Source organism: Heterodontus francisci, unplaced genomic scaffold, assembly GCF_036365525.1.
Source record: "Heterodontus francisci isolate sHetFra1 unplaced genomic scaffold, sHetFra1.hap1 HAP1_SCAFFOLD_92, whole genome shotgun sequence".
Classification (NCBI taxonomy): Eukaryota; Metazoa; Chordata; class Chondrichthyes; order Heterodontiformes; family Heterodontidae; genus Heterodontus; species Heterodontus francisci.
Window position 1 is genome coordinate 5,461,657 of NW_027141473.1, and position 72,089 is coordinate 5,533,745.

General features: G+C 45.8%; 1 protein-coding gene across 1 annotated transcript; it reads left to right on the forward strand.

The window, feature by feature from the left end:
* The first annotated feature begins 19,274 nt into the window (after positions 1–19,274).
* Positions 19,275–52,897, forward strand: LOC137363809 (neuropeptides capa receptor-like). Its single transcript, XM_068027365.1, has 8 exons — positions 19,275–19,397; positions 20,615–20,631; positions 23,475–23,670; positions 23,750–23,839; positions 24,920–25,088; positions 26,450–26,539; positions 30,591–30,665; positions 51,987–52,897. The coding sequence occupies exons 1-8, from the start codon at positions 19,275–19,277 to the stop codon at positions 52,895–52,897; spliced, it is 1,671 nt and encodes a 556-aa protein (XP_067883466.1).
* Positions 52,898–72,089: the final 19,192 nt, after the last annotated feature.

Here is a 72,089-nt window from a genome sequence, read left to right on the forward strand (position 1 = left end):
CAAGAGGAAGAAGAAGGCTTATGTTAGGATGAGACGTGAAGGCTCAGTTAGGGCGCTTGAGAGTTACAAGCTAGCCAGGAAGGATCCAAAGGGAGAGATAAGAAGAGCAAGGAGAGGACACGAGAAGTCATTGGCGGATAGGATCAAAGAAAACCCGAAGGCTTTCTATAGGTATATCAGGAATAAAAGAATGACGAGAGATAGGTTAGGGCCAATCAAGGATAGTAGTGGGAAGTTGTGTGTGGAATCGGAGGAGATAGGGGAAGTGTTAAATGAATATTTTTCGTCAGTATTTACAGTGGAGAAAGAAAATGTTGTCGAGGAGAATACTGAGATTCAGGCTACTAGGCTAGATGGGATTGAGGTTCACAAGGAGGAGGTGTTAGCAATTTTGGAAAGTGTGAAAATAGATAAGTCCCCTGGGCCAGATGGGATTTATCCTAGGATTCTCTGGGAAGCCAGGGAGCAGATTGCAGAGCCTTTGTCCTTGATTTTTATGTCGTAATTTTCGACAAGAATAGTGCCGGAAGACTGGAGGATAGCAAATGTTGTCCCCTTGTTCATGAAGGGGAGTAGAGACAGCCCTGGTAATTATAGACCTGTGAGCCTTACTTCGGTTGTGGGTAAAATGTTGGAAAAGGTTATGAGAGATAGGATTTATAATCATCTTGAAAAGAATAAGTTCATTAGCGATAGTCAGATCGGTTTTGTGAAGCGTAGGTCATGCCTCACAAACCTTATTGAGTTTTTTGACAAGGTGACCAAACAGGTGGATGAGGGTAAAGCCGTGGATGTGGTCCATATAGATTTCAGTAAGGCGTTTGATAAAGTTCCCCACGGTAGGCTATTGCAGAAAATACAGAAGTATGGGATTGAAGGTGAATTTGTGCTTTGGATCAGAAATTGGCTAGCTGAAAGAAGACAGAGGGTGGTGGTTGATGGTAAATGTTCATCCTGGAGTATAGTTTCTAGTGGTGTACCGCAAGGATCTGTTTTGGGGCCACTGCTGTTTGTCATTTTTATAAATGACCTGGATGAGGGTGTGGAAGGGTGTGTTAGTAAATTTGCGGATGACACGAAGGTCGGTGGAGTTGTGGATAGTGCCGAAGGATGTTGTAGGTTACAGAGGGACATAGATAGGCTGCAGAGCTGGGCTGAGAGATGGCAAATGGAGTTTAATGCGGAAAAGTGTGAGGTGATTCACTTTGGAAGGAGTAACAGGATTGCAGAATACTGGGCTAATGGGAATATTCTTGGTAGTGTAGATGAGCAGAGAGATCTTGGTGTCCAGGTACATAAATCCCTGAAGGTTGCCACCCAGGTTAATAGAGCTGTTAAGAAGGCATATGGTGTGTTAGCTTTTATTAGTAGGGGGATCGAGTTTAGGAGCCACGAGGTCATGCTGCAGCTGTACAGAACTCTGGTGCGGCCGCACCTGGAGTATTGCGTGCAGTTCTGGTCACCGCATTCCAGGAAGGATGTGGAAGCTTTGCAATAGGTGCAGAGGAGATTTACGAGGATGTTGCCTGGTATGAAGGGAACGTCTTACTACGAAAGTCTGAGGGACTTGGGGTTGTTTTCGTTAGAGAGAAGGAGGAGGAGAGGTGACTTAATAGAGACATATAAGATCATCAGAGGGTTGGACAGGGTGGATAGTGAGAGCCTTTTTCCTCAGATTGTGATGGCAAACACGAGGGGACATAGCTTTAAGTTGAGGAGTGATAGATATAGGACAGATGTCAGAGGTAGTTTATTTACTCAGAGAGTTTTAGGGGCGTGGAACGCCCTGCCTGCAACAGTAGTAGACTCGCCAACTTTAAGGGCATTTAAGTGGTCATTGGATAGACATATGGATGAAAATGGAATAGTGTAGGTCAGATGGTTTCACAGGTCGGCGCAACATCGAGGGCTGAAGGGCCTGTACTGCGCTGTAATGTTCTATGTTCTATATACTTATAATTTACAACAGGTTCCTGCGCAGGGGTCAGGATCACAAAACGGGGTTGGCTTTAATTCCCAGGCCAGAGTCACTGCCAAAGAGTGGAATTCCAGTGGAAATGGTGAGAGAATGACGCAAAACCAATCAGGAAATTAGGTGGGAATCAGACTCATTTTGCTGGAACCTGTTCTCCTCCCGAAGTCGTGTTTTGTAGTGCAAGCTTGGAGAATCAAGGCAGAATCATTTCCCACAGAACCTGACACCAGGATTGCAGGTTCTGATTCTCCTGGGAGCTGGATAGGCCAAATGATACCTTCACACCTAGAGGCCAACTGAGGCCCTGGAGTGGCATATTAATGGGGTTACAGCTTCACAGGACTGGAACTAATATCCTCATAGGGAGATTGGACAGTGCTGCTGGGGAGGGTTTGAACAATCCTGTCAGTGGGATGGGAACCGGAGGTATGGCTCAAATTGGAACGATGTGGAGCTTAAAGCAGGAGGTATAAAAGTAGACAGCAGCATTAGAAGGTAGGCGAAATAAAGGCAAGCCTCAACTAGGTTTAGAATGCAGAATAATATTAAGAAGACAAGGTTAAGAGCACTCTACCTGAATGCACACAACATTCGAAACACGGTAGGTTATTTAAAGGCACAGATAGTGGTAAATGGGTATGATCTCATTGTCATTACGGAAACGTGACAGTAGGGTGACAAAGACCGGGAACTGAAGATTCAAAGAGATTCAACATTTAGAAAGGAAAGGAAGGCAGGAAAAGAAGGTGGTTTAGCGCTTATAATAAGGGATGGGATTAAAGCAAAAGTACGGGATGATCTCAGATTGTAAGAAAAACATGTGTTGTTTGGGTGGAGCTACCAAACAGCAAGGGGCAGCAAACATTGGCAGGAGTTGCTTATAGGCAAACAAGCAGTAGTGACAGTTGGGGCAAGGTATTAATCAGGAGATTAGAAACATGTAGCATGTGTAATAGAGTGATTATGGGTGTGTTCAATCTGCAGATAGACAGGGTAAATCTAATGAACACTAATGCTGTGGAGGACGAGACGTTGGAGTGTTAGGAATGGTTTTCTAGAGCAATATGTTGAGGAGCAGACTAGAGAACAGGTCATTATAGATCAGTATTAGGTAACGAGAAAGGGCTAATTAATCATCTTGTTGGTAAAGATGCTTCCGGGATGAGTGACCATATATGATAGAATTTTACGTTATGTTTGAAAGTGAGGTAGTTCAACCTGAAGCCAGGGTGTTAATTTTGGACAAAGGAAATTATGAAGGTATGAGGGGCAAATTAGCTGCGGTGGATTGTGAAAATACATTAAAAGGTCTGACAGTACAGAGGAAATGGATAGTCTTCAAAGAAATATTGCATAGTTTACAGCAACTGTACATTCCCTCAAGGTACAAAAAACCCAACAGTAAAGGCAGTCAACCGTGGCTAACAAAAGAAGTTAAGGGTTGTATAAGCTAAAAATAAAATGCCAATAAAGTTACCAGAAATAGTAGTAACCAGTTGAATGGGAAGATTTGAGAATACATTAAAGCAAGACCAAAAACTGATAAAGAAACAGGGAACAGAAGATGAATGTAATAATCAAAAAACAAACAAAATAATGCACTGAAAAAGCTTCTATATGTCCATAAAAAGGAAACGTTTGGCTCAGTTAAATGTGGGTCCATTACAGGCAGTGTCAGCAAAATTTATAACTAGAACAAAGAAATTGCAGAGAAGCTAAATTATTTCTTTCTGCATTTCTTCACTAAGGAAGATACAAGAATTCTCCCAAACTTAGAAATCCAAGGGACTCGGGAGAAAGAGGAGATGACGGAAATTAGTGTGAGGATGAAGACTGTATTGGAGAAATGAATGGGGCTGAAGGTTCCTGCAGGTTTGAAGGTAGCAAATGTCACACCACTATTTTCGAAGGGAGGGAGAGAGAAAACCGGGAACTATAGACCTGTTAGCCTTACATCAGCAGTAGGGAAAATATAAAAATCTATTGTACAGGATGTGATAAATGGACACCTGAATAATGATGATCTGATTGGGCATAGTCAACATGGCTTCATGAATGGGAATTCATGTTTGACGAACCTTTTGGAGCTTTTTGAGCATTTTACCAATAGAATTGAGAAAGGGGAGTTGGTGGACCTGGTATACCTTGATTTTCCGAAGGTTTTTGAAAACGTCACCCACAGCAGATTGCTAGCAAAATTAAAGCACGTGGCAATATACTGGCATGGATTACGGATGGTTAACAGGCTGAAGACAGAGAGTAGCAGTAAACGCATCATGGCATTGGCAGGTTCCCATTGGCAGGCTGCAAATAGTGAGGTACCACAGGGATCAGTACAAAGGCCCCAGCTGTTCACAATAAATATTAATGTTTTGAATGTGGGGGCCATATGTAATATTTTCAAGTTGTCGGATGACACAAAACTAGGTGTGAATGTGTGTTGTGAGGAATATGCAAATTGGCTTCAAGGGGATTTGATCAGACCTACTGAGTGAGCAAGAAAGTGGCAGATAGAATATAATGTGGAAAATTGTGAGGTTATCCACTTTGGCAGGCGCAGCAGATATGCAGAGTATATCTGAAATGGCACGAGATTAGAAAGTGTAGACGTACAAAGGGACCTCCATATCTTTGTCAATAAGTCACTGAAAGCTAACATGCAGGTGCAGCACGCAATTAAGAAGGCTAATGGTATGTTAGCCTTTGTCACAAGAGGATTTGAGTGCAGGAATAGTGATGTCTTGCTTCAATTGGCTGGAGCGCACCAAGATTATTGTGTGCAGTTTGGTCCCCTTGCCCTCGGAAGGATCTTATTGCCATAGAGGGAGTACAACGAAGGTTCACCAGACTTGCTCCCAGGATGGCGGGACAGTCCTATGAAGAGTAATTGCAGAAACTGGGCGAGTATTCTCTCGAGTTTCGAAGAATGAGAGGTGATCTCATTCAAACCTAAAAAATACATAAAGGGACAGACAGGGTAATTGCAAGTAATGGGTGGGGAGTTTAGAACCAGAAGACACAATTTCAAAATAAGAAGGAAATCATTTAGGAGAGAGATGAGGAGAAATTCCTTTACTCAGAGGGTTGTGAATCTTTGGAATTTCCTGCCTTCGAGGGCTGTGGAAGCTTAGTCATTGAGTATGTTCAAATCAGAAATTGTGAGATTTCAAAATACGACATAAGGAGATATCGGGATCGTGTGCAAAAAAGGCATTGAAGTGGATGATCAGCCATGATCGTACTGAATGGTGGAGAAGGCTCGAAGGGCTGAATGGCCTACTGCTGCTGTTCTGTTCCTAGTACCGGTAGTGGCCACCGCTCCCGGTGCTGCTGCCGTTACCGCTGTGCAGCCGGCCTTTGATTGTGCAACCCACGGCCCTATAAAGCCTTTAATGGGATGGGGATCCTGTCTCGTTAAACTTTACACGAAAAGACAGGAGGGTCGGTCCTGGGGACGGCGGCGGAGGAGGGGGAGGGGTGAGGGGTGACATTTCAGGCCGACTCTGGGAATCTTGCCTCCTGCACAGGACCCAGCCCATCACGTCTGTCAGGAATGATCCCATCCACTGAGTTTAAGGACAGCTCGCATTTACTCGGCTTTGGAGCAGCCAGGACAAACTAACATGGACAAACATGTAAATGGATTTCTGGAACACATCTGCTAACTCAGAAGATAGGAAGCTGCATGTCTTTTGGGACAGTCAGGGCAACATAAGCCAGGGAATGAGGAGTCTGAGCCTGAAGAAGGAGAAGAGAGGTCTCTGAGGGGAAGAAATAACTGTCCAATAATAGTGAATAAATTCCAATAAAATACATCTCACAACATTTAAGGTAGAAAGTGGTAAATATTTGAAAAAGTAACAAAGCGTGGGAAAAGTCTATGGTTCGGATTCATTGTGTCTGCACATACTAAAAATATAGGAAAGAAGCACAAGAGGCATTATTATCGGTTCATTAATAATCATCAGGTAAGGAAACAGTCTCAGAGGACTGACGGACAGTTTATGTGGTTGTTGTATTTAACACGTAAGGCAGAACATGTCCAAGTAACTATATATCAGTTAGAGTCAGCGGCACAGAAGTTACTTGAATCCCTTTTCTGAGATGCAACGGATAAACACCTGAAAACACAGAATATAATGAAGAATATTCAGCACATATTCCAAAATGAGGCTCAAACTTGACCAACCTTATTGGATTTTTGAATAATGTCAGAAAGCTTAGATATATGTAATACAGTTTAAGTAATGGCCATTAATTTTCCAAAGGTAAGGGACCATGTATCAGACTGATGACTAATCTCAGAGCAAGTGAATTTTGGGATCAAATAGCAGAATGGACAACAATCTGACTACAAAAACAGAAAACAGGGAATAAGGGTTAAAGGTATTTTGTCAGATTGGCAGAAGTTGGGAAGTGGTTTTCCACAAAGGGCAGCGCTGCGAATACTGTCCTTCACCATTTAAATAAACCATCTGGAAGTGGGAAGCAGAAGTACAATTTCACAATTTTCAGCCAAGTCCAAATTCAGAGTACAGTTGATACCGAGTAAGAATGCAACTAAATACCTGAAAACATTATTAATAAGAGTTGATAAAGTTGCACAAAGGGCATTTAAATGTCAAATTATTTTGAGGAGTGCTAAGTGTGAGCTGCTTAATTTTGTTCTGAAAAACAAGCATCTCAAATAATGCTTGGACGACAAGAGTCTGAATGGGGTCAAAGGGGAAAAGGGGTTCAGGGGATAGATTCTCAAATCATTTAAAGGAGCAACACGTGTTAACAGGCCCGTAAAATACAAAACAATCACAGCAATTCATTTCCAGAGTATTGGAATAGAAAAGCAAAAACAAAGAGCTGATCTTATACTGAAATAGAACCATGGTTTTACTAAACTTGGCGCAGTGTGTGTAGTTCTAGTCTCCAAATTACAAAAAGGATACTGATGCACTCGAGATGGTTCAAATATTTTTCACAGGATGACACCAGAGCTGAGAGAAGTTTATTTCACCATTCATATTTTACTAAGTTATTATTTACATCATTTGGTCTGATCTCTGTATTATGAAAACCGGATACATATGTTCATTAGCTATAGGTATCTCCTCATAGGGACACAACTCACTGAGCCAAGGGCAGAGATTGGTACAGGTTACATCTGGTGAGATTCTGAACGTGAGACATGAACTGATCCATCAAAGATGAATCTGTTACAGCAGTGGACGATTCAACAAACACAGCCCAATATTTATCCTGTGCCATTAATAGGTAATTGGTTTCAGCACACGTAACCCACAGCTTCGCAGGACTATGTTGGGTGAAGGGATTAATCAGCAATAAAATAAATAGTGTTTATAGTAACTGTACTCAGCTTAATAATTAATTATTACAGTATTAGAATACTGTATCAGTGCTGTCCTGCGGTTCAATTGTCGGTAAATAGTTAGCATCTGTTTCAGTCGGAACATTTCAAAAGGAAACAGACAAATATCAATACATTTAAATTTATCCATGGATTAGAAGACCTCAGTTAACATCTTCCGCTTGGCAATCAATTCTTAAGACCCAAAGGTATCTCAATAGAGAGATCTATCATCTGAAACAAAGATTTCAAAATAGAAACTGATTGGTCAATTGCAGTCATTACAGTAAAACATGCTCACTGGGATCAGGTGTCCCACTCCAGTTCATGACCAACACTGTGCACAATTCCACAATGACAGAGACTCCCAATAGTACATGACCACTGGAGTCAGATGTTCTGCTCCAGTTAGTGACCCACACTCAGTACAATTCTACAGTGACAGATAGTCCTAATAATACCTTATTTTAAAGATATGGCTTCAGTGGTATCTAAGTTAACATTATGCAATTTTTCACTGAATGCAATAACTTGACAATTCAGGGAGCCTATCAGTTACAATTAGAGGTTTATTATCAGTTCAGTGAATACAATAAAACCGCAGCGATAATGCAGGATGTTTGACATAAGAAAATGATATTAGTGATCGGTTGTCTGTATATCGCTGCCCACTAGATCACCAATTAACATTCTTTATCAGATAAGAAATATAGACCAGCTCACACACGGTTTTACACAACTTCAATGGTAATAACCACTTACCAGGAACACCAATGATGGCAAGGAACAGGCAATATATTTTCCAGATACTGCTCAGTGTTTCAAGCATTTTCTGTATGAAGTGATCTTTCCCTTTGTACTGCAGGCAATCTCTCTATATTAAACTCTGAGGTGATACATTCCCAGAGCCTATAATTTATACCCTGTGGTATCTCCACGGGGAAATTGAAATTGCAACTTTTAAAAAAATTTGAACAAACAAATTACGACATCGAGTTTTGTCCCTATTATAATTAAATACATATGTTTCTGAAGTTGAACTGGAAAACTGCCAAGACTGGACTATTCTAATCACATCAATTAACACATCGAAATTAGAAGCCTTATTCTCCCAGCAATGAGGTTGTACTTTCAAACATCATCCATCATATCTTCCGGCACAGTGGCGCAGTGGTTAGCACCACAGTCTCACAGCTCCAGTGACCCGGTTTCAATTCTGGGTACTGCCTGTGTGGAGTTTGCAAGTACTCCCTGTGTCTGCATTGGTTTCCTCCGGGTGCTCCGGTTTCCTCCCACAGCCAAACGACTTGCAGGTTGATAGTTAAATTGGACATTATAAATTGTCACTAGTATAGGTAGGTGGTAGGGAAATATAGGGACAGATGAAGATGTGATAGAAATATGGGATTAGTGTAGGATTAGTATAAATGGGTGGTTAATGTTCGGCACAGACTCGGTGGGCCGAAGGGCCTGTTTCAGTGCTGTATCTCTAAATCTAAATCTAAATCATATCTCTAGTCTCATGCTGTTTCAGTGATGTCCTTCACTCAACTGTGACCATTCAGAAATTTAACTCCAAATGAGTGCATGTTTCCTTCAGGGCTGCTATACTTCACTGTGGACTCGGGATGTCCCCTTTAACTTTGATCATTCAGTAATTAAATACCAAGTGTGGAATATCTCTCTCAAGGCTGCTTTTCTTCATTATGTGATATGGCTGCTTCTTTAACTGTGGACTTTCAATTAAGTGATTAAAACGAGTTATTTTTGACGATGCAGTGCAGAATTGAACTGATGCAGCAACTAATTCTTCATTACCAATGCTACCCCACATCCTTTTCCTTTTTCCTATCCTTCTGAAATAGGGAATACCCTTGAAATTTCAGTTCCCAGCTTTGGTCAGCTGAGGCCAAGTTTCTGTAAAAGATCATCCTTGGTAATTAATGTTCCATCAATTCATCGATTCGACCCGAATGCGAATTCTGCATGCAGTCGATAGAGTGCCTTAATTTTGGCCTTTATAACTTGTTTCCCCGTATTTTGACCTGATTTGATAGTGGCCTTTGTTTATGCAGCCTTCCACTTTCGCTTACTTCCTTTGTTACTGCCATTACCAGCTTTGTTTTTCTCCTATCTGAAATCTGGGAAGGAAAGTTTCAGTTTCAAGTACGTACCTTTTGTTTCCGCAGCTTCTTTTAGATCAGCGATAGTGCGAGCGCGGGGGCAGCTGGGAAGGTAACTTTCAGTTTAAAGTACTTCCCTTTTGTTTCGGCGGACACGGGGACTGCTGTGTAGGTAAACTTTCGGGCAGTGGCTCAACCCACAAAACTGCAGGTGTAGTGTCTCCCACCCATCCTTCTCCTCTAACCAAAAAAAAGGACTCGTGTGGAGGGTTGGTAAGGTAAGTTTTTAATTTTTTTAAAATCTCTGTTGTCAATTTAGTGTGGAGGCGATGGAAGCTATGGCAGTTGCATGCTCCTCTTGCAGGATGTGGGAGATAAGGGTCACCAGTTGTGTCCCTGCTGACTTCACCTGTGAGAAGTGCACCCAACTCCAGCTCTTCGCCGACTGCGTTAGGGAACTGGAGCTGGCGCTGGATGAACTTCGGATCATTCAGGATGCTGAGGGGGTGATAGAGAGCGGTTATAGGGAAATAGTGACACAGAAGTTGCAGGATAAAGGTAGCTGGGTGACCGTCAGGGGAGGGAAAGGGAATAGGCGCACAGTGCTGGGATCCCCTGTGGCCTTTCCCCTCAATAATAAGTACACCGTTTTGGATACGGTTGGGGGGAACGACCTACCAGGGGAAAGCCACAGTGGCCAGGTCTCTGGCACTGAGCCTGGTTCAATGGCTCAGAAGGGAAGGGGGAGATTAGGAGAGCGATAGTGATAGGAGATTCAATGGTTCGAGGAACAGACAGAGATTCTGTGGTCGCGAATGAGACTCCCGGATGGTATGTTGCCTCCCGGGTGCCAGGGTCAGGGATGTCTAGGATCGAGTCCACAGGATTCTTAAAGGGGAGGGGGAGCAGCCAGAGGTCGTGGTACACAACGGTACCAATGACATCGCTAGGAAAAGGGATGAGGACCTGAAAAGTGAATATAGGGAGTTAGGTTGGAAGCTAAAAGGCAGAACGAGCAGAGTAGTAATCTCAGGATTGATACCAGTGCCAAGTGCTAGTGAGGATAGAAACAGGGAGCGAGTACAGTTGAACACGTGGCTACAGAGCTGGTGTAGGAGCAAGGGCTTCAGATATGTGGATCATTGGGATAGCCTCTGGGGAAGGTGGGACCTGTACAAGAGGGACGGGTTGCATCTGAACTGGAGGGGCATCCATATCCTGGGCGAGAGGTTTGCTAGCCCTCTTCGGGAGGGTTTAAACTAGTTTGGCAGGGGGATGGGAACCGGAGCTACGGATCAGTGGATGGGGTAGCTGTTGAACAGGTAGATACCGAGTGCAGAGAGTCTGTGAGGAAGGTTAGACAATTGATCCGACAAAGTTGCAGCCAGTATGATGGGTTGAAGTGTGTCTATTTTAACACAAAAGTGTCAGGAATAAGGGTGAAGAACTAAGAGCATGGATCAGTACTTGGAACTTTGATGTTGTGGCCATTACGGAGACGTGGATATCACAGGGGCAGGAATGGATGTTGGATGTTCCGGGGTTTAGATGTTTCAAAAGTAAAAGGGAGGGAGGGAAAAGAGGTGGGGGAGTGGCATTGCTAATCAGGGATAGTATCACAGCTGCAGAAAGGGAGGTCGTCGAGGACGGTTTGTCTACTGAGCCGTTATGGGTGGAAGTCAGCAACATGAAAGGAGCAGTCACTTTGTTGGGAGTTTTCTATAGACCCCCCAATAGCTACAGAAACACGGAGGAACAGATTGGGAGGCAGATTTTGGAAAGGTGCAGAAGTAACAGGGTTGTTGTTATGAATGACTTCAACTTCCCTAATATTGATTGGAACCTCCTTTGTGCAAATAGTTTGGATGAAGCAGCTTTTGTCAGGTGTGTCCAGGAAGGTTTCCTGACTCAAGATGGAGATCGGCCGACTGGAGCGGAGGCTATGTTGGACTTGGTGCTTGGCAACGAACCAGGAAAATCTCTCGGTGGGAGAGCATTTCGGTGATAGTGATCACAACTCCCTGACCTTTACTATAGTCATGGAAAGGGACAGGAGCAGACGGGATGGGAAAATATTTAATTGTGGGAGGGGGAATTACAATGCTATTAGGCAGGAACTGGGGAGCATAAATTGGGAATAGATGTTCTCAGGGAAATGCACGACTGAAATGTGGAGGTTGTTTAGTGAGCACTTGCTGCGACTGCTGGATAGATTTGTCCCGATGAGTCAAGGAAGGGATGGTAGGGTGAAGGAACCTTGGATGACGAGATGTGGAACAGCCAGTCAAGAGGAAGAAGGAAGCTTACTTAAGGTTGAGGAAGCATGGATCAGACAATGCTTTAGAGGGTTACAAGGTAGCCAGGAAGGAACTGAAGAATGGACTTTGGAGAGCTAGAAGGGGACATTAAAAAGACTTGCTGGGAGGATTAAGGAAAATCACAAGGCGTTATACACTTCTGTGACGAACAAGAGGATGGCCTGAGTGAGGGTAGGGCCGATCAGGGATAGAGGAGGGAACTTGTGTCTGGAGTCGGAGGAGGTAGGGGAGGTCCTAAATGAATACTTTACTTCAATATTCAATAGTGAGAGGGACCTGGTCGTTCGTGAGGACAGCGTTGAACAGGTTGATATGATCGAACAGGTTGAGGTTAAGAGGGAGGATGTGCTGGAAATTTTGAATGATATGAGGACAGATAAGTCCCCGGGGCCAGATGGGATATACCCAAGGATATTAGGGGAAGCGAGGGAAGAGATTGCCGCGCATTTGGCGATGATCTTTGTTTACGCACTGTCCACTGGAGTAGTACCGGATGATTGGAGGGTGGAAAATGTAATTCCCTTGTTCAAGAAAGGGAATAGGGATAACCCTGGGAATTATAGACCAGTCAGTCTTACGTCGGTAGTGGGCAAATTATTGGAGAGGTTTCTGAGAAACAGGATTTATGATTATTTGGAAAAGCAGAGTTTGATTAGACACAGTCAGCATGGAATTGTGAGGGGCAGGTCATGCCTCACAAGCCTTATTGAATTCTTTGAAGATGTGACAAAACACATTGATGAAGGAAGAGCAGTGGATGTGGTGTATATGGATTTTAGCAAGGCGTTTGATAAGGTTCCCATGGTAGGCACATTCAGAAAGTAAGGAGGCATGGGATACAGGGAAGGTTGGATGTCTGGATACAAAATTGGCTGGCCCATAGAAGTCAGAGGGTGGTAGTAGATGGAAATTATTCATCATGGAGCTCGGTGACCAGTGGTGTTCTGCAGGGATCTGTTCTGGGACCTCTGCTCTTTGCGACTTTATAAATGACTTGGATGAGGAAGTGGAAGGCTGGGTTAGCAAGTTTGCTGATGACACGAAGATTGCTGGAGTTGTGGATAGTGCGGAATGCTCTTGTAGGTTGCAACGGGACATTGACAGGATGCAGAGCTGGGCTGAGAAGTGGCAGATGGAGTTCAACCTGGAAAAGTGTGATTTGATTCATTTTTGAAGGTCGAATTTGAATGCAGAATACAGGCTTAAAAACAGGATTCTTGGTAGTGTGGAGGAACAGAGGTATCTTGGGGTCCATGTCCATAGATCACTCAAATTTGCCACCCAAGTTGATAGGGTTGTTAGGAAGGCGTATGGTGTGTTGGCTTTCATTAACAGGGGGATTGAGTTTCAGAGCCGCGAGGTTATGCTGCAGCTCCATAAAGCCCTGGTTAGACCACACGTGGAATATTATGTTCATTTCTTGTCGCCGCATTATAGGAAGGATGTGGAAGCTTTAGAGAGGGTGCAGAGGTGATTTACCAGGATGTTGCCTGGACTGGTGGGTATGTCTTACGAAGAAAGATTTAGAGAGCTAGCGCTTTTCTCATTGGAGCAAAGAACGATGAGCAGTGACTTGATAGAGGGGTACAAGATGATGAGAGGCATAGATACAGTGGATAGCCAGAGTCGTTTTCTCAGGGCGGAAATGGCTATCACCAGGGGGCGTAATTTTAAGGTGATTGGAGGAAGGTTTCGGGGAGATTTCAGAGGTAGGTTCTTTACACAGAGAGTGGTGGGTGCGTGGAATGCGCTGCCAGCGGTGGTAGTCGAAGCAGATACATTAGGGACATTAAAGCGACTCTTGGATAGGTACATGGATGATAGTGGAATCAAGGGTCGGTAGGTAGTTTGATCTTAGAGTAGGTTAAAGGTTAGGCACAACTTCGTGGTCTGAAGGGCCTGTACTGTTCTATGTTCTATGTTCAATTATGTACATTATACATAACTGTGGGATGTGTCAGTCCAGGCGGGGGAACTGTGTGTCCATTATTGCATATTATATATAACTGTGGGATGAGAGAGTACGGGATGTGGGATTGTGTGAACTTTATTACACAATATACATAACTGTGGGATGTGTCAGTACAGGAGGTGCTACCGTGTGTCTATCATTTACATATTATTTATGGCTGTGGGATGTGTCTGTTCTGGAGATGGGACCGTGAGTGCATTATTATCTGTTATATATAATTGGGTTGTGTCGGTGCGGGAGGTGGGACTGTGTGTCCATTATTGTACATTATATATAACTGTGGGATGTGTCAGTGCAGTAGGTGGGACTGTGTATCCATGATTATGCATTCTACATACAAGTGGGATGTGGCGGTGCAGGAGGTGATCCTTTGTCCTCTGAGTACTTCATAACATAGCCCATTTTTGACCTCGTTCTCCAGTGAGTTGATGCACGAGTTCTCATTTCTCCCTGGCCTGGCTGCAGCTCACTTGTGCTCAGTGACTCACCACGTGCAGATTCCGACTATATACCAGGCTCTAGGATACAAGCAATGTAAGAATTTGTTCTGGTGGCTGCGAGTATCAGGCCAAGTGATGGGGCTTCACCATCCGTGCTGTGCCGCTGCTCTCTCTCTCTCTGTCTCCTGGAAACTGCTGTGACTGGGAAACTGGCCGTTTTGGGTTATCATTGGGAAGTATCAAATCAGAAGGGGAGGGAGGAGTGAGGGATTGGGGGTGGGATGTAAAGAAAGAGGTCACACTGGATCATGGAATCACAGAAGTGCTGCATTTCAGAAGGAGTCCATTCGGCCTATCATTTATGCACTGGCTCTCCGAATGAGCAATTCATCGAGTGCCATTCCCCTGCCTTCTCCCCCTACTGTATCACTTCGCATTTCTGCGGAGTGCACCTCATCTTCCATTTGGTCTCCCATTCCAGCAAATTGTCTATGTCTTTTTGTAGTCCCTTACTATCCTCTTCACAGTTCGTAATTGTTCCAAGAACCATATCATCCACAAACTTTGAACTTGTGCCTTGTGCACCAAGGTCCAGATTATTAATATATATCAGAAAAAGCAAGACTCCCAACATTCACCTCTGGGGCACTCCATTGCAAACCTTCTTCCAAGCAGAACAAAAAAAATCCATTAACCACAATTCTCTGCTGTCTACCACTCAGCCAATTTCGTATCCATGTTTCTGCTGTCCCTTTCGTTCCCATGCACATTCTTCCTTTTCAGATGACAGTCTAATTCCAATTTAAATTTCTCAATTGAGCCTTCCTCCACCACGCTCTCAGGCAGTGCATTCTAGATCCTAAGTACTCACTGCATGAATGCTTTTCCACATGTTTCTTTCAAATCTTTTGCGAATTAATTTAAATCTGTGTCCTCTCGTTCTTGATTCTTTCACGAGTGGGAACAGTTTCTCGCTATCTACTCTTACAAAGACCTCATGGTATTGAATGCATATGTCAAATCACCGCTCAGCCTTCTCTTCAGCAAAAAACAATCCCAACATCGACAATATATCATCATATCTGGAGTTTTACATCACCAGAACTATTCTTGGGAATCTTTCCTGTACTCTTTCCATTGCCCTTCTGTCTTTCCTGTAATGCGGTGCCCACAACTGGAAGCAATACTGCAGCTGATCCTAAATTTGAGTCTGATACAAGTTTAACATAGCTTCCTTGCTCTTGTGCTCCATACCCAAATTAGTTATGCCTAGAGCACTGTATGCTTTCTTAACTACTCTTTCAACTTATTCTGCCACCGTCAATGACTTATGCGCATATGCATCCAGGTCCCTCAGCTCCTGCACCCTCTTTAGAGGTGTACCCTTTATTTTATATTGTCTCTCCATGTTCTTCCTACCAAAATGAATCACTTCACATTTCTCCGCATTGAACTTCATCTGCAACTTGTCTGCTGATTCTATCAACTTGTCTCTGACCTTTTGACGTTCTAAACTATCTTCCTCACAGTTCACAATTGTTCCAAATGTCGTAACATCTCCAAACAACAATGCCTAGATCATTGATATATGGGGTCACCAATTTGGAACGTAATTCACCAAGACTTACAACCCAGCTATTTGTTTATTCCGATGAGATCGCTACTTTAAAAAACACCATTCTAAAACTGGTTAGCCGTTGTTTCTTTGAATGTATGTGTATGGGTGTGAGGCCTTAAACGGACTAAGAAGTCATAACTTATCTTAGATAGAGTTCTATCTCAATAATACTTAAGATCTAGTTTCTTCACAAATTGTTATTTTTTTGTGTTGCTTAACGACACCTGGTTCAGTGTGTTTAATTTTGTGGGATTAGTACAATGTTTAATTTGGCGAATTTCTGACAAGTAGGAAAACTTTAAGCATATGCTGCCACTTGTGGAGTATTGGCACGGTATTGACAGTGCATTACTCCCGCCACGGTCGTAACATTATACATAGCACATGGAACCTGGTGAACAGTATAATTGAGGCGACTGTTGTGCTCCATGTATGGTTTCATATACAGGGGACATGTTACCAGTGAGCAGCAGAGGTGAGGCAAGAGTGCTCCCATTATGGTTCAATAGACAGGGGTCCTGTCACCTGGCGAAAAGTATAAATGAGGTGAGTTTACTCTTGTGATGGTTAATACACACGGGACCTATTGCCAGGTGAACTGTATAAGTTAGGTGAGTGGGGTCCCATGATGGTTAATACACACGGGACATGTTCCAAGGTGAAAGCTATAAGTGAGGGGGGTTTGCCCCCTTGATGGTTCGAAACACACAAGACGTGTTAGCAGGTGACAGTATACGTGAGGCGAGTGTGTTCTACTGATGGTTTAATACACACGGGACAGATTCCCATGTGAGCATGAAAAGTGAGGTGAGTATGTTCCTCTGATGGTTTATTGCACGCGGGAGAAGTAAACCAGGTGAGCAGTATAAGTGAGACGAGTCATTTCCGCTGATGGTTTAACCGACAGTACATGTTACCAGGTGAAAAATATATGTGAGGTGAGTCTGTTCCCCTGATGGTTTAATACACACGGGACGTGTTACCAGGTGAACAGTATTAGCGAGGTGACTGTGTTGCCCTGATAGTTTAATACACACGGGACATGTTGCCAGGTGAACACTATAAGTGAGGCGATTGTGCGCTCCTAATGATCTCATATACACTGGTCAAGGGACCGGGTATACAATGTAACGGAGGTGAGTCTGCTCCTGGATGGTTAATACATATGGGACATGTAACCTGGTGAACGGTATATGTGAGGCGACTGTTCTCCCCTGATGTTTTAAAACACGTGGGGCATGTTGCCATGTGAGCTGTATAAATGAGGCGATAGGGCTCTATTGGTTATGTAGTACAAAGTGGATATACTACGAGGTAGTCATCATTCGTGTGGAGACTTTGCCCCATTGATGCTCAGATACATATGTAACATTTCACCAGGTGAACAGTATAAGTGAGGCGACTGCGTACCTCTGATTTTTTACTACACAGAGGACCTGTGACCAGGTGAAGACTATTAGATAGGCGGGTGTGCTCCGCTGATGGTTTAATGGACAAAGGATTTGTCACCAAGTTTCTAAACCCATACCCTCTCCATCACCCAGACCATCTACTTCCACCTCCATAACAACACCGGCTCTGTTCCTGATTCCAAACCTAGATCCTCCCCATCAGCCAGACCACCTATTTCTACCTCCATCACATCACTGTCCCTGTCTCTGATTCCAACCCCAGATCCTCTCCATCACCCATATTGTCTACTTCGACCTCCATAACATCACCGTCCATAACCCTGATTCCAACCCCAGATCCTCAAATCATGCAGATTACCTACTTCCGCCTCCATATCATCAGCATCGTTGTTCATGATTCCAACCCTAGATCCTCTCCATCACCCAGATCACCTGCTTCGACCTCCATAACGTCACCGTCTCTGTCTCTGCCTCAGCTCCTCTGCTGTTGATTTCCTCAGCTGTGCCTTTCTCAGCCCCACATTCGACTATTGTTATGCTCTCCTCGCTTGCTTCCCACCTTGTCCCTTCCATGAACGTCAGCTCATCTAATACTCTGCTGCCTGTATCCTAACTTGCACCAAGACCCGTTCACCCGTTCACACTGTGCCCGCTGACCTACCTTGACTCTTGGTTTGGTAATGTCTCAGTTTTACTTCATATCGTCCTGTCCAGCCCCAGCTCATTACAAATGACATGTGTCTTTGTAATGACAAATCACTCGAAAGTGAACTGCATCCCGAAATAGTAACCGTTATTGTTTAGCTTAGTTTAGTTCAGAGATACAGCACTGAAACAGGCCCTTCAGCCCAACGAGTCTGTGCCGACCATCAACCGACCCATTTATACTAATCCGACACTAATTCCATATTCCTACCACATCCCCACCTGTCCCTATATTTACCTACCACCTACCTATACTAGGGGCAATTTATAATGGCCAATTCACCTATCAACCTGCAAGTCTTTGGCAGGTTTGTGTTTTGTATTTTAACATGAGTACTTTTCATGTCCAGGGTAGCAGTAGGATGGGATATGAATTCAGCAAAGACTCTAACACAAATCGCCATCTCTTTCACATTCCCCTCCTCCAAGCCACACACCATCTATGTTTGGACATATGTCAGCGTTGTTTCTTCGACACTGGGCCAAAAGCCTGAAATACTTTCAATAACAGTATTGTGGGAGCATCTTCACCACACAGACTGCAAGGGTTCAAGATGAAGGCCCACAATTTTCTCATGGCAACCAGTGATGGAGAAGTAATGCTGGCCTTGTCAGTGTCACCCATATCTTGAGAACAAATAGACATAAAATAATATAGGAACAAAATCAATGATTTTGTAATTGACTGATGGAAACCAGGCGAGGTCTGTGATCACAGCGGGATGTTATTTACCGATAAACAAGTTGTCACCATAACTTGTGATAGGTAGATTTGCCGTTGTAAATTGCCCCTAGCGTAGGGAGGTGATAGGAAATATGGGATTACTGTTGGGTTAGGATAAATGGGTGGTTGTTGGTCGGCACTGACCGGTGGGCCGAAGGGCCTGTTTCAGTGCTGTATCTCTAAATTAAAAAAAATCAATAAAACTTGTCTTGCCAGCCCCTTGTGTTCTCCTTTCTTCTGTTGTCTTCATCAGAAAACAAGTTAATCTTAACCTCTGGCTTTAAACATTGTTGAACGCCCAGTGGACACATGAGATACGTTCTCAATTGCTTCTCTTACCAGTCATGGACTCGCCTCCGTGCTCACTGATGTACATTGGCTCTCAGTCTGATCGCACGTTAATTTTAATGTTCTCATTCTTGCGTTTGAATTCCTCCATAATGTCACCTCTCATATTAGTCCCATTCCCCTGTCCATTTCCCATGTTCTTGCACATCTTATGCCTTCGAGTCTTTTTCCAGTTCCCTTTTTAAAGTGAGTTGCTTTCACTCTCTAATTACCCCAGCTGTGATTTTCGCGGTACGGCAGCACTGGTGCCAGCGTTACAGAGGCCTGCAACTATAAAATGGCATGGAACGCACAGCCGACCACTTCTAGTGTGCCCAGCATCGTGTCACATTCTGGGCAGGGCTCGAGCCCGAGCACACCGTCTGAAGTCATTCCAATGGGACACGATGGCAGCTTTGATGTACGTCTTTGAAAATTGGTCTGTGCATGACCCCTGACCACCTGTGTTCCTCACTCTCAGCTGAAAATATATTCAGCAGCACGAAAAACCCCCTCTAGCATTATTTAAAAGATTAGGCATCCTCCTTTCATGAGAGGGGCTTTTGACTTACTTCTGCTGTTTGGACCTTGTTGGCGGATGTTGTGTTGTGAGCTGCTGCAGACATTCAGGGAGGGCAGAGGATTTGGTGACCTAACATTGGACGAGGTATGGGGACGGTAGTTACAGTGTATCTGGGTCTTCAGCAGGACCAACAAATGGAGCAGAGGCTGCAAACAGGGATGGAAGAGGAGGGGATCTGTCCTTCACTCACCGGGTGTTTTGAGAGAACATTTCCTTCCTAAACCGAACCCAGGTGCAGTTTGTGAGGTGACTCTGATTAAATAAGGAGGTGGTCACAGAGCTGTATCACCTCCTGAAACACGACCTGGAGCTTGACACCAGAGTGAGGACGGAGGCCGTTAAGGTCACAGCTCATTGAACTTCAATGGATCCAGATTTTTCCAGGTATGAGGAGGCGACATTTCCATTATCTCCCGGTCCATTGATGAATCCATTAGGCGACGTAGGTCACCTATGCTGGGTAAGGTGAATACATCATTTTCTCCTTCAGCAGCAAGAAGCTGGATGAGAGGTCCCGTGGCTTTGTCGGGATAGCGGAATTCCCGATGGTGTATGTTGCTCTGTGGGGTCCCCCATGTCAACAGGGAGAGGTGCAGGAACTGAAAGAACTCTCACCCCATTAAGGTACAATTGGAGCAGTTGGACTCAGGACATGTTACTATTGAACATTATAAGTCCGGTGAGTGGGCTCCCCTGATGGTTAATACGCACGGTGCAAGTTACAACATGAACAGTATAAATGAGGCGAGTGTGTTCCCCTGATGGTTAAATACATATGGGACATGTCACCAGTTGAGCAGTATAAGGGATGTGAGTGTACACCCCTGATGGTTTCATGCACACATGGCATGTTACCAGTTGAACAGTATAAGTGAGGTAAGTGTGACCCAACTGATGGATTATACACACGGAAGATGTTACCAGTTGAACAGTTGAAGTGAGGCGAATATGCTCCATTCTTGGTTCAAATGACCATGGTTTTGTTACCAAGTGAACAGTCCATTTAGTTTCTCCACTGATATTAATTACCTTAATTTTCCCTTTTTCGGCTCTAGGTTACCCTTTATTTCAGGTACGCAACTTGTGTCTTCTGTGTTCTATAGTGTTGTGTCGACTGACATAAACTAATTGTTCAATGTCACTGCTATTTCCTCATGCTTTTTTTTTTGCCAATCGCCTTAAATCTGTGCCCTCTGTTTAGAGGCCCTTTGGACACTGTAAACAGTTTTTCTTTTTTTTTATTTTTCTAAACCCTTCATAATGTTAAACACCTCAATTAAATCTCCTCATTAAGATCTTTGATCTAACCATAACAACACCAGCTACATAACTATAACCCCTCATGTCTGGATAAATTCTATTAAAACAGTTTGACATTTAATCTCTCCCCTCTCTGACCCATCACAGTCCAGCCTTCGTGTTCTCCTTCCCCTTCCCCTCTTTCACCTGCTCAAAGATTGTTCCATTTCTAACTTTTGCGATTTCTGATGATGTGTCACAGACCAGAAGCTTTAACTCTGTTTCTCCCTGCACAGATGCTGCCAGACCTGCTGAGTATTTTCATCACTTCCTGTTCTCGTCCATAAGCTCTGGAATTCCCTCCCTAAACCCTAAATAGAGTAAGTTGCACACAGTCCCGTTTCTGGGAGTATTGCTTTTACAGAATATTAAATGCATTAAGGTTAATGAGGGGCTGAATTTTACGAAATTTCAGAGTTTATCTGTTTCCAAAATTTAGTTAATTTTCACATGTATCATTTCACATAACTTTAAGCTGAAGTTGTAGTTTCTTTCTCAGTCTGTTTGTGACAGCTGGGTATTTAGATGATGCTTATGAACAGAAGGGTCAGAGTCAGCTTGGGGAGAGAGAAAAAAACTGTCTTAATTACAGAGAACAGTGAGATGAGGTAAATAATTGTTTTTCAGACAGGCGGAAAGTACACAGTGGGGTTCCGAAAGGCTCAGCGTTAGGACCACAGTTTTTGTTCTGATATGGATAACGGATTTGGATATTGGAATACAGAGCAAGATTTCACAATTTGCTGATGATACCAAACTTGGAGTTGGGGCAGACAGTGAGCTTGATAACAACAGATGCGACAGGATATAGATAGACTGGCAGAATGGATAGACGAGAGGCAGATAGAATTTAATATAGACAAGTGTGAGCTGATGCATTTTATCAGAAATTACAGGGAAAGGCAATATACACGTAATGGTACAGTTCGAAAGAGTGTGCAGGGAGAGGGGGACATGGGGTTCATGTACATAGATCCTTGAAGGTTGCAGGACATACTGAGCGAACCGTTAGTAAAGCATATGGGATCTTGGGCTCCATAAATAGAGGTACCAAAGAAGGAAATTTATGCTGAACCTTTATGAAGCTCTGGTTAGGCCCCAACTTGAGTACTGCATCCAGTTCTAATCACCACACTTCAGGAAGGATGTGAGAATCCTTGACGGGGTGTCGAGGCGATTGACCAGAATGGATCTAGGGATGGAGAGTTTTAGTTACAAGGTTAATCTGGAATTGTTTTCCTTGCAGTAAAGGAGTTTGAGGGGAGATTTGATAGAGGGATGCAAATGATGACATGTTTGGATAAGGGAGCCAGGGAAATATGTTCCCATTAACTAATGGCACAAGGACTTGAGCTAAAGTCGTGGGTACGAAATGCAGGGGGATTTGAGGAACAAGGTTTTGACACTGCGAGTGGGAATTACCTGGAAATCACTGTCAACGAGAGTGGTGAAAGCAGAGATGGTGAATTATTTCAAAAGGATATTGAATGACCACTTGAGGGAAATAAACTGGCAGGAATATGGAGACAGAGCTGGTAAATAAGACTGAGGGGATTTATCAGCAAATAACTGGGATGGACTCGATGGGCCGAATGGCCTCATTCTGTGCTGAAATGACAATCTTTCTACGACTCCAGGATAGGAGAATGCGATTACTGGTGCTTTCCTATACTGGTGAGGTTTACCATGGACTGGGCAGTATCACCCTGCTGAGCCCCGTGATGTTTGATGCCCCAGAGCGTGGTTAACAAATGTCCTTCACAAACAGTGTAAATCAGTACAGCCCCACTCACAATTCTGCAGTCATTCACAATGGCGAGTAGTTTCTCCTGCTTTTCCCTGCATAGGACAGTAGTCAGGCTCTTCTCTCTTTTCTTTGCCTTCGTGTGGAAAGCCTTGTCAAAGTTAGGTGGGATAAAGCACGTTTCTGGGCAACAGCTTTCTTCAGTTGTGTTACTGCTTCCGTGCTCTATTCAGTCCAGCAGGATTAGTCCTGGTCATCCTCACTATTAGGTAGTTCATAAAGAGGAGGCATAGTCTCTGCAAATCGAGGGATGAGGATCCGCTGAAACCCCACCAACCTGCGGATAGGACAAAGGGCAGTCTTTTAGGGGGACAGTGGTAGACACTGGAGGAGCATCCACTGATACCCCGCCAGCCTGAGGTAGGGACCGGGGCAGGCTTTGAGGTTGTCAGGGGTGGACACTGGAAGGTCTCAACATGATGTTGGTCAGGCCTGATACTGCATGTTCCAATATGGACACCTAGAAAAGTGACGCCATCTTCCATGACACCATCTTCCACCAGCTGTGCCTTGCTTGGATGGTTTTGCGGTCCAGCTCCCAAAGTAGCTGCAACAGTTCCTGGAAAAGGGTGAAGTGTGTTGTCACGGTCCGTGGTGATGCGGAGGAGTTCATCAACATGTTGCATCAAGCAGGAAAGCTGAGAAAGCTCATTCTGGCCCCAGTCATACGTTTGTGGAAAATAATGGAGTTATTGTGGACCTCCTGGTGGCAGACATATCCAGGGATATCTCTGGTCGTCATAAGTGAATGTGAATTTAAATTGTTTCTCTGGTGTTACTGGTATACTCCAAAAACCATTCGAGATTTCCAGGGTGGAGAAGACAGGTGGGAATCCGGGATGGCAAGATGGTGCCTCTCAGACAACTGGTTCACAGAGGAGTGACCGAAGAGTGTTTCTTGTGGTCAATAGTCAGTCACCAGCTGCCATCGGGTTTTCTAACCAGTCAAATCGGGGAGTTATTAGTGAATGTGTCTTTGTCACTGATGATCTCGAGCCATTTGTCCGGGTACCTGATGCACTATGGGAACTGATGAAGCTCCATTACTAATCTGCATAACCTCTATTGCTGCCTCCATCCTCTCCAGCCGCTGCTGAACAAGGTCAGGACCCCTCAGTCTCAATGGATAGCGGGAATCGCTGTTACTGTCAGCATCTGTCGGCACAGTGGCGCAGCGGTGAGCACTGCAGCCTCACAGCTCCAACGACCCCGCTACTGCCTGTGCGGAGTTTGCAAGTTCTCCCTGTGACCACGTGGGTTTTCGCCAGTTGCTCCGGTTTACTCCCACAGCCAAAAACTTGCAGGTTGACAGTTAAATTGGCCATTATAAATTGCCCCGAGTATAGGTAGGCGGTAGGGGAATTGAGGAAAGTTGGGGATGGGGTAGGAATATGGGATTAATGTAGGATTAATATAAATGGGTGGTTGTTGGTCGGCACAGAAACGGTGGGCCGATGGGCTTGTTTCAGTGCTGTATCACTAAATAAATAAATGAATAAATAAGTCACCATAGTGCCTGTTGCAGCGGTCACAGGCACAGTGGTCCAGCCTGGAGGATAGCGGGAATCACAGTTACTGTCAGCCTTACTAATCCACCTATTGCTTCAGTCACAAGCATAGTAAAGCAGGCAGTAACAATTAAAGTAGTGCACTGAGGCATTCTTTCACTGGCACAGGGGTTCCAGACCTGATCTCTGACAGTATCATAAAAATCGAGTCAAAACCAATGGAGGCGTACTTGAAAGTAATGTTTCACTTTGATGCTGAGTTCGAAATGTACAGAAGCTTCACTTTCACAAACAACATGCAATCATGGTGTCTAGAAACACGAAGATATTGGCATGGCTGAACATTGTTTAAAATGGCAATTCAGCTGCCCGACGTGGCCCAACTTGTTTTGAAACGCTGCAAGAGAGCGACATAAACTGACATCGATTGATGACGTCAGGGTTAACTTTTCTTTGGTTTGCAAAGAAACTAGAATTTCCCTAAGCAACATTTGTAAGATGTCAGGAATTTAAGCGACTTGGATAGTTTAATTGTCCTGCAGTTTATAATGTGTCTGTGACCAGGAAAGGAAGCTGCTTGTGTGTGCTGATACCGATCCTGAGACATCTGTAACATCTACAAGGGGAGTTGAAATTACCGAAAGAAATGTAAACACATGCTCAATGTCAAAGCAGTCTCTCATATCATAGACTGAACAAAGAATTGGACATCTCATTCGAACATTGTAGCTTTTGGTGTATTTTCATAGTATGGTGTGATCTTGTCAATGAAAAATCCATACAAATCATTGCAAATAGTTATTCAGTGTTTAGGTCGGGTAATTGGTCAGCTACTGAACAGAATTATCAGCGGGGAGGCCTCTGCTCACTGGGTGATCATGCATGTACGGCTCCTGGTAACGTATTTTGGTCTAATGGGTATATTGATAATAGATGTATTGTAAATGGGAGTTTTTTTACATTGCTGTTAACTGGTAGTATTCCTTCTGAATCTAGTAAAGTCACAATGGTTTAATTTCAGCTTTGAGCGCTGTCTTTTTATTTCTTGTTATTCTCATCGACAAATCAGAGATTTAATCAGTCGAGTGCAAATGTTCACTACATCTAACTAACAGTTGTTAGATATGTGGACATGAAGCTCCACATTATCAGGTCCAGGAATGTCGACACAAAGACGTGTGTCCAGAGTTATGTCCATGACTAAATAACAACACTTGTGAACACCTTACTCGACCTCAAAGTACTGTTCTATGTCTGTGTTAGGTCTTGAAGGTTGTTGCAGAATTATTCATAATGAGAGACAGAGTCCATTGTTATCAAACAACCTCTTTTTATGCAGTTTGCTGTAATTCTAGAGCACTATTACAATGACCATTTCTTACAACATTCCCTAGAATGTAGAAGAGTGAGTGATGATCTAATTTAAACATATACAATTCTTCAGAGGTTAGTCAAGATAGATGTTGGGTGAACAAAGAACAAAGAACAGTACAGCACAGGAACAGGCCATTCGGCCCTCCAAGCCTGCGCTGATCATGATGCCTGCCTAAACTAAAACCTTCTGCACTTCCGGGGACCGTATCCCTCTATTCCCATCCTATTCATGTATTTGTCAAGATGCCCCTTAAATGTTGCTTTCGTACCTGCTTCCATCTCCTCCACGGCAGTAAGTTCCAGGCACTCGCCACCCTCTGTGTAAACAACTTGCATCGCACATCTCCTCTAAACTTTGCCCCTCGCACCTTAAACCTATGTCCATCGTAACTGACTCTTCCACCCTGGGAAAAAGCTTCTGACTATCCACTCTGTCCATGCCGCTCATAACTTTGTAAACCTCTATCATGTCGCCCCCCACCTCCGTCGTTCAAGTGAAAACAATCCGAGTTTATCCAACCTCTCCTCATATCTAATGCCCTCCATACCAGGCAACATCCTGCTAGACCTCTTTTTTACCCTCTCTGGTAGTGTGGCGACCTGAATTGCACGCAATATTCTAAGTGTGACCTAACTAAAGTTGCTGCTGCAACATGACTTGCCAATTTTTATACTCTATGCCCCAACCGATGAAGGCAAACATGCCGTATGCCTTCTTGACTATCTTATCCACCTGAGTTGCCACTTTCAGTGAGCTGTGAACCTGTACACCCAGATCTCTCTGCCTGTCAATACTCCTGAGGGTTCTGCCATTTACTGTATACTTCCCACCTGCATTATATCTTCCAAAATGCATTACCGCACATTTGTCCGGATTAAACTCAATCTGCCATTTCTCTTCCCAGGTCTACAACCGATTTATATCCTGCTGTATCCTGTGACAATCCTCATCATTATCCGCAACTCCACCAACCTTTGTGTCCTCTGCAAAGGTGGTGGGAAAGGGTGGGCCATTTCCCTTGGCTATTGAGTAGACAGTGGTCACAGTCTCAGGACAAGAAGATAGTCATTTTGGACTGAGATGAGGAGAAATGTCTTCACTCAGAGGGCAGTGAATCTTTGGAATTCTCGACCTTAGAGAGCTGTGGCTGTTCAGTCGCTAAATATATTCAAAACAGGATTGATGTATTTGTGAGCACTGAGGGAATTAAGAAATATGGCAGAGTGTGGGAAGGTTGAGTAGAGGTGCAGGATCTGCCTCGAGTTTATTGAATGGCAGAGCAGGTTCGAAGGGCTGAATGGCCTAGTATTGCTCCCATTTCCTATCGCCATATCTTCTTAGAGATCAGGAAAGAGGGAGAGAAGGTATTATTCGAGAAGGAAAGAGAGAGACTTGGGAGCAGCAAGTGTGAGAGAAAGAAAGGGAGAAGGTTAGGGAGAGGGAGAGAGCACAAGAGACGACAGGTGAAGAAGAAAGAAGAAAACAAAAGAGAAAGATATAAAGGCAGACAGAGATGAAAAGAGATAGGAAGATAGAGACAGAGAAGGAGCGACAGAGTGAAACATGAGGAGAAAATAGATTGAGAGGGAGAGAGATAGTGAGAGTGGGCGAGGGGCAGAGAAGTGTCTATAGAGGAATGCAAAGAGTGGGAGGAGTGGTGACAGACAAAATGAGAGAGACAAGGAGATTTAGAAAGTCAGGGAGAGGGAGAGAAATAGGGATACAGAGATGGAGAGACAGGCAGAAAGCAGGGTATGGAGACACAAGGGTAGAGAGAATGAGACAGAGAGAGGTGCAGAGATCGTCGCAGAATGCGATACAGGCAGACATTGAGAGAGAGAGAAAGGTAAAGTCAGAGGCAAGGATATATAGAGATAGATAAATCGACATGGAGAGAGAAAGAGAGAGGGAGAATTTCAAGTGTCAGAGTGGAAGAGGGCGTGAAAGAGAGAAGCAACAAGAGAGGTAGTCAGAGGAAGAGAGGGAGAGAGACAGAATGAGCGAGACATGGGAAATAGGTGAATATAGAAAATGAGGAGAGCAAGAAAAAAGGGGAATGAGGGAAATGGAGAGAGAGAAGGTGAGATAAACAGTGTGACAGTAATAGGCTGAGAAAGAGAGATAGTGATGGAAAAGGAGATAGGGAGAGATTGAACAAGAGTGAGCACGAGAGAGACAGTGAGAGAGACGCAGCTCAGCCCATCTGCTGCTGAAACCCTCATCCATGCCTTTGTTACCTCAGGACTTGCGTATTCACACACAGTCCTGGCAAGTCTCCCACTTTTGACTCTCTGTAACCTTGTGGTCGTCCAGAACTCTGCGGCTATCTTTTGAATTGCACCAAATTCTGTTCACCAGGCATCTCTGTGCTCACTGACCTACATTGGCTTTTGATCCACCAACACCTCAATTTTAATATTCTCAATCGTGTGATCAAATCCCTCCATGGCCTCACCCCTCTGATTATCCCAATCCCCTGTCCATTTCCAATATTCCTGCAACTTGTTTGTCTCAGTGTATTTTTTCCAGTTCAATTTTTAAAGTGAGTTTATTTCCCTCTGTCTCTCCCCCTGACCACACATTACATCTCTTCAGCTCCACTGGTGCTGTGGAAGTTTGGATACATAAAATGGTGTGAGCTGCACTGTTGGTCACATCTATCACATTGTGCAGGACAACCAGGCTGGCCGGGGCACTAGCGTGGGCGTAACGTTTGTGTATGTAGTGTGAGGAGGGGTCTGAATATGGTGTCAATCAGCCGTTCCAGCAGCTTTGATGCACGTCTTTGAATCTTAGTCTGTGCATGTCCACTGACTGCCTTTGTTCGTCACTCTCAGCTGAACATACATTCAGCAGCACGAGAAACCCTTTCTGGTGTTATTTCAAAGGACCAGGCATCCAACGTACAGGTGAGGGGCTTTTGATTTACCACTGAGATTGTAAAATTAGTGGAGGTGCTGTGGATGGTTTTCTAGAGGTTGTGTCGTGAACTGTTGCAGACATTCAGGGAGGACAGAGGATTCGGTGACCCAACTCTGGACGAGATATGGAAACTGTAGTTGCAGTCTTTCTGGGTCAGTAACATGGCAAACAAATGGAGCAGAGGCGACAGAGAGGAGAAGCTCTGTACAGAGGGAGGAGGAAGGCACTCTGCCCTACTCACCCGGGATTTCCAAGGGCAAAAAGAGCAGTGGTCCTAATACCCGACCCATGGGAAAACCGCTGTATACTCCCATCGAGTCTGAACAACAATGCTTTTACCATTTCTCTCTATTTACTGTTCCTTAGCCAATGTTATACCCACACATCTCTGCCCCTTTAATCCATAGGGTTCAGTTTTCCTAACCTGTCTGTTGAATAACTCTTGATTAAACGACTTTTGAAAGTCCATACATATAACTTTAATCACACCACCCTCATCAACCCACTTAATTGTTTTATCAAAGAACTCCATCAAGTTTACCTCAGCACCACCACTCTCCACTCCACCAATGTTGATAAATTATCAGACTGCTCATCTGACATCCAGTACTGGTTGAGCAGAAAGTTCCTCTAATTAAATATTGGGAAGACTGAAGCCATTGATTTCACTCCCCACTCCAACTCTGTTCCCTTGTTATTGATTACATCCCTCTCCTTGCTACAATTTGAGATTCAGACAGTCTGTTTGCAAACTTGATGTCACATTTGGCAACAAAATGAGATTCCAAAGTAATTTTCAGTATATCATTACAACCACCTATTTCCACCAAAGTATCAGCGCCTGACGTCACCCCTGTCTCAGCCCACCTGCTGCTGAAACCTCATTCATGCCTTCATCACCTCTCGATGTGACTATTCCAACTCACTTCTGGCTGATCTCCCACATGCTACTGTCCGTAAACTTGAGGTCATCCAATGCTCTTCTCCCCATGTCTTAGCTCACAAAAAGTCCAGTTCGTCTATCGCTGACTGAAATTGGCTCCCAGTCAAGCAATTGTCTTGATTTTAAAATTCTTATCCTTGTTTACTGATCCCTCCATGGCCTCGCCCCTCTCTACTTCTGTAATCCTCTCCAACTCCGCAACCCACTGAGATATCTGTGCTCCTCTAATTCTGGCCTCCTGTGCACCCCTGATTTTAATCACTGCAGCACTGGCGGTCGTGCTTTCAACTGGCGGGTCCAAAGCTCTGTAATATCCTCCCTTCACCTCTTCGCCTCTCCACCTCGCTTTCCTCCTTTAAGACACTCCTTAACACCTTCCTCTTTTGACCAAGCTGCTGGTCCTCTGACTTAACATCGCCTGTTGTGTCTCAGTGTCATACTTTGCTTCATAAGACTACTGTGAAACACCTTGGGAAGTTTTATAACGTTAAAGGCACTATATAAATATAAGTTGTTGTTGCTGCTGAAATTTGACAGGCATCATTTGTCATTAGCATATCCTGGTTTCTATCCAGTTACTATCCATTGTTTTTCCAAGCAACAAATATTTTTCTCCTGGGTGGTCACCTCTAGAAATTTCCTCAGTTGTGACGCTAGTCTGACTGCTCAGTAGGAGCAGGCTATATCACATTTCTCCTTTTTTATATAAGGTGTAACATCTACAACCCGCCAGTCCTTAGTCATCGCTCCCATATCCAAGGAGTATTGGAAGATTCTGGCTAGTGCCTCTGTTATTCCACCATTCCTCCCCTCAGCAGCCCTCATACATCCATCTAGACTGGGTAAATGTTCGACTTTATTGTGGTACAAAAAGTAATGGATTGAAAGGAATTAACAGAACCTGTTTGTTCAGTGACTGTAATTAATGTCAGTCTCCATGGACCCTTATTGTGTCACTGGAGGGTTTTCATCTTCTATTAATACAGGACTCCATTCAATGTGTATCCCATAGTGTCAGCAGGAGCATGAAACCCGGCACTAACAGGGATCAGCGGCTCCAGAGATAGGGAAAGGATAAATCAGAATCTGAGAGCAATGGATTTGAATGCTTCAACAATGGGCAGGAGTTTATCCTCGGATCTTTACTTTTTTTCTACATATTATGATTGGCTCTCATTAGACAATCGTATCGATCATGCACTTCAGATTATTCAATACATTTACTATCCCATGCTCACTGTTGTTGGTGTCCCTGGTAAGTCACTGTGCAGGGCTATTAATTCAATAAACCATGTTTAACTGCATTAATGCTCCAGTAATTTAATCTGCCCATCTTGCTGCTGTTGTTATTCCTGGTGAATCTTTATCTCCAGCTATTCACTCTATAACACATTGCTGACTGTATTCTAGCTTGTGTAATTCAATCTCATCTTTGCTGCTGTTGCTGCTGTCTCTATTTCCAGCTAGAAGATCTGCAAACCCTGGTTCACTGAAATATTTTTATGCGATGCTATTTTTGGGAAGAGTGAAGCCAGTGCCATTGGTCTCCATTGCAATTTCCAGCCCCTATCCATGAACCACGTACCCTTCACTGCCCAATGTCTGAGGCTGAACTAGACTGTTTACAACCCCTGTGTTCTATTTATACCTGAGATGAGCTCATCTCCATATTCTCTCCATCATCAATCCTGTCTACTACCAAAACTGTAATATCACCCGTCTCCACCTCTGCCTCAGCCCATCTGCTGCATAAACCCTCATCTGTGCCTTTATTGAACCACACTTGACTATTCCAATGCTATCCTCGTCACCTGCGCACTTATAAACCTCCATAAACCACCAGAATTCTGCTGCCTGTATCCTAACTCACACTAAATCCCAATCACCCGTCATCTCTTTGCTCACTGATCCACATTAGCTGGAAGCACCTTAATTTTCATATTATCTTTCTTGTGTTTGAATCCCTCCATGGCCTCACCCCTCCAATTAGTCCCATTCCTCTGTCCATTCCCATGTTCCTGCAAATCTTTTGCCTTCAATCTTTTTTTTTTCAATTTTCCTTCGAAAGTGAATTTCTTTCTCGCTGTATCTGTCCTTAGCCACCATTTGTGACTTGTGCTGACGGCAGAGAAGCTGGGATCCATAAAATGATGTGGCTCACACAGCTGTCCACTTCTACTGTGGCCAGCATAGTGTCCCATGTTGGGCAGGGCACTAGTGTAGACAGCAGAGTGCCCCATGCTGAGCAGGGCTCTGGCCCAGATGTACCATGCATGTGCTGCTCATGTGATCAGTACAGCCGGCCAATCCAAGTGTGACCTGTGCAGTGCCCCATGCTGGGCAGGGCTCTAGCCTGGGTGTATCACGTATGAGCTGTTGGTGTGATCTGCACAGCTGGCACTTCTAGTCTGGCCAGAAGAGTGTCCGATGCTGGGAAGACCTCCAGCTCAGTCATACCAGGTATGTGCTGCTCATATGAGGAGGGGTTTGAATGTGATGTCAGTGTACCATTCCATCAGCTTTGATGTACGTCTTTGAAACTTGGTCTGTGCATGTCCCCTGCCTGCCTGTGTTCGTCATTCTCAGCAGAACATACATGAAGCAGCACGAGGAACTTCCTCTATGGTTGTTTAAAAGAGCAAGCTTACAGGTGGGAGTCTTTTGACTTACTTCTGCTATTGTAAAGTTAGTGGAGGTATTGTGGATGTTTTTTTGGATGTTGTGTTGTGAGCCGCTGCAGACATTCAGGAAGGACAGAGGATTTGGTGACCCAACTCTGGCCGAGGTATGGATACTGTAGTTGCAGCGTCTGTGGGTCTGTAACATGACCAACACATGGAACAGAGGCTGCAAAGAGGGGGAACTCTGTAAAGAGGGAGGAGGAGGAGGATCTGCCCTACCCACCCCATGTTTTCCAATAGCACTTATCCTACCTGCAACAAACCAAGGAGTAATATGTGAGGCAACTCTGATTCAATAAGGAAATGGTCACAGAGCTGTGCTGCCTCCAACAACACGTGTTGCCTCCTGTAGCACGAGCTGCAGCCTCACACCAGGGTGAGGACGGAGCTGCCAGTGTCTGTTAAGATCACAGCTTCATTGAACTTTTATCTATCTGGATCTTTCCAGGCAGGAGCAGCTGGCTTTTCCAACACAGAGCAGTAGAGATTCATGGAGTCATAGAGTCATTTACGACACAGAAGGAGACCATTCGGTCCATCAAAACCATTCAGGCTCTCTGTGGAACAATCCAATCAGTCCCACTCTCGCACTCAATTCCCGTAGCCCTGCAATTTAATTTCCTTCTGGTGCCCATGCAATGTCCTTTTGAAATCACTGATTGTCTCGGATTCCAGCACCCTTATGGGCAGTGAGTTTTTGGTCATTACCATCCACTGTGTACAATAAAAGCTTACTCATTTTCCCCCTGCATCTATTGCCCAATATCTTCCATCTGTGTCCCCTCATCCATGTTTAATCAGTTAATGGGAACAGATTTTGCTTGTCTGTCTATCTAAGCCTATCATAATCTTGCAGACCTCTATCAAATCTCTTTCAAACTTCTTTGCTCCAGTGAGAATAACTCCAGCTTCTCCAAACTAACCTTGTAACTAAAACGCCCATCACTGGAACCATTCTGGTAAATCTCCTCTGCACCCTCTCAAACACCCTCACATCCTTCCTAACGTGCGATGACCAGTTCTGGACAAAGTTCTCTAGTTGGGGTGCAACCAAAGCTTCATTAAGTTTCAGCATAACTTCCCTGCTTTTGTATCTTTGCCTCTGATGATGAAGCCCAAGATATGATACGCTTTGTTAAGCACGTTCCTAATATGTCCTGCCACCTTCAAAGATCAATCCAGATGGAACCATGGGCCCCTCTGTTACTGAAAACTCTTTAGAATTGTGCCATTAAGTCTATATTGCCTTCCTATTCCTTCTGTCAAAATGCATCACCTCTGAATCCTAAATCATAAATTTCATCTGCCACTTCTCTGTCCGTTCTGCTCGCCAATCTATATCCCGTTGCAGGCTGTTTGTAGCATCCTCACTGTGTACCACTCCCCAATATTGGTATCATCAGACAATTTGGTATTTCACTCGCTATTCCAATATCCAGATCATTCATTTTTAGCAGAAAAAAAAGCACTGACCCTTGGGGAACATCACTGTCCAACCGTCCTCCACTCGAAAAAACAGCCATTTACAACGACTCGCTCTTTTCTGTCCTTTAGAAAATATTTGATCCAATTGGATGCTATTCCATGAGCTTCGATTTTGAGAACCAACCTTTGTGTGCTACTTCATAAATCGTTTTCTTAAAATCCACGTCGACAACATCCACCACATTCCCTTCGTCAACCTTCTGTTACTTCATCAAGGAAAATAAATTAGCTTAGTCAAACATGACTGCGTCTTAAAAATCCCTGCTGACAATCCTCAATTAACTCAGACTTCTCCAAGTGCGTAAATTGCATGTTGATTTTTCTCACGATTATTGTTTTTAAAAACTTACTCAGAACTGATGTTAAACCAAGTGGCCAGTAGTTACTCGGCCTGTGTGTTGTCCATTGATACTTCTGGGAGGTGGGGGTGGCCATCTATGTCATCATTTCCTCCCTCAGCTGGGAGAAGCAGGATGAGAGGTATTTTGGCTTTGTCCGGAGAGCGGGATTCCTGACGGCGTCGGTGGCTCTGCGGGGCCCCAGTGTCAACAGGGAAGGGTAAAGGAACTGAAAGAACTCTCAATCCATTAATGTACAATTTGTGTGTGAGTATGCCCAGTACATCATGTTGGTGAATGTCCACTATCCTGGCAGCAGCCACGATACATTCATTCGGAAGCAGTCAGCCAGTCCCAACACTTGGGGCTGCCATGTAGAATCAGAATGTGGCTCCAAGGAGACAAAGGAAACCCCCTATACATGAAGCTCATGTTCCCACACACAAACCAGTCTCCCACTGTCAACGAACCTCATGCAATTAACATGTGTTTACCGTGAGCAATGGAGTTACCAGGACCATCATGGAACAGACCATTGGTGTGATGAAACAATGCTTCCGATATCTGAACCTCCCGGGGGGAGCCCTCCAGTACACACGGGAGCAGGTGTCCAAGTTCATGGTGTTCTGCTGCACCCTTCATATCATCACCGTCATGAGGACACAGGCATTGACACCAGGAATCCAGAGGGCACCTGAGGAGGAGGTGGAGGAGGCTTCAGACCTTCACTAAAACAGCCTAACTGCACCAAGAAAATCATAGGATGTTTACAGCACAGAAAGAGGCCACTTGGCCCAATGTGTCTCTGCCCACCAAAAAAACGAGCCTCCAGCCGAATCCCACCTTCCAGCATTTGGTCCGTAGCCCTGCAGATTACAGCACCTGAGGCGCATCAAGCCACCTTTTGAAGGAGATGAAGGTTTCGGTCTCTACAATCCTTTCAGTCAGTGAGTTCCAGACCCCCACCACACTCTGGGTGTTTTTTTCCCCTCATATGTCTTCCAATCATTCTCCCAATCACATTAAATCTATGTTCCCTCATGGCTGACTACTCTGCTGAGGGGAATAGACTCTTCACCTCCATTCTATCCAGTTCCCTCTACATTTTTTACATTTCAATCCGATCTCCCCTCAGCTTTCTTTGTTCCAAGGAGAACAATCACAGCCTATTCCAAACTTTCCTCATAGTTGCATTTTTCCAGACCTGGCAACATCCTCTGAAATCTCCTCTGCACTGTCTCCAGTGTAATGACATCATTTTTGTGATGAGTTGACCAGAAATGCACACTGGACTCAAGTTGTGGCCTAACTAATGATTGATATAGCTCTAGCATAGCCTCCCTGCTCTTACGTTCTATATCTCGGCTAGCAAAGGAAATGATTCCATATGCCTTCTTAACCACTGTTTCGACGTCTCCTGCAACCTTCAGGGATCTGTGAACATCTGTGAACCTCCCCAAATGCTTGACCTCACACTTCTCCAAGTTGATTTCCATTTGGCACTGTTCTGCCCATCTGATCAGACCATCAATATCTTCCTGCAGCCTACAGCTATCCTCCTAGATATCTTTGCATCATCTGCAAACGTATTGATCATGCTTATACATTTAGGTCCAAATCGTTAATACGTACGTGAAAAAGCAGGGGACCCAGTACTGAGCCCTGCGGAACGCCACAGGAAACAGCTCTCCAGCCACCAAAAAAAAGTCTCAATTACCTTTGTTTCCTGCTACTGACCCAATTTTGCACCCACCTTGCTAGATTGCCCTGGATCCAATGGTATTTTATTTTGTTAACCAGTCTTCCATGTGGGACCTTGTCAAAAACTTGATAAAATTCATGTTGGCCACATCAACTGCACGACTCTCATCTACCTAATGGGCGGCACAGTGGCGCAGTGGTTAGCACCGCAGCCTCACAGCTCCAGGGACCCGGGTTCGATTCCGGGTACTGCCTGTGTGGAGTTTGCAAGTTCTCCCTGTGTCTGCGTGGGTTTCCTCCGGGTGCTCCGGTTTCCTCCCACAAGCCAAAAAAGACTTGCAGGTTGGTAGGTAAATTGGCCATTATAAATTGTCACTAGTATAGGTAGGTGGTAGGGAAATATATAGAGACAGGTGGGGATGTCTGGTAGGAATATGGGATTAGTGTAGGATTAGTATAAATGGGTGGTTGATGTTCGGCACAGACTCGGTGGGCCGAAGGGCCTGTTTCAGTGCTGTATCTCTAATCTAATCTAATCTACCTTCCTTGCTACTTCTTCAAAGCATGCATGCAAGTTAGTCAGACACAATCTTCCCTTAGCAAATCCATGCTGCCGATTCTTGTTTAACCTTTGCCTTTTGAAGTTACAGTTTTTCAGACTGTCTTTCAGAATTGATTCCAATATTTTGCCTACTAATGAGGTTAGACTGACTGGCCTGTAATTATTCGGTCTATCCTTCATTCCCTTTTTAAACAGAGATAAAATGTTAGCAGTTCTCCGATCCTCCGGCACTACATGTGTATCCATTGAGGACTGGTAATTGATGGTCGGATCTCTGCTATTTCCTCTCTTGCTTCTTTTAATAGTATGGGGTACATTTCATCCGGATCTGGTGATTTATCAACTTTCAAGGATGCTAATCCGACGAACACTTCCTCGTTCCCTATGTTTATCACATCCGATACTTCACACTCTTCCTCCTTAACTACAATGTCTGCATCGTCCCCCTCCTTTGTGAAGGTCGACACGAAGTATTCATTAAGAACAATACCAGTATCTTCCTCGCGTACACATAGGTAATCTTTTTGGTCTATTATGGGACCTACTTTCCCCTTCGTTATCCTCTTGCTCTCATTGTAATGTAAAAAAATATCCTTGGGTTCACTTCGATTTTGCTTCCCAATATTCTTTCATGATCTCACTTTGCTTTCCTAATTTCCTTTTTGATCTGAGCCCTCCCCTTCCTATACTCTCGGTTTTATCCAGTATCGCGTTATCAGTGTCAGACATAAGCATTCCTTTCCGGCCATATCTTTCCCTGCAGGCTCCTTGACATTCATGGGGCTGTAGATTTGGCCATCTCGCCATTTTTTCTTTGTGGGAACATTTTTACTCTGAACACCTTGAATCTTCCCAAAGATCTGACACTGATTCACCTTCAAGTAGCTGTTTCCAGTCCACTTTCGCTAAATCACTCCGCAGTTTAGTAAAACTGTCCTTGCCCCAATTGAAAACTCTAACTCCTGTTCTATCTCTGTCATTTTCCCTAATTATGGTAAAAATAACTAAATAGTGATCACGACCACCAAAATGCTCTCCCACTGCCAGTCCTTCCACCTGCCCATCTTAATTTCCTAAAACTAAGTCTCAAACTGAGCCCTCTCTTGTTGGATTTGCTGCAGGTTCTCCTGAATACGGGCCAAAAAAGTTCTTCATAACATCTCTGAACTTCACTTCTGTCTCACAACTCTGTTCACAATTCTCATTCATGTATTCATTTCCTTTAGACTTGACCATTCCAATGCCCTCCTGCTGATCTCCCACATCCCACTGTCTGTAAACTTCAAGTCATCCAAAACTCTGCTACTGATGTGTTAAATCACAGTTACTCCCGTTCACCTATCACTCCTATGTTTGTTGACACAGATTGGCTGTCGATTAAAACAATGACTTGATTTTAAAATTCTCATCCTTGTTTTCAAATTCATCCATGGCCTCACCACATCCTGGGCTGGATTTTATGGGCCGCCGTAAAATGAGTTCGGAGGCGGGTGGCCCAGGGAATCGCGATGGGTGTGGTGGAAGAAGGCCTGTGGTTATCCCATCGCCAAGTGATCTTCGCGGGGTGCGGATAGGCCGACAATGACTTTCCCACCAGAGGCCAATTGAGGCCCTTAAGTGACCACTTAACGATCTCTCCCACGATTGCTGAGATCTAACGAGCGGCAGGGGTACTTATGTGTCATGGAGAGGGCACCTTGTAAAACGGGGTTCCCTCCCTGCAGGCTTGGGGAGTCTCCCTCCTGCATGGGCTATCTGTGGCTCACAGAGGGGCCCATGCAGTAAACAATGAGCCTGCCAGGACACGCCATTCGCTGGGCTTTCAGACTGCCCATCCAATGCCCCTCACCAGGGCATTCCAGACTGGCCCCAGTGATCCGACACGCACACACACAAGTCAGACCCCAGATACTGAGTCAGCCAGATACACAAGTGCGCACGCGCAATCACACGCTCACACACAAACAAACACACAGCCAAAGATGTAAAAAAAAATAATTAAGGAACGTACACATATACACACACACCGATCAGACCCCTGGCAGTGCGCCAGACTGATATACAAACACACACACACACACACACACACACACACACACACACACACACACACACACACACACACACATACACACACACACACTGATCACACCCCAGGCTAACAGACATAGACACGCACACGTAAACACACGCACATATAGGCAGCAACACTTGCGTGCTCACACAGAGATACACACAAACACACACACCAATCCAAACACAGGCACTGTGCCAAAAAGGGATAAAAACACGCGCGCACACACACAGATGCAAACCGATCGGACTCCAGGCACTGAGACAGATTGATCTACAAATAAATACATGCACACAAGTAGAGAGAAACAAACACAAATACAGACACATATACACTGACACAGATCAGACCCCAGGCACTGAGCCAGACGGATCCACACAAACACACACACACGTGCAAACACACAAGTGCAAACACACACACACGCACACACACCGACACAGATCATAACCCAATCCCTGAGGCAGACACACAAATGCACAGCACAACAGAAACACGGCAGAAACAGACACACACACATGCACACAGACAAATGCACACAAACACACAGACGAAGGCATATAGCAGAACCCAGGCCCTGAGACAAACACGCACACACTTGGCATCACAGGCACTGAGTCAGGCATACACACATGCACACATGCATAGTCACACAGACAAACATACATGACAACCCAGAAATTGAGCCAGACAAGCACAGATGCACAACACACACACACACAGACATACACACTCACACACAGAGACATGCACATGCACACACACACACATAGACACACACACATTGGCACACACATTCAGATAGAAACACAGCACAACCCAGGCGCTGAGACACAAAAGACACACACACACACACACACACAGCCAACGCAGGCCCTGAGCCACAAAACACACACAGACACACAGCACAATCGAGGTCCTGATACGCAAACACACAGCACTGCAGAATGCACGCCCTTAATGCGAGATGCACACACAGACAAACATATGCACACACGCAGGCACACACACTCTCACAAAAACACATAAACATAGCACAACGCAGACCCTGGTACACACAAGCATACAGAAACACACAGACATACAAACACAGACACACACAGAGCACAACTCAATCCCAGAGGCAAAAACACGCACACATCCACACACGACAGACATACACACGCGCTACCACGGGCAAATACACAATAATCATCGATATACACGCATAGATACACACAGGCACAAAGCAACGCAACACAGCCCAGGTGCTGAGACACAAAACACAGACAGACACAAACACACTACAGCACAATGCAGGTCTGAAATACAGGAATGCACACACACACACACACACACATACACACACACACACACACACACATACACACACACACACACACACACACACACACACACACACTCACACACACACAGCACAACTCAGGCTCTGTGACACACCAGCGTACATAAACTCACAGTCATACAAGCACACGCACAGACAGACAGCACAACCCAATTCCAGAGGCAAAAGCATGCACACAAAAACACACACACAACCCAGTCCCTGAGACACAAAACACACACACACAAAAACACTGCAGCACAACCCAGTCCCTGAGACACATAAATGCATATTACACACATAAACAAACACATAGACACACACACAGAGCACAACCCAGGCCCTGAGACACTGAACACTTACACACACACAAAGATACGCAGCACAATCTAGGTCCTGATACACAAACACACCACACAGCAGAACTCACACCCTGAATACGAGATGCACACACACACAAACACACACAATCACACACACAGAAACACAGACACACACGCACGGATGCACATAGAAACACAGACACACAAACATACAGATACACAGCAAACGCACGCCCTGTCACACAAACACACACACGCACACTTTAACAAAGGAACTGATACGAACACACACACACACACTCTCGCACATAGACGACACATACACGCACGCACGCACACACACATCACGTCACATCGCAGATACTGAGCAAGATACCCAGACAAAGAGACATACATGCAGTCACTCAAAGACACGCAGAGATAACACACCAGCAATGAGCCAGACCCACACACGCAATCACACGCTCACATACGCACACACAAACATTGGTCACAGCCCAGGCACAGTTCCAGACACACATGTATATGTACATACACCCACACACATCACACTCCAGGAACTGAATCAGATACACACACACACACACACACACACACACGAAGACACAAAGCACAACATATGCTTTGAGACACACATACACACAAACACATGCAAATACATACCCACACAGAAACACTGTGACTGACACACGCACACACACACACAGAGCACAGCCTAGGCCCTGAGATGTACACAAGCAAGCAAAGCATAACAGAGGGCCTGAGGCACACACACACACACGCACACATAGAAATTCACACACTCACACATAGATCACATCACACCCAGGCACTGAACCAGATACACGCACGCACACACACACACACACGAAGATCATACCACAGGCATTGAGCAAAACCTGCAGACACACACACACACAGACACACAGGCTGCACAGCCCAGTTCCTGAGACACACAAACAAACAACACAGGTCTTGAAACAGATTCACCACACACATTAACTTTTTACACAACAGACGCTGAGCCAGATGCAAAAAGGACACACACACCCACACGCACACACGTACACACTCACACACACGTACACACTCACACACACACACGAAGACACAAAGCACAACATATGCTTTGAGACACACATACACACAAACACATGCAAATACACACCCACACAGAAACACCGTGACTGACACACGCAGAAACACACACAGAGAGCACAGCCTATGCCGTGAGATACACACACGCAAGTAAAGCATAACAGAGGGCCTGAGGCATACACACACACACGCACACATAGACATTCACACACTCACACATGGATCGCATCACACCCAGGCACTGAACCAGATACACGCATGCACACACACACGCACACGAAGATTATACCACAGGCACTGAGCAAAACTTGCAGACACACACACACACATGCACACAGGCAGCACAGCCCAGTTCCTGAGACACACAAACAAACAACACAGGTATTGAAACAGATACACCACACACATTAACTTTTTACACAACAGACACTGAGCCAGATGCAAAAAGGACACACACTCACACACACACACAAACACACACACACACACACACACAAACACACACACACACACACACACATATCACACCTCAGGCAATGAACCAGAAACACACACAAACAGAAACAGAGTTCACACCCCAGGAACTGACAAACACACTCACACACAAACATACAGATCGTGCCACGGGCACTGAGCCTGACACCCACACCCACACACACACACACACAGCCACAGAAACATGGAAAGAAAGAAAATAGGAGCAGGAGTAGGCCATTCGGCCGTTCGAGCCTGCTCCAACAATCATTATGATCATGGCTGATCATCCAACTCAGTAACCTGTTCCTGCTTTTCCCCCATATCCTTCGATCCCTTTCACCCCAAGAGCTACATCTAACTCCTTCTTGAAAACATGCAATGTTTTGGCCTCAACTGCTTTCTGTGATAGCGAATTCCTCAGGCTCACCACTCTCTGGGTGAAGGAATTTCTCCTCATCTCAGTCCTGGAACGTTTACTTCGTATCCTTAGACTATGACCCCTGGTTCTGGACTCCCCCACCATCGGTAACATCCTTCCTGCATCGAACCTGTCAATTCATGTTAGAATTTTATAGGTTTCTATGAGATCCCCCCCTCACACTTCTGAACTCCAGCAAATATAATCTTATCCGGCTCAATCTCTCCTTATCCGTCAGTCCCGCCATTCCAGTAATCAGTCTTGTAAACTTCGTTGCACTACCTCTATAGCAAGAACATCCTTCCTCAGATAAGGAGACCAGAACTGCGCACAATATTCCAGGTGCGGCCTCAGCAAGGCCCTTTACAGTTGCAGCAAGACATCCCTGCTCCTGTACTCGAATGCTCTCGCTATGAAGGCCAATATACCATTTGCCTTTTTACCACCTGTTGTACCTGCAATTTTACAGGTTAATCTGTTATGTGGGACTTTGTCAAAAGCCTTCTGAAAGTCCAAACAAACCATATCCAGTGGCTGCCCTTTATCAACTCTACTCGTTACATCATCGAAGAATTCTAGCAGATTTGTCAAGCATGCTCTCCTTTCCGTAAATCCTTGCCTACTCAGCCAGATTCTACCACTGTTCTCTAAGTGCTCTTCTATAAAATCATTGATAATGGACTCGAGCATTTTGTCCACTACCGACGTCAGGCTGATTGGTCGAAAATTCCCTGCTTTCTCTCGACCTCCCTTTTTAAATAGTGAGATGACATTAGCTACCCTCTAATCTGTAGAAACTGTTCCAGAGTCTATAGAATCATGGAAGATGAACACCAATGCATCCACTATTTCTAGGGCCACTTCCTTTAGGACTATGGGATGCATACCATCAGGCCCTGTGCATTTATCGGCCTTCAATCCTATCAATTTCCTCAACACCATTTCTCTACTAAAACTGATTCAGTTCCTCCCTCTCAGCAAAAACCGTGCGTTCCCCAACATTTCTGGTATGATATTTGTGCCCTCCTTTGTGAAGACAGAACCGAAGTATGCAATTAGTTGATCAGCCATTTATTTTTTCCCCATAATAAATTCCCCAGTTTCTGACTGTAAGGGATTTGCATTTACCTGCACAAATCGTTTTCTCTTCACATACCTACAGAAACTTTTACAGTTTTTTAATGTTCCCCGCAAGCTTACTCTTATACTCTATTTTACACTTCTTAATCAATTGCTTGATTCTGTTTTGCTGAATTCGAAACTGCTCCCAATCCTCAGGTCTGTTGTTTTTTCTGGCGAATTTGCATGCCTTTTCTCTGGGTCTTATGTTATCTCTAATTTCCCTTGTAAGCATGGTTTGGCTACCTTTCCCGTTTTACTTCTGCGCCACACAGTTGTTGAAGTTCATCCAGGCCCTCTTTGAATGTTTGCCATTGCCTATCCACCCTCATCCCTTTAAGTAACGTTTACCAATCCATCATTGCTAACTCGCCCTTCATACCTTCGGAGTTTCCTTTATTAAGATTCAGGACCCTCGTCTCAGAATTAACTATGTCACTCTCCGTCTTGATTAAGAATTCTATCATATTATGGGCGTTCGTCCCCAAGGGGTCTCAGACAACTAGATTGTCAATTATTTCTCTATCATTACACAATACCGAGTCTAGGATGGCCTGTTCTCTAGTTGGTTCCACAATGTATTGGTCCAGAACACCATCCTGTATGTACTCCATGAATTCCTCCTGTACGGTATTGTGACTAATTTGATTTGCTCAATCTGTATGCAGGTTAAAGTCACCCATAATTACAGATGTTCCTTTATTGCATGCATCTCTAATTATTTCCTGTTTAATGCAATTCCTCGCATCACCATTACAGTTTGGAGCTCTATATACAACCCCCACTAACGTTTTTGCCCTTTAGTGTTTCTCAGCTCGACCCATACAGAGTTCACATCTTCAGAGCTCACATCCTTGCACACTACTGTGGAAGATTGAAACGGCATTTCAACTCCACCTCCTTTTACTTTCTGTCTGTCTTTCCTAAATACTGAATATCCCTGGATCTTCATTACCCATCCCTGTTCACCCTGAAGCCATGTCTCCGTAATCCCTCTATTTCATACCCGTTTATATCTATTTGCACGATTAATTCATCCACTTTATGGTGAAAGTTCTGTGCTTTAAGGCAAACAGTCGTCAGGCTTCAATTTTTTAAATTACTTGTCACCTTCCCACTATTTTTCACGGTGGCCCTGTTTGATTTAGGCCCTTTATTTCTCTGCTTATCACTTTTCTTATGCTCATGACTGTCTATTGTTCTTGTCTTTTATCCACCTCCTTTGACACCTTGCACAGGTTCCCATCCCCCTGCCATTTTAGTTTAAACTGTCGCCAAACACTTGAGCAAATACTCCCCCTTGGACATGAGTCCTGGTCCTGCCCAGATGTAACTGTTGTACTGGTCCCACCTCCCCAGAACAGGTCCCAATGCCCCAGAAATCTAAAACCCTTCCCCTCATCGCATCTCTTCAACCACGCATTCAACCTATATATCCTGTTATTTCCACTCTGACTAGCACATAGCATTGGTAATAATCCTGAGATCACTACTATCGTTCTTACTTTTCAACTTACTTCCTTACTGCCTATATTCTGCATTTAGGACGTCATCCTTTTTTGTATCTATGGCATCTGTACCAATCTGTACCATGGCCAGTAGATGTACAACCGCCGCCACCCCCACCCCCTCCCCGCCCCTTCAGATTGTCCTGCAACCGCTCTGAGACATCCTTGACCATAGCACCAGGAAGGCAACATACCTTCTTGGAGTCCCAACTGCGGCCACAGGAAAGCCTAACTATCCCACTTCAAATTGAAAACCCTATATCTAATACATTCCCACATTTCGTTTTATTCATTCATGGGATGTGGGCGTCACTGGCTATGCCAGCATTTATTGACCATCCCTAATTGTCCTTGAGAAAGTGGTGGTGAGCTGCCTACTTGAACCGCTCCAGTCCATTTTGGGTAGATAGACCCACAGGTCTGTTTGGAAGGGAGTTCCAGGATATTGACCCAGCGACAGTGAAGGAACGGCGATATAGTTCCAAGTCAGGATGGTGTGTGACTTGGAGAGGAACTTGCAAGTGGTGGTGTTCCCATGTATTTGCTGCCCTTGTCCTTCTAGTTTGTAGAGGTCGCGGGTTTGGAAGGTGCTGTTTAAGGAGCCTTGGTGCATTGCTGCAGTGCATCTTGTAGATGGTACACACTGCTGCTACTGTGCGTCGGTGGTGGAGGGAGTGATTGTTTATAGATGTGGTGCCAATTAAGCGGGCTGCTTTGTCCTGGATGGAGTCGAGCTTCTTGAGTGTTGTTGGAGATGCACACAAGGAGGCAAGTGGAGAGTATTCCATCACACTCCTGACTTGTGCCTTGTAGATGGTGGCAGGCTTTGGGGAGTCAGGAGGTGAGTTACTCACCTCAGGATTCCTAGCCTCTGACCTGCTCTTGCAGCCACGATATTTATATGGCTACTCCTGTTCAGTTTCTGGTCGATGGTAGCCCCTAGGATGTTGATAGTGGGGGATTCAGCGATGGTAATGTCGTTGAATGTCAAGGGGAGATGGTTAGATTCTCTCTTGTTGGAGATGGTCATTGCCTGGCACTTGTGTGGCGCAAATGTTACTTGCCACTTGTCAACCCAAGCCTGGATATTGTCCAAGACTTGCTGCATTTCTACCCGGACTGCTTCAGTATCTGAGGAGTCACGAATGGTGCTGAACATTGTGCATTCATCTGCGAACATCCCCACTTCTGACCTTATGATTGAAGGAAGGTCATTGATGAAGTAGCTGAAGATGGTTGGGCCGAGGACACTACCCTGAGGAACTCCTGCAGTGATGTCCTGGAGCTCAGATGATTGACCTCCAACAACCACAACCATCTTCTTTTGTGCTAGGTATGACTCCAGCCAGCGGATGGCTTTCCCCCTGATTCTCATTGACCTCAGTTTGGCTCGGTCTCCTTGATGCCATTCTCGGTCACGGCCTTGATGTCAAGGGCAGTCACTCTCACCTCACCTCTTTAGTTCAGCTCTTTTTTCCAATTTTGAACCAAGGCTGTGATGAGGTCAGGATCTGAGTGGCACTGGCGGAACCCAAACTGAGCGTCAGGGAACAGGTTATTGCTAAGAAAGTGCCGCTTGATGGCACTGTTGATGACACCTTCCATCACTTTCCTGATGATTCAGATTCGGCTGATGGGGCGGTAATTGGCCGGGTTGGACTTGTCCTGTTTTTTGTGTACATGACATACCAGGGCAATTTTCCACATTGCCGGGTAGATGCCAGTGTTTAGCTGCACTGGAACAGCTTGGCTAGCGGCGCGGCAAGTTCTGGAGCACAGGTCTTCATTACTATTGTGGAATATTGTCAGGGCCCACAGGTTTTGCAATGTCCAGTGCCTTCAGTCGTTTCTTGATATCACGCGGAGTGAATTGAATTGGCTGACATCTGGCATCTATGATGCTGGGGACTTCAGGAGGAGGCCGAGATGGATCATCAACTCGGCACTAATGGCTAAATATTGTTGCAAATACTTCAGCCTTATCTTTCGCACTGATGTGCTGGGCTCCCCCATCATTGAGGATGGGGATATTTGTGGAGCCACCTCCGCCAGTTACTTGTTTAGTTGTCCACCACCATTCACGGCTGGATGTGGCAGGACTGCAGAGCTTAGATCTGATCCGAAGCACTTGAGGAAGTAGGAAGGAACTTAAGCAAGGAGTTAGGAGGGCCAAAAGGGGTCGAGAAATGTCATTGGCAAACAGCATTAAGGAAAATCCCAAGGCTTTTTATACGTATATAATGAGCAAGTGGTAAACCTGGGAAAGGGTTGACCCACTCAAGGACAGAGATGGGACTCTATGTGTGGAGCCAAAGGAAATGGGCGAGGTGCTAAATGAGTACTTTGCATCAGTATTCACCAAATAGAAGGACTTGCTGGATGATGAGCCTAGAGAAGGGAGTGCAGCGAGTCTCAGTCATCTCATTATCCAAAAGGAGATGGTGTTGGGTGTCTGGCAAAGCATTAAGGTAGTTAAGTCCCCAGGGCCTGATGGGATCTACCCCAGAATACTGAGGGAGGCAATGGAGAAAATTGCTGGGGACTTGACAGAAATCTTTGCATCCTCATTGGCTGCAGGTGAGGTCCCAGAGGACTGGAGAATAGCAAATGTTGTTCCTTTGTTGAAGAAAGGTGGCAAGGGTAATCCAGGAAATTATAGGCCGGTGAGCCTGATGTCAGTGGTAGGGAAACTATTAGAGAGGATTCTTCGGGACAGGATTTACACCCACTTGGAAACAAACGAACTTATTAGGGAGAAACAGCATGGTTTTGTTAAGGGGAGGTCGTGTCTTTCTAATTTGATTGAGTTTTTTGAGGAAGTGACGAAGCTGATTTATGAAGGAAGGGCATTGGATGTTATTATATGGACTTTAGTAAAATCTTTGACAAAGTACTGCATGGCAGACTGGTGCAAAAGGTGAAGTCACACGTGATAAGAGGTGAGCTGGCAAGAGGGATACAGAACTGGCTCGGTCATAGAAGACAGAGAGTATCAGTGGATGGGTGTTTTTCTGAATGGAGGTATGTGACTAGTGGTGTTCCGCAGGGATCAGTGCTGGGACCTTTGCTTTTTGTCGTATCGATAAATGATTTGGAGGAAGATGTAGCTGGTCTGATTAGTAAGTTTGCGGAGGACACAAAGCTTGGTGGAGTTGCGGATAAATGATGAAGATTGTCAGAGGATACAGCCGGATATAGATCGTTGGTTACTTGGGCGGAGAAATGGCAGATGGAGTTTAATCCGGACAAGTGTGAGGTAATGCATTTTGGAAGGTCTAATGCAGGTGGGAGGTATACATTAAATGGCAGAACCCTTAGGAGTATTGACAGGCAGAGATATCTGGGCGTACAGGTCCACAGGTCACTGAAAGTGGCAACGCAGGTGGATAAGCTAGTCAAGAAGGCATATGGCATGCTTGCCTTCATCGGTCGGGGCATAGAGTACAAAAATTGGCAAGTCATGTTGCAGCTGTCCAGAACCTTAGTTCGGCCACACTTAGAATATTGCGTGCAATTCTGGTCGCCACACGACCAGAAGGACGTGGAGGCTTTGGAGAGGGTACAGAGGAGGTTTACCAGTATGTTTCCTGGTCTAGATGGCATTAGCTATGAGGAGAGCATGGAAGTACTCGGATTGTTTTCACTGGAACGACGTAGGTGGAAGGGCGACACGATCGAGGTTTGCAAATTTATGAGCGGCATGTGCAGAGTGGAAAGTCAGAAGCTTTTTGCCAGGGTGGAAGAGTCTGTTACTCGGGGACATTGGTTTAAGGTGCGAGGGGCAAAGTTTAGAGGGGATGCGCAAGGCAAGTTTTTTACACAGAGAGTGGTGAGCGCCTCGAACTTGCTGCCAGGGGAGGTGGTGGAAGCAGATACGATAGCGACGTGTAAGAGACATCTTGACAAATACATGAATAGGAAGGGAATAGAGGGATATGGGCCCTGGAAGTGCAGAAGGTGTTAGTTTAGGCAGGCATCAAGATCGGCGGAGGCTTGGAGGGCCGAATGGCCTGTTCCTGTGCTGGAATGTTTGTTCTTCTTTGTTCTTTGATCCGTTGGTTATGGGATCGCTTAGCTCTGCCTATCGCATGCTGCTGACGCAGTTTGGCATGCAAGTAGTCCTGGGATGTAGCTTGATCAGGTTGACACCTCATTTTGAGGTATGCCTGGCGCTGCTCCTGGCATGCCCTCCTGCACTCTTCATTGAACCAAGGTTGGTCTCCTTGCTTGATGGTAATGGTAGAGTGGGGGATATGCCGGGCCATGAGGCAATAGATTGTGGTTGTGTACAATTCTGCTGCTGCTGATGGCCCAGAGAGCCTCATGGATGCCCAGTTTTTCATTGCTATATGTGTTCGAAATCTATCCCATTTAGCACGGTGAGAGTGCCACACAACACGATGGATGTTATCCTCAATGTCAAGGCGGGACTTCGTCTCCACAATTACTGTGTGCTGGTCACTCCTACCAATACTGTCACAGACAGAAGCATCTGCGGCAGGCAGATTGGTGAGGACGAGGTCAAGTATGTTTTTCCCTCGTGTTGTTCCCCCACAACCTGCCGTATACCCAGTCTAGCAGCTATGTCCTTTAGGACTCGGCCAGCTCGATCAGTAGTGGTGCTACCGAGCCATTCTTGGTGATGGACATTGAAGTCCCCCACCCAGAGTACATTTTGTGCCCTTGCCACCCTCAGTGTTTCCTCCAAATGGTGTTCAACATGGAGGAGTACTGAGTCATCAGCTGAGGGAGGGCGGTTGGTGGTAATCAGTATGAGGTTACCATGCCCATGTTTGACCTGATGCCATGAGATTTCATGGTTTCCGGAGTCGATGTTGAGGACTCCCAGGGCCACGCCCCCCTACTGTATACCACTGTGCCACCACCTCTGGTGGCTCTGTCGTGCCGCTGAGACAGGACATACCCAGGGATGGTGATGGCAGTGTCCGGGACTTTGTCTGCAAGGTATGATTCCGTTAGTATGTCAATGTCAGGCTGTTGCTTGACTAGTCTGTGGGATAGCTCTCCCAACTTTGCCACAAGCCCCCAGATGTTAGTAAGGAGAACTTTGCAGGGTCGACAGGGCTGGGTTTGCCGTTGTCGTTTCCGGTGCTTACGTCGATGCCGAGTGATATTTCACTCCTCCCGCGGGCAGCAAAGCCAACCATGGTGCAACGGATTGGGCTACTGTTCTTTTTCCCTGAGGGGCCACCCTGCAGTATCCAAAGCAGTATATCTGTTTTGCAGGGGATTCCTGCCTAGTCATCTTGCTCTGCCTTGTGGTATCCCATTTCCTTCCTGCCTGTGGAGTCTGAGCCTGCGGTGTGGCTACCTCTCTATGCGATATCCACAATATTATCCACCTCGTGGATTCTCCATGCACACACACAATTTATACGCCAGCGACAGAGTAAGATACAAACAAACAGAGAGAGAGAGACACACACACACAAACACACCCTTCAGACACCAGGCGATGAGTCATGCACAGACAGACACACAAACACACATGCACAATCTTTGCACGCCAGGCACAGAGCCAGATGCAAAAATGCACGCACGCGCACACACATCCTTGCATGCACGTGCATTGATGCAAACACACATATAAACACACACATACTCACCATTCCCCAGGCACTGAGACACCGATACAGAGACAACACAAACACTGAGGAACACCCACACAGACACAAACACAGATACGCAAACATACACACACACACACACACAAATACACGCACGCAGCCCAGGCCTGGAAACAAAGGCACACGTACACACACACAACGAAGCACACATGCACACACACACACACACGCATATCTTCCCGCAGCCACTCAGCCAGACGCACGCATATACACACACACATGCACACACACACACAAAACACATGTCCACACACACACACGCACACAAACACATGCATGACATCATACCCCAGGCAGAGAACCAGATATGCACACAAACACATACTTGTTCATACGCACACGCACACTCACACGCTCAGAGACACACATTATAGCTGAGGTTCTGAGCCACACAGACTCACGCCAGGCACTGAGTCAGATACACACACACACACACATCCACACATGCAGACCACATTGCAGGCACACAGTCAAAAAGACAGACTGTGTCACACACATACACACACACACACACACTGGCACACACGCAGACCAATCACACCCCAGGCATGGAACCAGACACACACACACACGCGCACGCACATCAAATCACAACAGATCACAGGCACTAAACCAGATACAAACATACACACACAATAACTCAGACACACGCACACACATCACAGCCCAAACACAGAGCCAGCTACTCACACACACAAGCAGACATAATGATTGGCACGGGTGTCCTTGCCGCATCTAGCCGTGGTCCGGGTCTCCAGTCAGGTTCGTGGTCCCTGCCCTAGTTCATTAGCAGCTGTGGCTCCGGCAACCTACTAGCCCTGGTGTCCTCGACACACTGACCTGGGAACTAAGGCGCCAGCGATGGCTCTGGTCCCAGGCCTGGTGCAGTAGTGGCAGTTCCATGGCTCCCGGTGGAGTTACTGATACTACTTCTGATTGTTCAGCAGCTTTGGCAGGCGGAATCCCCATCCTTAAAGGCATGTGGGCCACGGCACTGGGCAGTTAATTGCCTGAGCGCCACTGATGTGCACATGGCGGTGGCTCCGAATTGCTGAGGTTTTGATCTCCTCACCTATTCGTCCATCGTCGGGACCCCGCTGGCGCCGCTAAATTCAGCTCCCTGTTTCCAGCAGAAATCACTGTCACGAGTACAATAATTAGCACATACTGAATGTGGCAACACATGGACAAATGTCACCCCGAAATCCTCCAATCTGATGCATTAATTCTCGCTAATTCCCGCTGTTTACAGTTAACTTAGTGACGATTGAGATTATATGTTTCATTGATTTCTGATTAGACTCATTTCCAATTATTGCTTTGGAAAAATTGAATTCCGTGCTGCCGGAAATTGAATTTCCGTGGTGAGACAATCAGTCAGTCCAACATTTAATTTTTTCTATACAAGAACAAAGATGCTGGAAATCTGAAATAAAAACAGAAAATGCTGGAAATATTCAACAGGTCTGGCAGCATCTTTTCAGAGAGAAACAGAGTTAAAGTTTCAGGTCAGTGACACTTCATCAGAACTGGGAGAGATTAGAGATGGAACAGTTTTTAAACCAGACAGGGGAGGGAGGGAGTGGGAAGATTATGATCTACATTGAGTTTAACAATGATCATATCATCCTTATATTATTTAATCTCCCCTGCCTTCCAACGTATCACAGACCTTCCCATTTGTTCTTTCAGTTCCAATCATTTCAATCCATCACTGGAGACAGGAACACATTTATAAATCTCAAATAATCCTCAGTCAAACTGGTAACTTTGCTCCTAGCCTGATGTATAATTTATCTACTTATTTCTCTTCCTCATAGTTAACTTGCTGACGATTGGGGTCCTGTCTCGGGGAAAGTGCGGTCTCTCCAAATGTGTCACTCGCTACCTGGTGGCCATGTCAGCGGCGGATCTACTGGTCATTATCCTCGACCTGATATTGAGGCACATTCCCATTGTTTATTGGGAACAGTTTCGGTTCCTATGGTCCATCCCCGTGTGTAATATCCACGCCGTTCTGCTTTATGCAGCCACAGACTGTTCTGTCTGGTTCACCGTCACTTTCACCTTTGATCGATTTGTGGCCATTTGTTGCCAGAATGTGAAAAGCAAATATTGCAGCGAGAAAATGGCCGCTGTGGTTCTGGGAACAGTGACTGTGCTGAGCTGTTTAAAGAATATCTTCTGGTATTTTATGTTCACAAGCCGGTACTGGAGGATGAACGTCCCCTGGTTTTGTTTTGTAACACTGGCTATTGTGGAATCTCATGTCTGGGCAGCAATCGTGTTCCTCCACAACATTCTAACCCCGGGGCTCCCATTTGTGGTCATTCTGCTGCTCAACGCTCTCACCATCAGACACATTTTAGTGAGAAGCAGAGGACGCAGAAGACTCCAGGCTCTCAGAAGTGGGGAGACTCGCAGAGACCCAGAGATGGAGAGCCGAAGGAAATCCATCATTTTGCTGTTAGTTATCTCGGCTAATTTCATCCTGTTGTGGGCCGTGTTAATGGGGTACACGATATCGAGACGGATGCGTGATTTAGGGTATCAGTCTGTGCATCTACCCCTGTTTCTGCTGGAATTGGGCTTCATGCTACAACTCCTGAGTTGCTGCACAAACACTGTGATTTACGCTGTGACCCAGACTCAGTTCAGAGAGCAGTTGAAGAATGTGCTGAAATATCCCTTTACTCCAATTGTTAAATTCATTCAAGATGAGAGGAACTGAATCACGGACTATTTCCAACAGTCGGAAGGCGGGGCCTGTCACTGTGGAGACAGAGCGTGGCGGGCCTTTCTCTGTGGAGACGAGGAGGGAGCGGCGCCTGCGTCTTTGGACACAGAATGTGGGCATGGCGTGTCGCTGTGGCGACACAGCGGAGCAGGGCCTGTCGTTCGAGAGAGACGCGGGGCGGGGCCTGTCACGATGCCACAGAGCGGGGAGGGGAGCCTGTCGCTATGGTGACAGAGCGGGTCCGTGGTCTGCCGCTATGGAGACAGAGCGGAGCCCTGCCTGCCGTTGAGGAGACAAAGGGTGGCAGGGCAGGTCACTACGGTGACAGAGAGGGGGCGGGACCTGTATCCAGTGTGGCGGGTAGTGGGGGCGGGGAATGTATCCAGGTTCATGCGGTGTGGCGGGCGGGGAACGTTTTACATGGTGACCGGGATAATGTGCCGGGTCTGTTTCCCAGCGTGACTGGGAGCGGGGATTGCGCCTGTTTCAAAGGTGATGGGGAGTGGAGGCGGGGCCTGATTCCCAGGGTAACAGAACGCTGCAGCCAGAATCCTTCATAATCAGATAATCTTTATAATCACATTATAATGCAAATAAGCCTCTATAACCGTTTATCATCATTTATAAACTTTTTCAGCCCTTAAGAACCTTTATAAACTGTCGATAATTATTCATAATACTTTATAAATCTTTATAATCGTTTATGAGTTATTATCCATTATGAGCCTTTATGGTCTTTTCTAACCCGTTGCAGCTCATACATTTGCTGCCGTGGACAGAAAACATTGAAAATCATCACCGTGGATTGATCTAATTCCACCAGGCCACAGTGCACATCATTTAAAATGACCACAGGGCATATCATTTCAAATGTCTGCAGCGCAGGTCATTTCCAATAGCCACACGTTATATCACTTAAAATGGTAATATTGCATAAGACTTCACATGTTCGAAGTACATATCACTTAAAATGGTCTCAGTGCATGTCAATTAAAATGGCCACACGGCATGTCACTTGGAAAAGTTGCAGTACAGGTCACTTAAAATAGCCATACTGTAAATCATTTAAAATGGTCATACAGCTTATCACGTAAAGTGGCCGCAGTACATGTCACTTAAAATGGCGGCAGCGCATATCACTTAAAATGTCCATAGAGCATGTCACTTAAGATAGTCGCTCTGCAGATCATTTAAAATGGGCGCAGGGAAGGTCATTTAAAATGGCTGCACTGCATAACACTTGAAATGGCCGTAGAGTATAACATCAAAAATTGCCAAAGTGCAAATCACTTAAAATGGCTGCTGTCCAGAGGGCCACACGGCATGTCACTTAAAATGGAAAGACTGCATATCACTTAAAGTGGGTACAGTGCATGTTCCTTAAAATGGTCGCAGGGCCTATCACAAAAATTGGAGACACTGCCTGTCACTTAAAATGCTCTATGCTTATCACATAAAAAGGCACATCATTTCAAATGGCAATGCCAAATATCATGCAAAATGATCGCACTACAGATTACAAACAAACCAGGAAAGTGCCAGTTCAAATCAGTCCTCTGTTAATCCAATCTGGAAAGGCACTGAGTTCCACACAAACACCAGGAAAGTGCAAATTCAAAGCAGGGCAATGTTAAACCCATGTGGTGTGGCACTGAGTCCCACTCTCACATCAGCAAAGGGCGAATTCAAGTCAAGCCTGTATTAATCCCAGCTGGACTGGTACAGAGCCCCACGCACAAACAAGGAAACCACAATTCAAACCTAATTTGTGTTATTTCAAGCTGGAGTGATACTGAGTCCAACTCATTCACCAGAAAATGGGCAATTCAAACCAGGCCTCTGTTAATCCCAGCGGATTATTACTGAGACCCACTCACATACCAGGAAAGGGCCAATTCAACCAGGCCTCTGTAAATCACATCTGGAGTAGTGCTGAGTCCCACTCACACACAAGGAAAGAGCCAATTGAAACCTGTGTTAAATCAATCTGGAGTGGAACTGATACCCACTCAACAACAGGAAAGGGCCAGTCAAGAGAGGCCTTTATTAATCCTGGTTGGATTGGTACTGATTCCTACTCACAGACCAGGAAAGGTCAAATTCAAAGCAAGCCAGTTTTATTCCCAGTTCGAGTAGTATTGAGCCCACTTACACACCAGGAAAGGGCTTTTTCAGACAAGGCCTATGCTAGTACCAGCTGGAATGGCACTGAGTCCCTAGTACACTCCAGGAATGGACAAATTCAAAGATGCCTATGTTAAATCCAGCTGGAGTGCGACTGAGTGCCACTCACATAGGAGGAAATTGCCAATTCAAACCAAGCCTCTGTTACTGCCAGCTGGAGTAATACTGGGTCACAGTTAACACCAACAAATGGCTAATACAAACCAGGTCTATGTTAATCGTAGCTAGAGTGGCACTGAAACCCACTCACACACCAAGAAAGGGCGAATTCAAACCAGGCCGATGTTAATCCGAGCTGGAGTGCTGCTGGGTCACAATCAAACACCAGAAAATGGCCAATACAAACCAGGCCTATGTGAAACCCAGATGTAGTGGTACTGAGTCCCAATCACTAACCAAAAAAGTGCCAACTCAAAGCAGGTCTGCTCTAATCCCAGTTTGGGTGGTACTGAGCCCCACTCAAACACCAGGAAAGGGCGAATTCAAAACAAGCATGCGTTAATCCCAGTTGGAGTATTACTGAGACCCAATCAAACATCAGTAAGAGCGAACTGAAACCAGGCCTGTGTTAATCCCAGAAGGAGTGGCACTGAGTCCCTTTCAAATAACATGAAATGGCCAGTACAAACCAGGATTTCGTTAATCGCATCTGGAGTGGTACTGGGTACCACTCGCAACCCAGGAGAGAGCCATTTAAAACGAGGCCTATGGTAATTTCAGTTGGAGCTGTCCTGAATCCCACGCATACACCAGGTAAGTGATGATTCGAAGCAGGCCAGCGATAATCCTAGTTGCATGGGTGCTGACTCCCAGTCACACGCAAGAAGTGTCAGGAATAATGGTGGTGAACTTAAAGCATGGATCAGTACTTGGAGCTACGATGTTGTGGCCATGACGGAGACGTGGAATTCACAGGGGCAGGAATGGTTGTTGGATGTTCCGAGGTTTAGATGTTTCAAAAGGAATAGGGAGGGAGGGAAAAGAGGTGGGGGAGTGGCATTGTTAATCAGGGATAGTGTCACAGTTGTAGAAAGGGAGGTCGTCGAGGAGGGTTTGTCTACTGAGTCAGTATGGGTGGAAGTCAGAAACAGGAAAGAAGCAGTCACTTTGTTAGGAGTTTTCTATAGACCCCCCAATAGCAACAGAGACATGGAGGAACAGATTGGGAACCAGATTTTGGAAAGGTGCAGAGGTAACAGGGTTGTTGTCATGGGTGACTTCAACTTCCCTAATATTGATTGGATACTCCTTAGTGCAAATAGTTTGGATGGAGCAGTTTTTGTCAGGTGTGTCCAGGAAGGTTTCCTGACTCAATATGTAGATAGGCCGACTAGAGGGGAGACTATGTTAGACTTAGTGCATGGCAACGAACCAGGCCAGGTGGCAGATCTCTCGGTGGGAGAGCATTTCGGTGATATTGATCACAACTCCCTGAGCTTTACTATAGTCATGGAGAGGGACAGGAGCAGACGGGGTGGGAAAATATTTTATTGAGGGAGGGGGAATTATAATGCTATTAGGCAGGAACTGGGGAGCATAAATTGGGATCAGATCTTCGCAGGAAAATGCACGACAGAAATGTGGAGGTTGTTTAGGGAGCGCTTGCTGCGACTGCTGGATCGGTTTGTCCCGATGAGGCAGGGAAGGGATGGCAGGGGGAAGGAACCTTGGATGACAAGAGATTTGGAACAGCGAGTCAAGAGGAAGAAGGAAGCTTACTTAAGGTTGAGGAAGCAAGGATCAGACAGGGGTTTAGAGGGTTACAAGGTAGCCAGGAAAGAACTGAAGTATGGACTTTGGAGAGCTAGAAGGGGACATGAAAAAGTCTTGGCGGGTAGGATTAAGGAAAATCCCAAGGCGTTCTACACTTATGTGAGGAACAAGAGGACGGCCAGACTGAGGGTAGGGCCGATCAGGGATAGTGCAGTGAACTTGTGCCTGGAGTCGGAGGAGGTAGGGGTGGTCCTAAATGAATACTTTGCTTCAGTATTCACTAGTGAGAGGGACATGATCGTTTGTGAGGACAGCGTGGAACAGGCTGATATGCTCGAACAGGTTGAGGTTAAGAGGGAGGATGTGCTGGAACTTTTGAATGATATGAGGACAGATAAGTCCCCGGGGTCAGACGGGATATATCCAAGGATATTACGGGAAGCGAGGGAAGAGATTGCTGCGCCTTTGGAGATGATCTTTGCCTCTTCGATGTCCACTGGAGTAGTACCGGATGATTGGAGGGTGGCCAATGTTGTTCCCTTGTTCAAGAAAGGGAATAGGGATAACGCTGGGAATTATAGACCAGTCAGTCTTACGTCGGTAGTGGGCAAATTATTGGAGAGGATTCTGAGAGACAGGATTTATGATTATTTGGAAAAACATGGTTTGATTAGAGACAGTCAGCATGGCTTTGTGAGGGGCAGGTCATGCCTACGAAGAAAGATTGAGGGAGCTGGGGCTTTTCTCATTGGGCGAAGAAGGATGAGCGGTGACTTGATTGAGGGGTACAAGATGATGAGAGGCATAGATAGAGTGGATAGTGAGAGACGTTTTCCCAGGGTGGAAAGGGCTATCACCAGGGGGCATAATTTTCAGGTGATTGGAGGAAGGTTTCGGGGAGATGTCAGAGGTAGGTTCTTTACACAGAGTGTGTTGGGTGCGTGGAATGCGCTGCCAGCGGTGGTCGTAGAAGCAGATACGTTAGCGGCATTTAAGAGACTCTTGGATAGCTATATGGATGCTGGTTGAACAAAGGGTAGGTAGTTAGTTTGATCTTAGAGTAGGTTAAAGGTTCGGCAAAACATCGTGGGCCGAAGGGCCTGTACTGTGATGTGCTGTTCTATGTTCCATGTTAAATGGCCCAATTCAATCCAGGCCTGGGTTAATCCCATCTGGAGTGGTACTGTGCCAATCACACATCAGGAAAGGGCCAATTCAAACCAAGCCTGTATTCATCGCATCTGGAGGGATACTGAGTCCCAATCACAATCCAGGAAATGGCCAGCACAAACTAGGCCTTTGTTAATCCTAGTTGGAGTTGTACACATTCCCACTCACAGAACAGGAAAGGCCAAATTTTATCCAGGCCTGTGTTCAGCCAAGCTGGACTGCTACTGAGTCCCGCTCACACACCAGGAGAGGGCCAACTCAAACCAGGCTTGTGTTAATCCTATTTGGAGGGGTGCTGTGTCCCACTCACACACCAGGAATGATATAATTGAAATCATGCCTCTGTTAATCCTATCTGAATTGGTGCTGCGACCCACTAATTCAGCAGGAATTCAGCAGGGTGAATTCATACTGTTAATCCTATCTTGAGTGGTACAGAGCCCCCCTCTCAATCCAGCAAAGAGCTAGTTCAAACCAGGAGTCTGTTAATCACGGGTGGAGTGATACTGAGATCTACTCACACAACCGGAAAGGGCCAATTCATACTAGCTCTCTGTTAATCCAGCTGGATTGTTACAGAGTCGCACTCACACACCAGCAAAGAGCAAATTCAAACCAGGCCTGTGTTAATCGCAGCTGGTGTGGTTTTAAATCCCACGCACAGACCAGGAATGGGACAGAGAAAAAGCAAACAACACTTTGTGCATCCCATTTGGAGTGGTTTTGAGTCCCACACACAAAGGAAGGGGCCAATTCAAAGCAGGCTTGTGTTAATCGCAGCTTGAGTGGTACTAAGAACCTCACACACACCTGGAATGGGCTAATTCAAACGAGGCCCCTGGTAATGCCATCGGGAATGGTCCTGAGTCCATCCTACACTCCAGGAAAGGGAAGGTCGTCCCAGGCCTGTGTTAATCCCAGATGGGGTGGTACTGAGTCCGACTCGCACACCAGGGAATGTCCAGTACATACCAGGCCTATGACAATCACATCTGGAGTGATACTGAGCCCCTCTCACCCACCAGGAAAGGGCCAGACAAATCAAGCCTTTGTTAATACCAGCTGGAGTGGTATTGAGTCCCACACACCACAACAGTAGCGGGCGAATAATATCTAGGCCAGCGTGAGTCCAAGCTGGAGCAGGAATGAACCCTATTCATACACCGGAATGGTAAAATTCAATCCAGGCCTGTGTTAATCCCATCTGGAGTGGTACTTTGTATCACTCCCACACCAGGAAAGGGCCAATTAAAACTAGACCTTGTTTATCCCAGTTGGAGTTGTACTGAGTCCCACTCACACATCAGGAAAGAGCGAATACAAATCAGGACGGTGTTAATCCCACGTGGAGCTGTACTGGGTCCGATTCACACATCAGGAAAGTGAAAATTAGAACAAGGCCTGATTTAATGCCAGTTTAAGTGGTACTGAGTCCCACACATGTACCTGGAAGGGGTGACTTAATTTGGTGCTCCGGCCCACTCATACGGCAGGAACTGGCGAATTTCATACCCGGCCTGTGATAATCCCATCTGGAGTGGTACAGAGCCCCACTCTCAAACCAGGAAAGGACAAGATCAAACCAGGAGTCTGCTAATCCCAGTTGTTGTGATACTGAGACCAGCTCACACAGCAGGAAAGGGCCAGCTCATACCAGCCCTCTGTTCATCCACCCTGCACGGTACAGAGTCACACTCAGACACCAGCAAAGCTCTAATTCAAACCAGGCCTGTATTAATCGCAACTGGAGTGGTGTTAACTCCCACGCATACACCAGGAAAGGACCAGAAGATCCAATCCTTTGTGAATCCCAGCTGGAAAGGTACTGAGTCCAACTCCCATACCAGGAAAGAGACAATTCAAACCAGGTCTGTGGAAATCACAGCTGAAGTGTTACTGAGTCCCATTCAAACATCAGAAAGGGCCAGTTCAAACCAGTCCTGTGTTAACTCCAATCTGTAATGCTATTGAGTCTTACTCACACAACAGGTAAGGGCCAATTCAAAGAAGGCTTGTGTTAATTCCATCTGGAGTGGTACTGTGGCCCACTCATTTACCAGGAAGTGGCCAACACAAACCAGCCATGTGTAAACCGCAGCCAGAATGGTGCTGAGTCACGCACACACACCAGTGTAGAGGCAATTCAAATCAGGCCTGCATTTATCTCTTTTGAAGTGCTACTGACTCCAAATCACACACCAGGATAGAGTCAATTCAAACCAGTGCTGTGTTATTCCCAGCTGGAGCGGTACTGAGACCAAATCACACAAAAGGAATGGGCCAATTCATAACAAGCCTGTATTAATCCTGCTGGAGTGGGACTTAGTCGCACTCACATATCAGGATAGGCTAATTCAAAGCAGACCTGTGTTAGTCGCATCTGGATTGGTACTAAATCCGCTTTACACACCAGAAAAGGACCAACCAAACGAACCCTTGTTAAACCCAGCTGGAGTAGTATTGAGTCACACACACCTAAGAGGAAAGGGTCAATTCAAACCAGGCCTGTGTCAATTCAAGCTGGAGTAGTACTAAGTCCACTGACACACCAGAAAGGGGCCAGTTCAACCAGAAATGTGTTATTTCCGGCTGGAGTGGTGCTGAGGCCCACTCACACACGCTGAATGGGCCAATTAAATCCAGGCATTTGTGAAACCTAGCTGGAATGGGACTGAGCCCCACTAACAAGCCAGGAAAGAGCCAATTCAAACCAGGCCTCTGTTAATCCCAGCTGGCATAGTTCTGAGTCCCACAGACCATCCAGGAAAGAGCCAATTCAAGACCGGCTGCGTTAATCCCAGCGGATTGGTACTGAGCACCACTCACAAAGCAGGAAAGGACTACTTCAAACCAGGCCTGTGTTAAATCAATCTGCAGTGGAATTGATCCCCCACTCAACAACAGGAAAGAGCCAGTCAAGAGAGGCCTATATTAATCCCTCTTTGATTGGTAATGATTCCCAATCACAGACCAGGAAAGGTCAAATTCAAAGCAAGCCTGTTTTAATCCCAGCGCGAGTCATACTGAGTCCCACTAACACACCAGGAAAGGGCTATTTCCGACCAGGCCTGTGTTAATCCCAGCTGGAACGTTACAGAATCCCACTTACACACCAGGAAAGGGCCATTTCAGACCAGGCCTGTGTTAAACCCAGCTGGAACGTTACAGAATCCCACTTACACACCAGGAAAGGGCCATTTCAGACCAGGCCTGTGTTAAACCCAGCTGGAACGTTACAGAATCCCACTTACACACCAGGAAAGGGCCATTTCAGAATAGGCATGTGTTAAATCCAGCTGCATTTTGTACAGGGTCCCACTTACACACCAGGAAAGGGCGAATTCAAACCAGGTCCGTGTTAATCCCAGCTGGAATGGTATAGAGCTCCAGTTACACACCAGGAAAGGGCCATTTCAGACCAGGCCTGTGCTAATCCCAGCTGCATTTTGTGCAGAGTCCCATTTACACACCAGGAAAGGGCCATTTCAGACCAGGCCTGTGTTAAACCCAGCTGCATTTTGTACAGAGTCCCACTTACACACCAGGAAAGGGCCATTTCAGACCAGGCCTGTGTTAAACCCAGCTGCATTTTGTACAGAGTCCCACTTACACGCCAGGAAAGGGCGAATTCAAACCAGGTCTGTGCTAATCCCCGCTGGAATGGTACAGAGTCCCACTTACACACCAGGAAAGGGCCATTTCAGACCAGGCCTGTGTTAATCCCATCTGGAATGGTACAAAGACCCACTTACACACCAGGAAAGGGCGTATTCAAACCAGGTCTGTGTTAATCCCAGCAGGAATGGTACTGGGTCCCACCTACACACCAGGAAAGGGTCATTTCAGACCATTCCTGTGCTAATCCCAGCTGGAATGGTACTGTATCCCATTTACACACCAGGAAAGGGCCATTTCAGACCATGCCTGTGCTAATCCCATCTTGAATGGTACAGGGTCCCTTTACACACCAGGAATGGCCAATTCAAACCATGCCTATGTTAATCCCAGCGCGAGTCATACTGAGTCCAACCTACACACCAGGAAAGGGCCATATCTGACCAGGCCTCTGTTAATCCCAGCTGGAATGGTGCAGAGTCCCACTTACACACCAGGAAAGGGCCATTTCAGACCAGGCCTCTGTTAATCCCAGCTGGAATGGTACAGAGTCCCACTTACACACCAGGAAACGGTCAATTCAAACCAGGCCTGAGTTAATGCCAGCTGGAGTTGTACTGGGTCACAATCAAACACTAGGAAATGGCCAAAACAAACCAGGCCTATGAGAAACCCAGATATCGTGGTACTGAGTCCCACTCACTAACCAGGAAAGTACCAACTGAAAGCAGCTCTGTTTTAATCCCAGTTTGTAGAGTCTATGACTCTATGACTCTTTGAGTTTATGACTCTGAGTCTATGACTCTACTGAGCCGTAAAACAAACACCAGGAGAGAGCTAATTGAAAACAGGCATGCGTTAATCCCATCTGATGTGTTGCTGAGACCCAATCAAAGACCAAGAAAGAGCGAATTCAAACCAGGCCTGTGTTAATCCCAGCATGAGTGGAACTGAGTTCCTTTCACAGACCAAGAAATGGCCAGAACAAACCAGTATTTTGGTAATCGCATCTGGAGTAGTACTAAGTACCACTCGTAAACCAGAAAAGAGTTATTTCAAACCAGGCCTGCTGCAATTCCAGTTGGAGTTGTACTGATTCCTACTCACACACCAACCAAGTGACGTTTCGAACCTGGCCTGCGATAATCCTAAATAAAAGCAAGCAATGCTGGAAATATTCAGCAGGTCCGGCAGCATTGTGGCGAGAGAGGCAGAGTTAACGTTTCAGGTCAGTGACCCTTCTTCAGAACGATACGCCTGGTTGGAATGGCGCTGAGACACACTCACACACCAGGAAAGGGACACTTCAATCCAGGACTGTGTTGATCCCAGCTGGAGTGGTAATGAGTACCACTAACACATAAGGAAATGACCAAAACAAACCAGGCCTGCCTTAATTCAAACTGGAGTTGTACTGACCCCCTCTCACACACCAGAAAAGGCCTAATTCAATCCAGGCCTGAGGTAATCCCAGTTCGAGTGGTACTGAATACCACTCAGACATCAGAAAAGGGGTTAATTCAAACCAGACCTGCATTAAAGCCATCTGAAGGGGTACTGAATCCCACTCACAATCCAGGAAATGTCCAGCACAAACCAGGCCTGTGTTAATCCCAGTGGGAGTTCTACTGACTCCCACTCACACAACAGGAAAGGCCAAATTCGATCCAGGCCTGTGTTCATCCAAGCTGGACTGGTACTGAGTCCCGCTCACACACCAGGAAAGAGCGAATTCAAACCAGGCCTGTGTTAATCCCATCAGGAGTGGTAATGTGTCCCACTCCCATACCAGGAAAGGGTCAAGTCAAAACAGGCTGGTGCTAATCCAGCTGGAGTGGTACTGAGTCCCACGCATGCCAAGGAAATGGCCAAAACAAACCAGCCATGTGTTCATCCAATGCAGAATGGTACTGATACCCACTTACACGCCGTGATAGAGCCAATTAAAATCAGGCCTGTGTTTATCTCAGCTGGAGTGGTACTGACTCCAACTCTTACACCAGCATAGAGCCAATCCAAACCAGTGCTGTGTTAATCCCAACTGGAGTGGTACTAAGTCCATCTCACACATCTGTAAATGGCCAAATCAAACCAGGCACGTGTTAATCTCATAGGGGATGGGACTGAGTACATCTTACACTCCAGGAAAGGGAAAGTCGTCCCAGGCCTGTGTTAATCCCAATTGGAGTAGTTCTGAGTCCCACTCACAAACCAAAAAAATGGCCAATTCAAACTAGGCCTGCGCTTATCCAAACTGGAGGGGTCAATTCAATCCTGCTGCTAAGCCATCTGAAGTGGGACTGTGTCCCACTCACAAATCAGGAAACCGCCACTACAAAACAAGCCTATGCTAAGCTGACTGGAGTGGTTCTGAGTCCCACACACACTCTAGGAAAGGGCCAATTCAAACCAGGCTGCGTTAATCCCACCTGGAGTGGTACTGAATCCGATTCACACACCAGAAAATGTCCTACACAAAGCAGGCCTGTGCTAATCCCAGTTGGAGTGGAACTGAGTCCCACTTAAACAGCAGGAAAGGGCCAATTCAAACCAATACTGTGTTAATTGCAGCTGGAGTGGTACTCAGCCCCTCTCACACACCTGGAATGGGCCAATTCAAACGTGTCCTGGGTTAATCACAGCTGGAGTAGTTCTGAGTTCCACTCACAAACAAGAAAATGGCCAATTCAAAATAGGCCTGCTTTTATCCAAGTTACTGTGGTTCTGAGTGACACTGACACAAAAGGAAAAGGCCAGATCAAACCAGCACTGTGCTAATTCCAGCTGGAGTGGTACATAGTCTTATTCTGAATCCATGAAAATGGCAAGTTCGAACCAAGCCTTTGTTAATCACATCTGGTTTGGTGTTGAGTCCCACACACATGACAGAAAGGGGCCAATTCAAACCAGGCCATTGTTAATCCCAGCTGGAGTGATAATGAGTCCCGCTCTGAAACCGGCAAAGGGCCAGTTCAAGCCATGAGTCTGTTTTTCCTAGTTGGAGAGGTACTGAGACCCTTGCACATAACAAGAAAGGGATAATTCAAACCAGCCCTGTGTTAATTGCATCTGGAATGGTACGGAATCCCTCAAACACACCAGGAATGGGCAAGCCAAACCAAGCCTTTGTTAATCCCAGCTAGAGTGGTATTGAATCCCACACACAACAACGAGAAGTGGGGAATTCAAACCAGGCCTCTGTTAATCCCAGTTGGAGTGGTACTGAGTACCACTCGCACACCAGGAAATGGCCAATTCAAGCCAGGCCTGCGTTAAATCCGGCTTGAGTGCTTCTAAACCCCACATAATCACCACGAAAGGGCCAATTCAAACCAGGCTGTGTTAGTCCCATCTGGTGTGGCACTGAGTCCCACTCATACACCAGGAAATGGCCAACATAAACCAGCCATGTGTTAATCTCAGGCAGAATGGTACTGAGTCGCGCACACACACACACACACACACACACACACACACACACACACACACACACACACACACACACACACACACACACACACACACACACACACACACACGCCAGTATAGAGCCAATTCAAATCAGGGAAGTGTTAATACCACCTGGAGTGGTATTAAGTCCGTCTCACACATCTGTAAAGGGCCAATTCAGACCAAGCGTGTGTTAATCCCAATGAAGATGACACTGTGTCCACCTTACTCTCCAGGAAAGGGGGAGTCAAACGTGGCTTGTGTTAATCACAGCTGGAGTAATTCTGAATCCCACTCACATACAAGAAAATGGCCATTTCAAACTAGGCCTGCGTTTATCCAGGTTATTGTGGTTCTGAGCCACACTGACACAAAAGGAAAGGGTCAGTTCAAACCAGGACTGTGCTAATTCTAGCTGCAGTGATACAGAGTCCCATTCTGAAACTATGAAAGGGGCCAATTCAAACCAGGCCGTTGTTAATCCCAGCTGGAGTGATACTGAGTCCCACTGCCATAAAAGGAAAGGGTCAGGTCAAACCACGCCTGTGTTAATCACAGCTGGAATGGTACTGTGTCCCACTCACGAAGCAGGAAATGGACAATGCAAACCAGACATGAGTTAATCCCAGGAAGAATGGTACTAAGTCCCTTTCCCACACCTGGAAAGGGCCATTTGAAAACTGGCCCGTGATAATCCCATCGGGAACGATACTGAGTCCCACTTACATTCCAGGAAAGGTTAAGTCAAACCAGGCCTGTGTTAATCCCAGCTGGAGTAGGTCTGTGTCCCTATCACAATCCAAAAAATGGCCAATTCAAGCTGGGCCTGCGTTTATGCAGGTTGGAGGGTACTTAGAAACATAGAAAATAGGAGCAGGAGTAGGCCATTCGGCCCTTCGTGCCTGCTCCGCCATTCGTAATAATCATGGCTGATCATCCAACTCAGTAGCCGGCTCCTGCTTTTGCCACATACCCTTTGATTGCTTTAGACCCAAGAGCTATATCAAACTTCTTCTTGAAAACATACAATGTTTTGGCCTCAACCGCTTTCTGTGGTGGCGAATTCCTCAGGTTCACCACATGCTAGGTGAAGAAATTTCTCCTCATCTCAGTCCTGAAAGGTATACCCCGTATCCTTAGACGATGACACCTGGTTCTAGACTCCCCCACCATCGGGAACATCTTCCCAGCACCTACCCTGTCAAGTCCTGTTCGAATTCTGTAGGTTTCTATGAGATCCCGCCTTACTCTTCCAAACTCCAGCGAATATAATCCTAACCGACTCACTCTCTCCTCATACGTCAATCCCACCATTTCAGGAATCAGTCTGCTAAACCGTCGCTGCACTCCCTCTATAGCAAGAACATCCTTCCTCAGATAAGGAGACCAAAACGGCACACAATATTCCAGGTGTGGCCTCACCAAGGCCCTGTATAATTGCAGCAAGACATCCCTGCCTCTGTACTCGTATCCTCTCGCTATGAAAGCCAACATACCATTTGCCTTTTTTACCGCCTGTTGCACCTGCATGCTTACCTTCAGCGACTTGTGTACGAGAAGACCCAGGTCTTGTTGCCTATTCCCCTCTCTCAGTTGAGAGACGTTCATATAATAATATGCCTTCCTGTTTTTGCATCCAAAGTGGATAACCTCACATTTATCCACACTATACTGCTTGTGCCATGCATTATCCCAGTCACTCAACTTGTCCAAATTACCCTGAATCCTCTCTGCATCCTCCTCACAACCCCCACTCCCACCCATTGTTGCGTCATCTGCAAGTTTGGAGATATTGCATTTAGTTCCCTCATCTAAAATCATTAATGTATATTGTGAATAGCTGGGGTCCTAGAACCAATCCCTGTGGTACCACACTGGTCACTGCCTGTCATTGGAAAAAAAGACCCATTTGTCCCTACTCTTTGTTTTCTGTCCGTGAACCAATTTTCTATCCATCGCAATACATTACCCCCAAGCCCACTTTAATTTTACATGATAATCTCTTATGTGGGACTTTATTGAAAGTCTTCCTAAATCCCAAATAAACCTTATCCACTGGCTCGCCCTCATCAATACTACCAGTTACATCCTCGAAGAATTCTGATAGATTTGTCAAGCATGATTTCACTTTGGTAAATCCAGGCTGAATCTGCCCGATTCTACCACTGTTTTCCAAGTATTGTGCTATAAAATCTTTTCTAATGGACTCAAGAATTTTCCCCACTACCGACGTCAGGCTGACTGGTCTTACTTTCCGTGCTTTCTCTCTACCTCCCTTTTTAAATTGTGAGGTTACATTAGTTACCCTCCAATCTGAAGGAACTGTTCCAGAGTCTATAGCATCTTGGAAGATGACCACCAATGCATCCACTATTTCTAGGACCACTTCCTTAAGTACTCTGGGATGCATACCATCAGGCCCTGGGCATTGATCGGCCTTCAATCCCATCAATTCCCCCAACACCATTTCTCAACTAATACTGATTTCTTTCATTTCCTCTCTCTCATAAAGCTATGTGTTCCCCAACTTTACTGGTATGACTAAGTCCAACTCGCAAACCAGGAAAGGAGCAATTAAAACCAGGCCTGTGTTAATAACTTCTGACGTGGTTCTGAGTCCCACACACACTTCAGGAACGGGCCCATTCAAAACAGGCTGCATTAATCCCATCTAGAGTGGCACTGGTTCCAACTCACACATCAGGAACTCGTGAATTCAAACCAGGTCACAGTTAATCTCATCTGAAGTGGTACAGAGTCCGAGTCGCACTCCAGGAATGGCCAATGCACACCAAGCCGGTGTTAATCCCAGCTCTAGTGGCACTGAGTCCCATTCAGCCACCAGGAAGGTGCAAATGCAAACTAGGGCTGTCTTAACGCCTGTTGGTACGTACTGAGTCGCACTCACACACCAGGAAGGGGCAAGTTCGAACCAGCTGTTCGTTAATCACAGCTGGAATGTACTACGTCCCACTCACAAACCATAAAATTGCCAATTCAAAACAAGCCTGTGTGATTACCATCTGGAGTGTTACTCAGTCCTGCTCACACAAGAAGAAAGGTTTAATACAAACCAAGACTGTGTTCACCTCAGGTGGAGTGGTACTGAACTCGACTCAAACATCAGAAAATGGCCAATCAAAAGCAAACCTGTGTTAATCCCAGTTGGAGTGACGCTGAGACCCACTCACACATTGGGAAAGCGCCAATGCAAGACAGGCCTGTGTTGATCCCATCTGGAGCTGTACTGAGTTCCAATCACACACCGGAAAAGGGCAAATTCAAACCAGGCCTGTGTTATTCCCGTCTGGTTAGGTACTGAGTCCCATTCACACATGAGAGAAGAGCAAATTCAGACCAAGCCTGCTTGACTCCCAGTTCGAGGGGTCCTGAGTCCCACACACGCACACACAAACCTGGAAAGGGCCAATTTAGACCAGGCATGCGTTAGTTTAATCGGGACAGTACTGAGTGCAATTTACCCTTCAGGAAAGGGAAAGTTACAACAGGCCTGTGTAATCCAGCTGTAGTAGGACTGAGTACCCCTCACAAACCAGAAAATGGCCAATTCAAACTAGGCCTGAGGTTATTCGAATTGGATGGGTCCTTGGACCAATTCACTCCGCTGGAAAGGCCCAATTCAAAACAGGTCTGTGTTAATCCCAGCTGTAGTGGTACTGAGTTCCACTCACACTTCAGGAACGGGCCCATTCAAAACAGGCTGTGTTAATCCCATCTAGAGTGGCACTGATTCCAACTCACACATCAGGAACTCGTGAGTTCAAACCAGGTCACAGTTAATCTCATCTAAAGTGGTACAGAGTCTGAGTCACACTCCAGGAATGGCCAATGCACACCAAGCCCGTGTTAATCCCAGCTCTAGTGGCACTGAGTCCCATTCAGCCACCAGGAAGGTGCAAATACAAACTAGGGCTGTCTTAACGCCTGTTGGTGCGTACTGAGTCGCACTCACACACCAGGAAGGGGCAAGTTCGAACCAGCTGTTCGTTAATCACAGCTGGAATGTACGACGTCCCACTCACAAACCATAAAATTGCCAATTCAAAACAAGCCTGTGTGATTACCATCTGGATTGTTACTCAGTCCTGCACACACAAGAAGAAAGGTTTAATACAAACCAAGACTGTGTTCATCTCAGGTCGAGTGGTACTGAACTCGACTCACACATCAGAAAATGGCCAATCAAAAGCAAACCTGTGTTAATCCCAGTTGGAGTGACGCTGAGACCCACCCACACATTGGGAAAGCGCCAATGCAAGACAGGCCTGTGTTGATCCCATCTGGAGCTGTACTGAGTTCCAATCACACACCGGGAAAGGGCAAATTCAAACCAGGCCTGTGTCATTCCCGTCTGGTTAGGTACTGAGTCCCATTCACACATGAGAAAAGAGCAAATTCAGACCAAGCCTGCTTTGCTCCCAGTTCGAGGGGTCCTGAGTCCCACACATGCACACACAAACCTGGAAAGGGCCAATTTACACCAGGCATGTGTTAGTTTAATCGGGACAGTACTGAGTGCAACTTACCCTTCAGGAAAGGGAAAGTTACACCAGGCCTGTGTAATCCCAGCTGTAGTAGTACTGAGTTCCCCTCACAAACCAGAAAATGGCCAATTCAAACTAGGCCTGAGATTATCCGAATTGGGTGGGTCCTTGGACCAATTCACTCCGCTGGAAAGGCCCAATTCAAAACAGGTCTGTGTTAATCCCAGCTGTAGTGGTACTGAGTCCCACGCACACACCAGGAAAGGCCCAATTTAATCCAGGCCTGTATTAACCCCAGATGGAGTGGTACAGGATCCGGCTCCCACACCAGTAAACGGCCAATTCAAAGCAAGCCTTTGTTAATTCCAATTGGAGTTGCACTGACTCCCACTCGCACACCAGGAAGGCTCAATTTAATCCAGACCCGTATTAATCCAAGAAGGAGTGGTACTGAGGCCCACTCACACACCAGGAGACGGCCAATTCAAACCTGTCTTGTGTTAATCCCATTTGGAGTGGTGCTGAGTCCCACTCAGACACCAGGAAGGAGTCAATTCAAATCAGACGTGATAAATCCATCTGGAGTGGTTCTGAACTCTACTCACTCTCCACGAATGGGCCAATTCAAACCAGGCCTGTCTTCATCACAGCTGGAGTGGGACTGACTCCAACTCACACCAGGAAAGGTCCAATTCAATCCAGGCCCATGTTAATCTAAACTGTCCTGGTACTGAGTCACACACACACCAGGAGAGGGCCAATTCGAATCAGGCTTGTGCTGATCCCGTTTGGAGTGGTATTGTGTCCCATTCACACACCAGGAAAGGCCCAATTCAATCCTAGCAAGTGTTAATCCAAGCTGGGGTGGTACTGAGTCCCACACACATACCTGGAGTGGGCCAATTCCAACCAGGCTCGTATTAATCCCATTTGGAGTGGTGCTGAGACCCACTCACAAACCAGACAATGGCCAATTCAAAACAGGCATGCGTTAAACCCAACTGGAGTGGTACTGAATCTCACTCACACAACTGAAAGAGCCAATGCAAACCAGGCCTATGTTAACCGCATCGGGAATGGTACTGAGTCCAATTTGCACTCCAGGAAAGGGCAAGTCAAACCAGGCCTGTGTTGCTCCCAGCTGCTGTAGTACTGATTTCCATCCACATACCAGGAATGTGCCATGGCAAGCCAGGCCCATGCTAATTTTAGCTGCAGTGGTACTGAGTCCCATGCACACACCAGGAAGGGGCAAGTTCGAACCAGCTGTTCGTTAATCACAGCTGGAATGTACTATGTCCCACTCACAAACCATAATATTGCCAATTCAAAACAAGCCTGTGTGATTACCATCTGGAGTGTTACTCAGTCCTGCTCACACAAGAAGAAAGGTTTAATACAAACCAAGACTGTGTTGATCTCAGGTCGAGTGGTACTGAACTCGGCTCACAAATCAGAAAATGGCCAATCAAAAGCAAACCTGTGTTAATCCCAGTTGGAGTGACGCTGAGACCCACTCACACATTGGGAAAGCGCCAATGCAAGACAGGCCTGTGTTGATCCCATCTGGAGCTGTACTGAGTTCCAATCACACACCGGGAAAGGGCAAATTCAAACCAGGCCTGTGTCATTCCCGTCTGGTTAGGTACTGAGTCCCATTCACACATGAGAAAAGAGCAAATTCAGACCAAGCCTGCTTTGCTCCCAGTTCGAGGGGTCCTGAGTCCCACACATGCACACACAAACCTGGAAAGGGCCAATTTACACCAGGCATGTGTTAGTTTAATCGGGACAGTACTGAGTGCAACTTACCCTTCAGGAAAGGGAAAGTTACACCAGGCCTGTGTAATCCCAGCTGTAGTAGTACTGAGTTCCCCTCACAAACCAGAAAATGGCCAATTCAAACTAGGCCTGAGATTATCCGAATTGGGTGGGTCCTTGGACCAATTCACTCCGCTGGAAAGGCCCAATTCAAAACAGGTCTGTGTTAATCCCAGCTGTAGTGGTACTGAGTCCCACGCACACACCAGGAAAGGCCCAATTTAATCCAGGCCTGTATTAACCCCAGATGGAGTGGTACAGGATCCGGCTCCCACACCAGTAAACGGCCAATTCAAAGCAAGCCTTTGTTAATTCCAATTGGAGTTGCACTGACTCCCACTCGCACACCAGGAAGGCTCAATTTAATCCAGACCCGTATTAATCCAAGAAGGAGTGGTACTGAGGCCCACTCACACACCAGGAGACGGCCAATTCAAACCTGTCTTGTGTTAATCCCATTTGGAGTGGTGCTGAGTCCCACTCAGACACCAGGAAGGAGTCAATTCAAATCAGACGTGATAAATCCATCTGGAGTGGTTCTGAACTCTACCCACTCTCCACGAATGGGCCAATTCAAACCAGGCCTGTCTTCATCACAGCTGGAGTGGGACTGACTCCAACTCACACACCAGGAAAGGTCCAATTCAATCCAGGCCCATGTTAATCTAAACTGTCCTGGTACTGAGTCACACACACACCAGGAGAGGGCCAATTCGAATCAGGCTTGT

Excerpts from the sequence above, each read along its gene's own strand:
- LOC137363809 (XM_068027365.1), top strand. The coding sequence starts at position 19,275 with ATGGCATGGAACGCACAGCCGACCACTTCTAGTGTGCCCAGCATCGTG. Across the intron at positions 23,840-24,919 it reads GTCGGCACAGTGGCGCAGCG|TATGGTGTGATCTTGTCAAT; the intron begins GTGAGCACTGCA and ends GTATTTTCATAG. Across the intron at positions 25,089-26,449 it reads AACGTATTTTGGTCTAATGG|GTCTACAACCGATTTATATC; the intron begins GTATATTGATAA and ends TTCTCTTCCCAG.